At 40.5% G+C, this 72,089-nt stretch overlaps 2 protein-coding genes and 3 pseudogenes across 2 annotated transcripts in view; 3 read left to right on the plus strand and 2 right to left on the minus strand.

Moving 5' to 3' along the window:
• Nucleotides 1–11,376: 11,376 nt before the first annotated feature.
• LOC141829179 (protein FAR1-RELATED SEQUENCE 5-like) lies at nucleotides 11,377–18,487 on the minus strand (annotated as a pseudogene).
• Nucleotides 18,488–21,229: 2,742 nt separating this feature from the next.
• Nucleotides 21,230–21,973, minus strand: LOC141830087 (major pollen allergen Ole e 10-like). The gene is made up of 4 exons (XM_074717569.1): nucleotides 21,903–21,973; nucleotides 21,785–21,813; nucleotides 21,470–21,704; nucleotides 21,230–21,372 (listed from the first exon to the last, which is right to left on the minus strand). The coding sequence occupies exons 1-4, from the start codon at nucleotides 21,961–21,963 to the stop codon at nucleotides 21,347–21,349; spliced, it is 351 nt and encodes a 116-aa protein (XP_074573670.1). The 5' UTR covers nucleotides 21,964–21,973; the 3' UTR covers nucleotides 21,230–21,346.
• A 24,215-nt stretch (nucleotides 21,974–46,188) lies between these two features.
• LOC141829182 (uncharacterized) lies at nucleotides 46,189–51,160 on the plus strand (annotated as a pseudogene).
• A 223-nt stretch (nucleotides 51,161–51,383) lies between these two features.
• Nucleotides 51,384–53,951, plus strand: LOC141829183 (uncharacterized; annotated as a pseudogene).
• A 15,398-nt stretch (nucleotides 53,952–69,349) lies between these two features.
• Nucleotides 69,350–72,089, plus strand: part of LOC141829184 (uncharacterized) — a 4,137-nt gene continuing 1,397 nt past the window's right edge. The window contains exon 1 of the mRNA XM_074716598.1: nucleotides 69,350–69,436. Coding sequence (XP_074572699.1) covers nucleotides 69,350–69,436 — 87 coding nt within the window. The remainder of the gene's footprint in view (nucleotides 69,437–72,089) is intronic.

Below are 72,089 nucleotides of genomic sequence, written 5' to 3' on the forward strand. Positions count from 1 at the left end.
ATTCTAGAGGATGTATTGGTAAAAGTAGATGAATTCTTGGTGCCTACTGATTTTGTGGTATTGATGCGGTGTGTTTGTATGAGAATTATTTATATACATTTCCTCTTTTATTTAGTTGTCACTCACACCCATCAAAATTGTTTATTTATTTATTTACCAAACCTCTTATTATCGCTTTAAATGGTATAGAGAGGTCCGGGCCGTCTCTCTCGGACTCAATGACAGGAAGTTCTATCCTAGACTCATGGTACGGGGTCTTATTGAGTTTTATTCATTCCTATCTACAACTTCATTTATTGGCAATTTAATCCTACAGTTTACAAAAGAATACTGTACAACAATCATCAACATACACACAAAATACAATACAAACTCTACATCATTCATTATACAACAATTCTAATATAAACATACATTTTATACAACAATGAATCCTACATAAACTATATACAACACGAATTGTACACATCTTGCAAATGAGTTAACATAATAAATTAAAGCTTATTATAGCATTACAACAACACAATTAATACATTATTCTTACAAGTTATATTACAACATAAATCAACATCCAAACAACCATACAACCGGTTTCCACAACTACTCAAGTTCAACACCAACAATTTATTCAAAGTAATTCCATGCTCAACATACACTACAAGTTACAACTTGGCTCACTATCCTAACAAACACCAACATCATGTTATCCGACCTAAAATGAATCACGTGATACAATTTCATTCAATTCACCTAAGCGTTTGATACAACACATTATTGGGTAAACCCACTGTTCCAATTTAACCATCAAACAAAACAACAACTTGGTTTAACACCATACAAAATGCTAGCATTAACATCATGCCTCAACACCCATCAGGAAACAACATCAAGAACTGAAACAAGATCAAATAAATTCAAAAGCTAGGTTAGAAATTAGGGTTGAAATTAGAGTTAAGGTTAGGATTAGGTATGTTACAGGTTAGAACAAGATTAGGGTTAAGTATTCACAGGGGTATACGGTTAGAGAACAATTAGGTATTGGGTTAATGGTTACAAAGTATTTACAATGAATGAAGGGGGTTTTGATTCAAGTAGACAGAAACAATCAGGACCAGAGCAAGAACAGAAATAAAATTAGGGTTTTAGGGTTTCCTTCTCTTTTCGGTTCGGAACAGAGGACAAGGGAAGTTGAGGGAAAACAGAGAAGGTGGATGGAGCGGCATAGTAAATCGAAATCACGATTTGGGAGATGCATAGTAAATGGAAATCACGATTTGGGAGAATCGCGTCGAGCTGCCTTCTCTCGAACCGACGCTTGCCTTTTACCCTATACGTTGAACCGACGTTGATGAACCGGCTTGAACCGGTTTTAAAGAAAACGGGTCGGGCTTAGTTAATGGATTGGGCTAGCTTGACTTTTGGGTTGCAATTGAATGGAACGGGCTTAGCTTCAATGGAACCCAACTGAGTTGGGTTATGTTGAATTGGATTAAGCTGATCGAATTTGGGCTTGATTTGGCTCGAACTGAATTGAACTCAGTCTGAACCTCACAATTGAAATTTAACCCGTTTTAAACCTGATTGAGCCACATATAAATCAAATTTGAACCCGAACTCGAATCAAGATTAACTTTCTTCAAATTGATTTCCTGCAAGAATCAAACGCACAAATTAATATCCATAAATTCCCATAATTTAATGCAATTTACAATAAAAACTATAAATTCATCCAAAATAAAGAAATATCCCCAAATCTCTATTTATGATATGAAATATGGTCCAAACCAGTCTAATCTAGCCTTAATCTACCCGCATAAAATGTCACTCATCAGGTATTAGAGATAATTAAAGACCCTAAGATCTCTATCATACTAGGGAAGTGTTAGGATCAGTTGGTTCGCTAGAGGGGGGTGAATAGTGTTTTTTGAATCTTCTTCGATTGTTTCTCTGCAAGAGTATTAGCGGAAGCAAAATATAATAGAGAAAACAATAGATCAACGCTAACTCGGTTTGTTTACTTGGTATCCACCTCCGCAGAGGTGACTAATCCAAGGATCCACACACACGCACACATCCGCTGCACTATGAATCGTCTCCTTCTCGAAAACCTCGAAGGCGGAGAAACCTTTACAACCTTTTCGTTCTCCTCAAAATGATATGAGATAATGTTTAGGAGGAGAGGAAGAAAGCAAAGAATCAGAGAACAACACGTTCTCAGAAGAAGCACTAAAGAATAAAAGAATGACAGAATTCTTGAGTTGATCTCGAGCAGGCTTCTTTTATAATTCTTCGACATCAGTCGACTGCTGGCAGGGCCAGTCGACTGATGGCTTCAATCGGCAACAAAATCTTGCATTAAAGCGCATTAAATGCTTGCCATCTTTCTCCAACGTTCAAATAGCAGTCGACTGATCCAAGACCAGTCGACTGGTCTCAGTCGACTACTGGCAGGGCCAGTCGACTGCCCAGTCGACTCCTGTCTTCCTCTGGCTCGACTGATTTTTCTGTGTGCGTCTGATTTATGAGCAGTCGACTGCTGGTAGGGCCAGTCGACTGGTGAAGCTGAAAAATCTCATTTCAGCTTCTCTTGACCTAAACCTCGGCCTTCAAACACCTCATATAGCCTCGTGCCTCCCTTGGATGCTCCATCATCCTCGCACTAGCTTGAGATGCTTCCATCAGCTTCGTCATGTCAAGTCTTTGCCAAGACCAACCTTGGACTTCTCCTTGCCAAGACTACCCACTTGGACTTTTCCTTGCCAAGACTATCCACTTGGACTTTTCCTTGCCAAGACTACCCATTTGGACTTTTCCTTTGCCAAGACTTCCCACTTGGACTTTTCCTTTGCCAAGACCAACCTTGGACTTTCCTTTGTCAAGACTTCCCACTTGGACTTTCCTTTGCCAAGACTTCCCACTTGGACTTTTCTTTTGCCAAGACCACGCTTGGACTTTTCTTTTGCCAAGTCTTCAACCTGGACTTTCCTGCAAACTTGCATCACACATGTTAGCTCACAAGTATTGCCTAACTTTAAACATGGTTTAGCCAAACATTGAAACTCAATGTGATGTGCATAGGGTTCATATTCGTATTTATACTTTATTTGCACATCTTTCTGAGTTTATTGTTATATCTTGTGTGCAAAGACAAGGCAAGACAGGGCCGGCCTCATAGGCACGGCCGTGTCTATTCAGCTTCCAGGCCGTGCTTCACAGGGCACGGGCGTGTGCACAAACAGAAGATCAACAAGCCTTGGCCGTGCCTCACTGGCACGGCCGTGCCAACATCCCCCATCAGCAGCAGAAGAGGCCGTGTCTACCAGACACGGCCGTGTTTCAAAACAGAAGCCAGCCGAGACGTGGCCGTGCCTCACAGGCACGGCCGTGTTTCCAATCAGAGAAGCAACTGCTGTTGGCCGTGCCCACAAGGCACGGCCGTGTGTCAAAACAGAGGAGCCCCTGCAGCTGGTCGTGCCTCACAGACACGGCCGTGTCCAGCAAAATGAGAAGAGACAGGCTTCGGCCGTGCCTCAAAGGCACGGCCGTGCCTTCAAACAGAGACCCAGCTCTTCTGGACCGTGCCTCAGAGGCACGGCCGTGCCCCTGAACAGAAGCCTGACTGCAGTTGGCCGTGCCTGAGAGGCACGGCCGTGTCTCATCCGATGAAGGAGCCCACACGGGACCGTGCCTCCCAGGCACGGCCGTGTGAGCGGGGGCGTGCTGACTCGGAGGCTGCCTATAAATAGGTCCTCTTAGAGACCTAGCAAAAGGGGGGAGACCTTGGAGAGCCACCGGAGCTGTTCTAGAGCCACCGACGCCTGTTTCGGAGCAAGATTCGACGATCCATCCACCGATCCGGCTGCTCCATTCCATCCACATCCCATCTACGCAGAGTTTGCAGTCCGAGGAAGAAGATAAGTCTTATTTCCTGCATTTCATTGTAGTATCTTCGGAGTAAGATGTACCCTTTCTTTCCTTTGCATTGTAACCTCCACGATATGGAGTAGTTCCCTAGATTCTAGGATGTAGGATGAATCAGATGTATTGGATGATTGTACTCTGGATTTGTTAATCTACCGATTTCAATGATTTAATTGTCTATTGCTTTATGGATTTGTGCTTGTGTGATGAATGATTAAATACGTGTGTATGAATCCATGAGGGTAGGAATTGATTGTGAATTGAGGAATCATTAGGCCGTACACCGGGGCGCTTCGTGACAGGAAGAAAGCCTTGAACCGGGCGAGTTTCCGAGGGGTTTCTTAATTCATAGTTAGTTTCTATGAGGGATAGTTAACGGTCACTCATTGTTGGGGAGAGGTCCGTAAAAAGATATCCTGTGACAGGGGATAGGGTTCTTTTAGCACTCCGGGGCGCCTGAGTGACACAGGAAAGCCTTAAACCGGGCTTCTAGAACCATCTCAAACCGACAATGATGACGTAAGAACACCAATGATTTATTCCGAGGATACCTGACGAGGTCGAATTGGATATATTGGTTAGCATCCCTACAATTGAACAATTATTGAGGAAAGGTAGAGGATCCAAGTCAATCAATCAATGCACTGAGGAGTCCGAAGTCCTAGGATCGCTTCCCAAACCATTGTCACAGTCGTCTCCTTACTTCGGTTCTAGGATAAAGTACTCTAGAATACTCCCATCTCCCCCACAACAACTCATGCTCAGTTTTCTCTCCACCTTTTTGTGCTAAATCTAGTAAGTAATTCCACGGTCCCTGTGGATCGATATTTTTATTACTTGACGACAACCCGTATACTTGCGGGGAGCCTATCACTTTATGTCAAAACCAGTGTCTTTTACTTTTTTACAACGGCTTTAACAAAAACTGATGTCTTTGGGAGGTTGATTGGAGACTACGACAACGGTTTTTAGAGGCTACAATAACGGTTTTAAAACCGTTGTCTATGTCTGCTATTTTGGGAGTATAACAACGGTTTTTGAAGACTACGACAACGGTTTGAAAACCGTTGTCTATGTGGGACAACAACAACGGTTTTGGAAGCTACAACAACAGTTTTAAAACCGTTGTATATTTTTCTGAAATTTATTTATTTCTTTTCGTTTGGTTAAATCAATACCACTCTGTAAACCTATTCTACCGCTCCAATTCGCCTATTCTCAAACCCGACTCTGTAAACCCTATTCTACCACTTCCCCCGCAGCTACGCGTTCGCCGCTCTCCACTCCCCTTCCGCTTTGCTCGCGCATCTCCTCTTCGACGTCGGCCAGCAACTCGTCACGTTCCCATTCGAGCAAGCAAGATAAAGCCACTAAGCCACGCCTTCGCTTCCCTTTCGTCCCCACAACGCCAACGAATTTGACTCCTTGGAGCCGTCTGTCAGCGTCCAGCGATGGGGAGCAGAGAGGGAGGGGGCGAGGAGGAGAAGGGAGGGAAGGTGGAGGGGTGGCTATACCTCTTCCGCTACAAGCGGTTCGGCCTGCACTACCCCCGCAAGCGCTACTTCGTGCTCGACCGCCACCGCAACGCCCTCGATTGCTACCGGGACGTGCCCGACGACGAGGCCCAGGTAGGATTTCTCTGCGCTCCTATGCGATCGCAATCACTTCTCAGACTTCGTCGCATTGTGAATGGATTAATGGACATGGCATAATTAAAGGAGTTTTGAGAGGGATCGGGGAGGGAAAAAGTAGGATCTTGGATGGCAATGATTAGTAGTTTGCTTGCGCCGTTTGAAATCTAAATGGATTAGGTACGAGGAGAAAGGATCGATTTTCTACCTATATTGTTTCCCATGGATCTGTCTCAAATTCCTCACAAGCTTCTTCAAAGAAGTTCCTAATCAATAAATTTATTGCTCACAATTTTTTGTGAAATATGCTGAGCGTATTCATTTATTAGTAATGTGCTTGACATCCTTATCAGCTTTGTCTATAGTTATTAATGATGTTTAGGATTTTATTAAAGAAGAAATATGCAAGTAATATACAAGCCTCGGTGTCTACTAACTGGATTTGTCACATTCTCCTTTATAGTGGTTTTGGATCTTTTTCTAAATGCAATTTTTTAGAACGTCTATTCTCGATTCATTTTGCACTCAAGTAGATTGAATGTTGTGACTAGTTTAGTTCTTTTTGACTCCAAATTAAGCTATTTTTTAGAGCACATTCTGTACAGTAAAAAAACATGTTTATTTCCCTCTTCTTAAGGTGATAGTTTCCATGTGGTATATGAATGATCTACCTTATGCCGCATCTTAGTTAAAATATAATATCTTGATTCATTTCAATTAGGTAGTGGTATGAAGCTGTGTTTGTTTGTTTTGCATATTTGTATTAGCACCACTATGGCTGTCAATGTATACCTTTCTAGTATCAAATTCGACTGGATTTGTAACTGTGTCATTATCTGTTGGTAGCTCCTCACCATAGTATTTGGGGATGTGCGCATCCAGGGCTTTTGTTGGTGTAGTGGGGTCCATCTAACCATCTTAGTTAGTCCTCCTTTATATGAGTTAACAACTCGGTTATATCATTTAGCAATTCCTGGCTATAGTTTTGTGCTGAATATTTGATTTACACTATTTGGAAACTGCTATGCAATTGGATTCCAGATCAAATTATTCAATTTATCTGAATTTATTGAGGATTAAAAATTGTGACTGATGGGAGGCAATAGATGGATTGATGGCATAAATGGGTTTGTAGTCTAGAACTAGGTGGAGCATGTTTTCACTTATAGATCCAAGAAGGTGACATGACCAGATTTTGTTTGCTGTATTGGATATTCTCCATTAATTGTATTCATTTGAATGGAGTTCAAGTTACTGAAAGAAAGTAGTGCAAGAACATAACTTTTGACTCCACCATTCTTCATGTGATGATGTGAACCTTTTTGCTCTAGTACTAAAGTTCAAACACTGCAAAGATTGGATGTCCTAAGCATGATTTTTGAACTGCTGGTGGTTATATCCGTATTATAATTATTTTCTTCTTCATCAAACTGTCTGTCCAAGGTATTTGAAATCAGCTACATGGTACAATTAGATCATGTAATAATTGGGCTGCAGGAACCAATTCCCAGTTTGATTGCAAAATATTCTGATTGATATGGAATGACATGTTTATGTTTTTCTGCAATTCATTAATATATATTCAACACACTGAACTTCTGCCAGGGCATTAACTCTTGTCGTTGATTCTGGAGTCTCACTTCATTAGTTGCCATTATGCTAATTCTATTCTTCTTAGTTGCATCTAAATGGTTGAAACCTATATCGTCACTTTTAGTCAAAGGTTCTAATATTATTTAACAAGTCCAAAAAGTGTTAATTAACTAGGCCAGACAAATGCATCCTCTGTTAATCTTGCATGAAGCTTGCAGAAAAATTGCTATACTGAACTTAGTGAAACGAGATTGCAGGTAGAGTAACCAAGGATGAAATTCAAATAAAAGCAATCAACTTCAAATTAGAGATTACTGTCACCAAGTCTTGCATGATTGTTTTAGATTTAATTACTATTGACTTAGACTTTCTTAATGAACTTTTCATCAATAAATCAAGTTAGATGATTACTAGAAAATTCACGTATTTACATATTCAGCTTGTTAGATAATTCTAACAAAACACTATCTTCACATTTCTTAGTTTCTTTTTTAGATGAGAACCTTGCTTCACATTTCAAAATGTTACTTTCTCTTATCATTGTGTGACACTGCTTATTGACTGTCTTAGCTTGCAACTTCTGTTGTTATTTCATCTTTCAATATGGTATACCATGTTTTTATTGATCAGTAGCTAGTCAAGTGTTTATCTAGTTTATGTTTGTCAAACATTAGAAAAGAATGAAAAAGGCTTTTATGTTACTGTTACTAGCTTAGTTTCTTAGATTCTCTCAAGCTCAGTTGCTTCATCTCCACTTAAATTCTTTTGGATCATTCCTTTTGTATTTGTTTAATCTTTGTTGTAGTGATGAATATTCTTTTCAGATGGGCTTGTCGTCAAGTGAAACTGCTTCACTTGTTGAAGGTCCTGATGCAATTTACAGGTAGATATTGTTACCTTAACCTCAAAGCAGTTATGATCCTGATATGGTACCAGTGAATAATCTTAGTTTCGTTTCTTTGAAGGCTACTTCGAAAGAGCAAGAATGAAGTTGTGCCAGAGAACAAGGATGATGGTGATTCAGATGAGGACGAAGAGGATGATGATGAACAAGATGGCGAAGACCAGGAAGAGGACGATGGGGCTGAAGGTGATCCTTCGGGGGATGAAAACGCTGAGGGAATGTGTAATATGTTGCAAGAATAATATTTGTGTTAGTTACTTTTGGTTATTTGTAAATATTGAGGTGATTAAATATATCGGTGCTTTTCTATTTGTGATTTGTTGTGTGAATTTATAATATTTTTGTACTCTTGCTCGATCATAATTTACAAACAACATAAAAAAAATAAGTGTTATTACAACAGTTTTAGATTCAATGATATCGGTTTGGAAGCATTGTCGTTAAGTGATATTACATCGGTCGAAAACCGTTGCTAAAATTGATGTTAAACAGATATTACATCGGTTTTTCACCGTTGTAGAACCGATGTCTTTGAGTGATACTACATCGGTACTATATCGGTTACAAATCGATGTTGTTAATTGATACTACATCGGTTACAAACCGATGTCTAAAATGTCAGACCTTTTACATCGCCTTCATAGACATCGGTCGATTTTCTCATAGACATCGGTGGAAAACCGATGTCTATGACTGTTTTTCTTGTAGTTGGTGTTTGAAGGCCGAGGTCTAGGTCAAGAAAAGCTGAAATGAGATTTTTCAGCTTCACCAGTCGACTGGCCCTGCCAGCAGTCGACTGCTCATAAATCAGACGCACACAGAAAAATCAGTCGAGCCAGAGGAAGACAGGAGTCGACTGGGCAGTCGACTAGTGTATAGTGAGTCGACTGATGCCAGTCGACTGGTCTTGGAACAGTCGACTGCTATTTGAACGTTGGCGAAGATTGGCAAGCATTTAATGTGCTTTAATGCGAGATTTTGTTGCCGATTGAAGCCATCAGTCGACTGGCCCTGCCAGCAGTCGACTGATGCCGAAGAATTATAAAAGAAGCCTGCTCGAGATCAACTCAAGAATTCTGCTATTCTTTCATTACTTTGTGCTTCTTTTGAGAACGTGTTTGTTCTCTATTCTTTGCTTTCTTCCTCTCCTCCTGAACATTCTTTCATATCATATTTGAGGAGATCGAAAGAGTTGTAAAGGTTTCTTCGCCTTCGAGGTTTTCGAGAAGGAGAAGATTCATAGTGCATCGGGTGTGTGCGTGCGTGTGGATCCTTGGATTAGTCACCTCTGCGGAGGTGGATACCAAGTAAACAAACCGGGTTAGCATTGATCTATTATTTTCTCTTTTATATTTTGCTTTCACTAACACTCTTGCAGAGAAACAATCAAGAAGAATCGAAAAACGCTATTCACCCCCCCTCTAGCGAACCAACCGATCCTAACACTTACCACATCAGTCGACTGATTAGAAGATACCAGTCGACTGTAATGGAACTCCAGTCGAGTCCGTTTCGCCTCTATTCCATTTCAGTCAACTGTATTTACAATGTAGTCGACTAGGATGAGGTTTCTGGCGAACAGGCAAAGGTATATCAGGTCAGTCGACTGGTATTATATTATAGTCGAGTCAAATTCGTTTCTGTTCGGGGTCATTCGACTGGCGTTAAATCCCAGTCGACTGTAGTTCGTTCTGTGGCGCAGGTTTACCATCTCAGTCGATTGGAACGAAAGTCCAGTCGAGTCCAGTTTGCTTCTGGTCCGGGTCAGTTGACTGGAATTAAAAATTAGTCGAGTCCAAGTGGTTCTTGTTGGATCGAGGTGGACCGGCAAGAGGGGGGGTGAATTGCTCCTGAAAATAAAACACGAATCTCTTGTGTTTCTTTACAAGGATAAAAGTTAGTAGCAATCAATTAAATAAATAAACATTAATTAAACTAACTAAATAGTAAAAGGTAAATACACAGAGATGTACTTGGTTACAACCTAGGTAGTTGTAAGCCAAGGCGATTGAAGCTTGACTATGAAAATCTCCTTCTGGCGGAGAAACCTTTTACAGAACTTTGAAGCACAAGAGAAGCTAGAAGCGAATACAATTTCAATGTCCTTTTCCTTCTAACTTCTAAGCCTATTTATAGCATAAGAGAATATATCTGGATCGTTGATCATAGATAAATTTTCTCTTGGTCGTTGATCCGTTGATATGATCCTAACTGTTGATCGGAGGTAGACTTTGATCGTAGCCGTTGATTAAATAAGGATAAACTTTATCTTTAATAAAAGATAAAGAGATTTATCCTTAATAAAAACTAAGTATTTATCTTTTATATAATAAAAGATAAATCTTATTTTTTTTTTCTTTTTTTTTTTTGCAACCGCCACATCCAAAAAGTCCAAGTCTTCTTTGCTGGTCAAAGTCAACAGTCAAAGTCAACTATCAAAGTCAATAGTTTGACTTTTGTTGACTTCTTGTAGAGTCTTCGGTTGGGTGATTTCTGACCAACCGGAGTTAGGCTCACCCGAACCCGACTCCGGCCTTTTGTCCCTCGAGCGTGCTTCCTCCCGGCTTCTCGTCCCTCGGACTTCGCGCACGTCCTTCTCAATCCACCGGCGTACTCTTCCGTAGCTTCCGCGTCCCTCGGATTGCACCGAGCCCGTCGGCTCACTTCCCCGCGCAACCCTTCTCGTCCACTACGTTTTACGCTCGACTTCCTCCGTACCTAAGTTCCTGCACACTTAGCAGAGGGATTAAAATAACACAGGACCTAACCTAACTTGGTTGATCACATCAAAACTAACCAGGGCACCAACAGTTCTGTGTTGAAGAATGGCAGAAGTAATCGATAGAAATGAAGTTCAATCGACTGCATTTCTGATTCAGTCGCCTGAGATGAAGTTCAGTCAGCTGATAACCAGTATCAGTTGAGTGAAACACAAAAAGAGTTAACATAGAGTTTCAATATAACGCCGAAAGAGTTAACGTCGAATCCATTTCGGTTCAGTCGACTGACATGACACACTCAATTTTGTGAGCTTTAAGTTTAGATCAAATATGTCAATTTATGAACAAGTTTAAGTTTCATTTGATACGTTTATGACAAAATATATAGATAGTGCTAAGATGATATATTTCAACAACAACATAACAATAATATATTTCAACAACAACATAACTAAAGATTATATATTTCAATAACAACATAACTAAAAGTTATACATACTTTTATCACACTTTACAGGGTGTTTAGTTTAGAACAAGTTATACACACACATTAAACACACATTAACACACATTTTCTAAAGATCTGAAAACCTTAAGCTGCTTCGTTTTACATTTGTAAGATTTGTTCCTCCTCAAGCAATTCATTGCCCCTTAGGAACTCAAACTCCTGATCAGGAGCCTCAAGTAGTATACCATCTCCAAGCCCATCAACTAAAAGAGAACTAACATTGCTCCCAGCAGTAATCACAAGATCATCTCTGTCAAATAGAGGAGCAGAATGAGAAATAGAAAACAATTACAAGTTACAAAATTCACTCTAGTATCATCGAAGTCTTAGTTTAACCTAACCTATCAAACAACAAGATGAACAATTCGCATGATATGTCCCAATTCCCATTGCTCGACCATACTTCTTGCATTTCTCAACCAATGGACTGAAGACCTGAGATGGAAAATGAACTGACATTTGTGAACAACAACTATAGTGTAAAAAAAAACTTGCATATGGAAACACTGGTTGCACACAAAGGGCACTTCAGCAAACCATAAAATAGTGATGAAGACAAAAAGCATATGGAAACACTGGTTGCACACAAAGGGCACTTACTGGACACTTGTTTGCCATCTTTTCAAACTCCCGAAAAGTATACTTTCTAGAACCACCAATTGTTAGTATGGTAGCATACATGCAAAATAAAAAAACCAAAGTTCAAATTGCTGTTATGCAGCTAACCTTCCACTCATGAAAAATGTGGCCTTGTCATCTGCAACCCACTCAGCAAGACAGCACCAGCAGGAACAAAAGCATTAATAGGGGAAATGATCTTACATATAGCTGAAACATTTTAGAAAGGAAAGATTTAGCAACCCCTATTTCATACTAACGAACAAATCTAAAATGCAGACCAACTTTCAGTTCAGTAAGTTATACCAACAATCTATGGAAGCATTATATACTAAACAAGATGCTGAAACAATCTATGCAAATTGCACAAGATGCTGAAACAAAAAATGACCACACTAAACAATCTATGTAAGCATTATACTTGGCTCAACCACTTGTTACTTGGAAACTTTCCTCGAACATTTTGGCCCCAAAGACACTCTTAACCTGAATATCATGGTAAAGAAACACATTAGTAAACTGGAGATCATAGGCAAAGTATCAATTTACACCTAACCTTGACATTTACTTCCATCCGTGTTCTACCCAATTCCTTGATTGTAAAAGCTATTTGCAACTAAGAAAATAAGAAACTATCAGAACCATTAGAGCAAGTCATACTGCCAAGGGCTACTACTCTGATGGATGCAGTAAGCAATGAAAAGTAACAAGATGAATAATAATCAACCCTTGGTTTGATAGAGCTCTGTTTAGCAGGACATGAATTGAACAACACACATTGATAAAAGTTTCTGTTTAGCAGGACATAAATTGCACAATACACATTGCCAATGAATCATCTAAACACAACATGTCAAATCTTGCAAGCACACAACATGGTGGACTTTCTCGGCAGCTACATCCTCTAAGCGCATCACTTCCTGCTTCCTCATTTGATCAAATACCTGACAGCTCAATCATTATTGTCCATGAGAAATGCCAATAGTTTTAAGAATATGAAAATCTTTAACAAAGGGCAATAAGCCAACAACAACAACATAAAGTCTCACTTGCATCAAAAATAGTAAAATGTAAAAATTGAAGTCTCACTTGCATCAACAACATAATTTGAAGTACTCTTTGATGATGACAAAAATCCTTCAAATCCTTTCAAAATTGAATCCTAAAGCATGTTGTTAGAACCTACAACAATAAAGAGAAGTATTAACTTTAATTTCTCAATCAATCAACCACTATAATTATATAAAATGAAACTTTGTTAGTTGACAACCCTAGATTTGATATGTGTCACGAGTAGCGTTGCAAATTAGAATTTATAAATTTATCAAAAACCCACGATAAATACAAGCAAATCAAGTATAGGGGCCTCGAGTCGTATTTTTCCAAGAACTAGTAGACAATTGCTTAAATTGAGCTTGGGTGTGTCGCTCTTTTTGGGGTTTTCACATATAAAATGGGGGTTTTGGTGTTTTTCAAATGAAAATGTACATTAAAATCAGCAACTAAATGAAAATGTTAAAAATGAAACCTAAAGCAAGCTAACTCTAATGCAAGCTAAATGAACATCATCAAAGTAATTAAGTAAACAACTAAACTTGAAATGAAACTAGGCTAAACTAACAATTGAGAGGAAACAATTCTAGCTTGCTAAACAATGATGCGAACTGACCTATCAGCTACAATTAACTAACACAAACAAATGCTTAAACTAACAAACATCAACCCTGATACCATTGAGCTCAGATTGGCGCGAAACAGTGCCAAACCTAAATTCAGATATCAGATTCGATGGCAAGAAGAGTTTGAGCTAAGCTATAGTAAATCTGAATCCAAACCAAGACTAAACACTAATTAATAACTAAATTAATGGAGTTTGATTCGAACACAACATCAAATTTGAAGTTAAACAGATACAAATCAGAAATCAGAAATGAAATCAGAAACATTGACAGAAACAGAAATGCAGTAACATCCAGCCTTCCCTTTTTCCAATTGTTCCTCAGCTGGGTGTCAAATCAGCTTCTCTGATCAATCAGGAGTCTTCACGTCGGTCTCTTGACCGTTTACTCACTGCCCAACATCTAAAAAAAAACTAGAAAAACCCTCTCCGGCCTCGATAGAAGCTGTGCAGTGGCTGTTCAGATGGAAAACTGGATTCCTTGCTTCCTCTTTGCTCCGATGATGCTGCTGTTGATACAAGGAAGCTCCACGATCCTAGGAGAACCCCTCCACGAAGCGCGGGCTCGGATTATGTAGCAGAACGCCGGAACCAGCCGAAACAGTGATGTACGCCGCCGTCGAAACCCTCGCCGTCGAGCGCCTTCCAGCTGCCGGAATATACCCAATCGGTCGGCGTTGGACTCTTCAAGGATCAAGGATGGCAACGGAAGAAGTTTGGGAGGATGGGGACACTCATGCTGTTACGCTCCCGAGCAGAGGAGGCGCGTCATGAACGAAGCACAGTAGCGGCCACTGTTCACTTCTCAAAATTCGGCTTATATCCTTCTGATTAATCAAATGATCTGAGCCGTCCATTTCTGATCTGATGATGCAACTTTGATCTGGGGTTTAGGGTAGCCTAGGGGTTGTGAAAAATTCAGGGATCTCGATCAGGCTTGAGCTAGGTCATGTCCTCCATGTGAGCTTGATCAATTTGGGCAAATTTGGCTCGATTTGACCGCGGTTGAGCTCGAGTTGGGTCCGATTTGAGCCCTACAATCAATTAAACTCAATTAAAGCAAAAATTCACCATTAAATCATGAAAATTATAATCGAGCCTCAAATCATGTAGTATAGCACAAATACAATCAAATCGATTCGTTAAATAATTATTTTCATGTAAAAACCCAAAAATTGAATCGATTAAAATGCAAGAAACCCTAGCTCATCATTAGTACCAACCATAGATGGTAATTCTTCATCATATGTGTTGTCATCGTTGATATTATGATTATCTATAATTGATCTAGCAATCAGAAACACATTATTATATTTATAATATTTAATAAAATAAATTGATTTATAAATAAAATTATATAAATACAGAATTAATCGACACATACCCTTGCTGTAAAAGTGGACAGTTGCGCTTGTCATGTGACACACCTCGATGCCCACATCCATGACATAACCGGGACTTTGAGGTTGCCTTTTCTTACTAAAGAAGGATCACTAATAATAGGAGTCTCATCAATGGATTTATTCCTTTGACTTCCATTGTCACATTTTTTACCAATATTCATCTCTTGAATTTTTTTTATTGATCCAATCGAATTGTTCATCTAAGAAATTTGTTCCCTCATCAGTCAAAGATGCATCATCAATTAACACTGACGCTTTAGAGGATAACTTTGAGTGCCTTGACATCAATAAATTTTTTGGATCATCGATGAAATTTTGCTCTCCCAACTCATATATTGCTCCAACCTTTGCATGTTGTGTCCAACGTTTGAGTATATACATATCAGGCAATTGAAACACTTGGTTGATACGGAAAAAAGCTAACATATTCCTGCACAGAATGCCATCAAACTCAAATTTCTTACAACTACATGATATGTAATCTCTATGGTTGTCATGTATGAGAACCCTTGGTTTGGAGGAAGAACAACTTTGAAAATTCATCACATGGTAAACTATAAAATCAACTTCTATAGATATCTGTTTCACATAATAACCATGACTTTCACTCATTTCACTTTGAAATTCCATCCATTTTTTTTATACAACTTTACCATTTGAGTTTCCATTGGCCAGTTTGTCTTAATCTTAGGATGCTCATTCATATCAATATGATCAGCAATTAACTCATTGTGTCTTTGGTGTCTTAGTGCCCTATTGAAACGAGTAATAAAATCCATCAATGAGTTCTTTTTTGAGATATACTTCTTGAAAAATGCATGCGAGCTTTCAGATCTTTGACTACTTGACATTCCAGCACAAAAAACATGATTAAAATATGCTGGCACCCACTTTTGTCGTAATTCATACATCAAACATAACCAATCATTTTTTTCCAAATTAGCACACTTGATAACCTCTTCCCATGATTTCTCAAATTCATCCGGCGTTGTAGAATGACATTCTGTATGCTTTGATAGTTGTCATGGAAAGTCAAAGGATTTAATTTCTCTGGGAATTTATTCAGTATGTGCCATAAACAATATCGATGGATTGTCTGAGAGACAACTTATGTAATTGCCTTTGTCATAGAAGGATCCTGATCTGTGATGATAACTTTAGGTGCACCTGTAGGCATGACTTCAATAAACTTGTTAAACAGCCAAACAAAAGAATCAACTTTCTCATCACTTAAAAAACCACAACAAAAAAAAGTTGTTTGATGATGATGATTAACTCCTACAAATGGTGCAAAAATCAATCCATATTTGTTGGTATTATATGTTGTATCAAATACAACTACATCACCAAATACACTATATGCCCTCTTTGATATATGATCCACCCAAAAATACCTATTAAGTCTGTTATGTGAATCAATCTCATATTCATAGAAAAAACCAGAATTCTTTTCTTTTTCAGATGCAAATAACTCAATTAATGTTTCTGGATCTATACCTTTTTCTTCATCCCTTAGCTCTTTCTCAAAATTTCTAATATCCCTTTCTGTACAACCTACTAGCTCAGGTCCTCCATACTCTATTTCCAACAATTGCATGTAGAATCGATGTACGCGCTAGAGGGGGGGTGAATAGCACGTGTCGCTTTTTCTTTTCTTTCGTTTTACTAACAAAAACTAAGAAGCGGAATTAGAAACAAAACACAAGGACCCGCAGATTTACTTGGTTCCTAACCCCCCAGGGTTAGTACGTCCAAGGCCTAATTCGGGAGGCGCCCGTCCACTAGTGGTCTCCTTTTCGAACGTCGTTCGGAGGCGGAGAAACCCGTCTTACAGTCCGTAAAGAATGAATACAGAAAAGACAAGTAAGAAAGGATTAACCAAACAAGTGCCGCCGATCTGGAAGTCCTGAGCGCCCCGCACTCCTCCTGGATCTTCCCCGGTCGCAAGCGTCTGGCCTCGTTCGCGTTCCAAAGCACCACTAGTCGGAAAGGAGGTCGTATGGAATTGTTGTGCACAGCTGCTGTTCGAAGCCTCCTTATATACTGGTCCTGAGTTGACTCAGATGCCCATCTGGGTCGACTCCAACTGACGTGGCAGATCAACTTCTATCACTTCCGCCCGTTATCCTGTCTGAGTCGACTCCGATTGACTTCTGGGTCGACTCCAGTCGCGGTGGCGTCAGCGGCGATAAGTCTTGACTCTGCGTTAGCCTGAGTCAACTCAAAACCTTATCTGAGTCGACTCCAGTACCGAGTCGACTCAAGTCTCCTTCTGAGTCGACTCAACTCAAGTTTGACCAGAGTTGACTTTGAGCTTGACTTTGCGTTGACTTTGCTTGCTTCACCTCTGCTTTTCCCTCTTGCTTCCAGCTCCTGGTTCCTGCAAGACAAGCATACAAACAAGCAAGCAAAACAACCTAAAGTCTTACCTAGTGCGTCTAACTTCAGATTTCTACCGAAATCTTAGGTTAGTCTAACCCACTCCATTCTGGAGAATTCATGCCAACCAAGTCCTCCAGACTTGTTGGACTTGTGCTCGGCTCTGTCCTCGCCCCCCAGAATTTTTGCTACGGTTCGGTTCTCTCTAACCAACCCAGACTTCTGCTGCGACTCGGTCACCTAGACCAGCCCAGACTTCTGCTGTGACTCGGTCACCTAGACCAGCCCAGACTTCTGCTGCGACTCGGTCACCTAGACCAGCCCAAACTTCACCTGGTGCACTTGACTCTGCCAAGACTTCCGCCTGATCCTCCAAATCAGGACTTCCCTTTGCCTAGCCTACAACTAGGACTTTCCTTTGCCCAGCTTCACTCACCAGGACTTCCCTTGCCCGATCGTCCAGATCAGGACTCCACTACCTAGTCTAACCGACTAGGTCTTCTCACTCACTTCCACACATCCAAACATCAAGTCCTGTTTGGATCAACCCTTGGTCAAACTGACCGACTTAGGTGTATTGTCAAACATCGAAACTCTAGGCAAGATCTTAGTGCATCTTGCACCAACAATGCATTTGTTGACAAGTTGGTACATTGGCCTCTGAAAATTGTTGAGTCAATGCTTTTTTCGCTGCCGAAACATTACGATGTGAGCGTAGTAAATGCACCTTTGAAGGGGTCGAGAGTGGATGATTATGACTTTCCACAAAGTTAGTAACAACCCAATTAGATCCAGTTTGATTTTTTACAATTGAGATCTTTGACTTACATCCCGTTCTAATTTTGTCACGTGCTCTTTCCCTTCTCTGTTGATCACATTTTGTCTGTTTATTCCGTTGATCATCAGTATGTCCTTGTTTAAAACATACAAATATTTTCCAAACAATTTCATTTGTCATCTTATTTTTCTTGCTATTGCTTATCCTTGCACTAAATCCGGCTTCTCGTGCATATTGGTTATAGCACGAAAATGTCTCCTCTACTGATGATGTGAATTCCATCCCAATTTTTGGTTTTCGATCATCTATAACTTGGGAAATATATAGATGATCATCATTGCCAATTTCTTCCATTATTGGGGAATGTCAATTTAAGATGAAGTGAAAATCTGCATATCACCATATAGCAATAAAAATATTCTAAATCAAATAGTCATAAACAAAAATAACCATAGCAAACTGTATTAAAAAACTTAGAAAAACCTAGTTCCCTAATATATGTAGTAATGTTCAAGCAGTTGCATCTGTATTAAACTAACCTTTAAAGCAGTTGCATCTGTATTAAACTAACTATTGGAAACTATATTAAACTAACCATAGAAATAGTTGCATCTGTATTAAACTAACCATAGGAAATTGTATTAAACTAACCCTTAAAGCAGCTGCATCTCTATTAAACTAACCATAAAAAATGTTTAAGACCGATATATCACATAAATAATATAGCTCTATAACTATAGCTCTATAGATTGGTGTGTTGTGTGATGATAAACTGATGGTGCAAATAAGTGTTGATGGTTACGAGAGTAAACATTCAAGTTTATTTATTTATCGGGCTAGTTTATTAAAAATCTTATCAAGCTCAAGTTGAACTAAAATTTGTACATGAACATTATTCAAGATCATCTTTATTGAATGAAATATCAAAGTTCTTCACGAACATACAGTACATTTATGATTTTCAAGCTGTTAGTAGACAAATAAAATGCTTGCAAAATGTATGCATGCTAGTTCCCAGCTAGTGTTCAAATTTCTTACAAAATGTCATTTAGAAAATCTGTAGGTGCCTTAAAGAATCATAGTAATCTTTAACTGAAAACAATCTTATTTTTCAAATTGAGTGAGATCAATGAAAGCAAACGTCCTAGGCTTCTAGGTGTGGAAGTAATGTGAAATTTTGAACTGTGTTTGTGCTGTCATTAGGTTGATGCTCTAAAATTTACCATGGCAATTTTCACATATAAACTGAAGCTAAGAACTTTGGTTTGTGATGCCAATCAAAGAAAGATCTATGTTTCAGAGAGGAAGAACACGATGTTTTAGAGCATCACAAACCCTAACGGGATCCGCGATGGGGCAGAGGGCGCTGGTGGCTGGCGGCGAGCGAGGGCGCGGTGGCGAGCAAGAATTAGGGTTCCCGAGCGGCGACGAGCAGCAGAGGGAGAAGAGGGCACGACGGCGATGCAGCAGAGGGCGTGGCTGGCGGCGAGCAGAGGGAGAAGAGGGCACGGCGGCGAGCGAAGCGTGCATGGCTAGCGGCGAGTGAAGAGTGCGTGGCTGGCGGCGAGCAGAGGGAGAAGAGTGCGTGGGAGAGGAGGAAGCACAGAGGAGAAGAGTGCGTGGTGAGCAGAGAGGAGAAGAGCGCGACGAGCAGAGGGAGAGGACGAAGCGGAATCGCGAGAAAAGGTTTTGGGTTTTAATTTTTCGCCCCACACGCGCGGAGAGAATTCCCAGCCACGTCAGCGTTGCCACGTAGGTGTCGCTCACGAGTCGCTCATGAACAGGCGCTCAGGATAACAATCCTATATATATATATATATATATATATATATATATATATATATATACACACCACATGCATTATATTTTAAGTTTTTATATGATTAAAAATAATTAGTATGTAATTTGTATTTAGTTTGTTAAACGTGGCATGCTTGCCTTGTGAACTATCTTCACCATGTAGTTATATGAATTGTGTTGTATGACTCACTAATGACCCGTTGAGCTCTTTTAATTAAGTGGAAGGTAAACCGCAAATGAATTGAAGTTGATTCAAATGGAGATTAAAAGTGTTACCGCTCATTTACACATTTGATGACCCCATCGTATACGCCTTTATATAGTTTTATATTAAATGTTTATCCGGCCACCTCAGGGATTGAGTCCATGAGACTAACTAAGATTTATCATTTTTTTTATATTAAATATTTATTTTAAAAATTAGAATGTTTCGAAGTTAAACATAGAATCAATTTATAATTTTCACCGTATAATCTTGTGCCCACGGGATAAATCATAAGTTAATTTTTAAATCGAAAACAAAATGTAAAACTGAAAAATCTAGTTTGTGAGCGTATGTCATTGCAGCCAATAGGGATATTCAGAATATCTGTCACTTTCATGGGCAAATCAATAATTTCATTTTAATCAAAATTAATATATATAAAATAATATTATATTAAACTAGTTTTTATAAATTTAATCAAAATCATTTTAAATATATATAAATGGGCTTAAACTTAGTTATTGTCGCTGTAATAATTAATCATTATAATAATATTAAATAAAATAAATATATTTTAAAAATAAATAACATAGTAAAATCTCATTTTGACTCAGACTTTTTTTTTTTTTTTACATAAGTTAAAATGCCATTCTCACTTGTACCCAATTTTTTCTACTCACAAGTCACACCTCACGCCTCTCTGTTTCTGCCATGCTTCCGTTTCATTCAATATCTGAAGCGGAATGGCAGCTCAATGCGGAATGGCAGCTCAATGGGAGGTCCACACCCTGCGCTCATCTTTATTCCATCAAAAAAAACAAAAAAAAAAGCTGCAACTCTTGCAGGGAATCTCTGCATGTCCCGGCACCAACCAACGTCGTCAAAAGATTGATGATCTCTCCTCCACGCTACTTCGATCCCGTGTTTTACTAAGTTTTTCATTTTCGCCGCCACTTAAACTTTTAATAAAGGAGAAAAAAAGAGAGGAAAGTATAGTTCATCAGATCCGAAGAGTGAATGCAAAAATAAGCACAGATGACACTAAATCTTCTCAGCTCAAAAACATGAAAAAGAAAACAGAGATAATATCTGGAAACTAGACGCAAGTTCACATGGAGTTCTTCAACACAAAACAACAAGAATTCAGTCCCATCAGGCTAATGCTGAAAGCAAATCATCGAAGCGGCTGCTACAGTCCTCATTCATCATCAGGCATAAATGCAGCTACCATAACCTGAACGATTAATGTGAGAAAGGGGAATATCAATGTGAATGATTAAAAGCAGAAGAGAAATCATGTGGGTATGATTTTGACATTGACCGATCATTACTTGGATCAGTGGCGACAACAAGAGCAGAGTTCTTGAAAAAGCAATTCCACGGGTTCCTTCCCCTGGACTGGTAGTACAGATTCATGGCGACGGAAGCATGGGAGATGAGGCTGTCCGGGAAAAAGCAGGGCCTGCCTCTCTGCAGCCCGCTGCAGTCCACTTGAGAGCAAGCGTAGTTGATGTTCGCAAGCAGAGTCGCCTCGTCAGAGGAAGGCCTCGCCACGCACCAAGTTTTCTGCAACAAAATTGAAGTCATGCCTCCTTTCCCCCCTGTGATCTAGCAAATGCAGGATCTAGCAAGTGCATGGCACTTACCTGGGCTTGCACACGGATCAGTGTCTCGGCTGTCATATCACAAGTTCAGAATTAGAGATCAGGAAAAAGAAAAATTCTAAGATTTAGCGAGCGTAGATGCAGGGGATGTAGAGTTAACCTGAGAAGACGAGGAGCAACACAAAGGGGAGGTGCGGTAGGGAGAGCATTTTTCTGGCCATTGCTTTGAGCTCTGAGACCCGCAGTAGCAGTAGCAGCAGCAGAAAGCAACATTTCATTTATGATTATTAGGATTCGGTGAATTGTCGGCAGGTAATTAAGAAGGCCTTTACCCACTATAGTTGATGAATTGTAAATTTCAATAAATGATGAACTGAAGGATAAAATGAATTTTTTAGAATTATTACTAATTTTGCTAATTACTACTTTATATTTCACAATGATAATTCAGTCACATTGCCAACTTAAAAATATTCTAGTTTAGTAAAGAATTGCATCATGCATCGTAATTCTGTAGCCATCTAAACATATGGAAGATTCATAATAAAAGGATTCACTATAAGAAAACCAACAAATTGATGGATAGTTAATGGCTTGCTATGTGATGTCCAATAAAAGAATATTTTGATTGCGGTGCATCTGATGAATATTTTAATTATGGCGCATGTGATGAATATCAATTGCTAGTCCATTGGGTTTGGGATTAAGAGAATTGTAAAAGTTTTATTTATACAAGTAAATTTGGGGTTCAACTCCTTATTGATAATGTTTCTCTAGAATATATATCTTTGATCTTGCATTTAATATATTATTTGAGAACAATAGTATAATCAATCAAGAGCATTCGAGGGGTTAATTAAATAGATCTACTTCAAGTTAACAAAAGGTATTCGAGCATCATAAATTTATGGCATTCTATTTGCGGCATTTTACTAAATCAGTAGTCAAATTTTAAGATTTCTCATTTCACGTACCTAACTTTTATAATATCCAAATCACATAGCGTATTTCCAAAATACCCGTTCTTTTTCTCTCTAGATTCATTAATCAGTTTCGTCGTGATGGACCTAGAGAACTCTGAATTGATTCAAATCAAAATCAATATATTATTAAAAACCTCCTTAATATCAAATTCAGATATGAGGCATAAATACATTAAGGAGGTTTTTAAAAATACATAATTGATTTTTGTTTGAAATGATCCAGAGTTCTCTAGGTCTATCAGTCAGTTTTAGATGAAATTGATTGATGGACTTATACTATTCAAAAATTTAAAAATTTGATATTTATTAAACCAGTAGGGCCCTACGAATCCATTGATAGTGTTGATTAGTAGATATCATTGTTTTAGGCCTTATAATGAGCTCGTGATAAATTTTATTGAGAATTTATATGTTTGAAAATTTACTATTCTCAATTTATACTATCGAATTCAATCTAAGAGCATGGATACATTAAAGAGGTTTCCAAGAAAATATTAATTTTATTTTAAAATGATTCAAAGTTCTCTAGGTATATCTAACTGATGGATTAAGAGAAAGAGAAGAGGTATTTTATAAATACACTATAAGATTTGAGTATTATGAAAGTTAAATATGTGAAATGAGAAATCTTAAAATCTAGTTGTGTGGTTTGGTAAAAAGCCATTCTATTTGCTTGACTGTTAATGGTCAAAGTTAATTTTAGTAACACCTCGTTTAGTTTTCCAGGTGTTCCGGCTAGATCTCAGCGACGGTTAAGACACCAGTCAATATTATGCCACCTCAACCATCCTCTGCCTTCTCGCGAGATGAGATCTGCAAATAAGGACTGAATGGAGGGTTAGATGGGTGCCGGGGATTCTTGGCAGACTACTCCGATGCTCAAGTTAGTAAGTATTCGAGAGAAGAAGAATGAATAATAGTGGTTGCTAAAGTCTAGAGAAAGAGCTTTCATACCTGAAGGGGAGTTTTTATACTCACATGGAGGGAGCCGTGTATTTCATTCAAGGTGAGCCAATGTCGGACATTAGGCAGGCCAACTCTGCAAATTACTGACAGATGTTCGTATAAGATGGTATCTAGGAGACAAGACCTGCCACCTCGTAACAACTTTCTGTTTTAGTCATGCGAATTATTCTTACCTTTTCACTGTGAAGAGAAGCAGGTGAGGATCTAGGGTACCAGTCCTGATAACCTAATAAGTGTCCTTGCCTTTCTAATCCGGATTGCACGTGTTATTGTTGTCTAGCACCGGAGATGGTTAGAGGGGGGTTGTGTCTGCAAGTAAAGAAACCTGAGCCAACTCAGGGGTCGATTAGGTAACCGAACCCTAAAGGGGTGAGGTGGCTGAGCTAAGGGAGTGGCCGGTCATGGTTGGGCGAACTAGTTAGAGCAGAGGTTGATCCCTTAAGAAACAAAACTGTTGAGCCGAAAGAAGAGCTAAACCCTTGGAAACTAGAGTTGCCAAGCCAATATAATCCTGAACCCTTGAGTAGTAAGGATGGGGAGCTGGTATAAGACTGGGCCCTTGAACAACAGGATTGCTGAGCAGCAGAATTGAAGATGAGCTCTCGTGCATCAAAACTGTTGAACCGGACAGGGAGCTGAGCCCTTGGGCGTCGAGGTTGCTGAACCGGAAAAGGAGCTGAGCCCTTGGGGGACAGGGTAGTTTGATCTAACCGAAGCAGTATGGGAATGAACCCATGAGACTCAGGATTGCTAAACTGGAAAGGGAGCTGAGCCCTCGGGATTGTTGAGCCAATATAATCCTGAGCCCCTAGGTAGCGGGGATGCTGAGCCGGTATAGGGAGCTGAGCCCTTGGCCAATGGGGATGCTGAGCCGGTATAGGGAGTTGAACCCTTGGGCGTCGAGGCTGCTGAACCAGAAAAGGAGCTGAGCCCTTGGGGGACAGGGTAGTTTGATCTAACCGAAGCAGTATGGGGATGAACCCTTGAGCCTCAAGATTACTGAACCGAAAAGGGAGTTGAGCCCTCGGGATTGTTGAGCCAATATGATCCTGAGCCCCTAGGCAGCGGGGATGCTGAGCCGGTATAGGGAGCTGAGCCCTTGGGCAGCGGCGATGCTGAGCCGGTATAGGGAGCTGAGCCCTTGGGGGACAGGGTGATTTGATCTGATTGGACCCTAACGAGTCAGAATCTGAAGGCCAAGTTAAGTTAGTAAGGGTGGGATTGACCAAATGTCTTGGTCAACTAGGACTAGGCCTTTGACCTTGCTTTTCCACGTTATATCTATTCTTGACTTAATCGGGACTTTTATCGCCACGTAGGACCACTGAGTGTTCGCCGTATCACATGCCTCCCTAGCGAGTCTAGTCGAAGGAGGTGTTTTAGCAGACTGACTAGACCAAGTTAAATGTCCGATGGGACATTACTTATTTCATTTCTGGTGAGTTCCCAGAGACTTAGTGATGAGGGGCCGGATGATTTTATCAGGGTTCGATCAATGCCTATCGATCCATAATGGAACTTTATTTTAATGTGTCCCCATTTGCAATAGTCGTTGAATCCAAGGAACGTATCTCCGCGTTAAGGAAGTCGGCAAGATGTGATATCCGTATAGTCTAAGATGACGCTACTTGTCAGGGAATGTCAGATTTTTTGGGAGACGGATAAGACATTTGATCCGCATCCACGGTACACATTAAATGTGAGATGAAAAGGCGGAGAGAGGTTAACCCAATAAGATTGATTGGTCGTGTGGCAAAGATCTCGCTGTGGAAAAGTGATGACCTTAATCGAATGGTTCGCTATACCGCCACGTCTCTTTAATGATACTAGTATATATAAGGGGAGGGGAGCGTCATCACAACTACCGTCGTGATTTTAATTTTTTTCGACTCTTTTGTCTTATTTTCCTCCTGCTCTTCGATGATTCCCCCCCCCCCCCTTGCTTTTATTGATGGCTGCTCCTTCATTCTGGTATGAGCTTCAGAGCTCGGGTCATGAAAGAGGTGACGCCGAGCACCTTCGCCTTCAATATCATATCCTCACTGATCATTCCATATACATACCACTGCCTGATCATTGCCCCATAGGCCGCGTCCAGGACATATTACTTGCTTCCTAGGTCAAATGAAAGGAGGGCTCAGATTTCCTCTTCCTCCATTTTTTTCATGAATTGGCTATCTTTTATCATATAAACATATGTCAGCTTACCCCCAACTCCTTCCGCCTAATATGCGGTACCATCATTTTGTTTCACCTGTATCAGATCCCCTTAGACGTGTCCCTATTTAATGCCCTATTTTGCCTGAAAAAGGTTGAGCACGGGGTGTTTTATTTTTCAGCTCGGCAGCGATATGCCTTTATGGATAAGTACCTTGATGTGGATAAGGAATGGAAGGAGCAATTCTTTTATATTCGTCCCCCAACTCCTTATGTCTAACCAACCTATTGATCTTCAAAATTGCCTCCCTTGCCATCACTAGGTCAGTATAGGTCGTCTCGCATTTTTCGAAAAATGACAGCACTTCTAGAAGGCCTAAAATTTAATGTCAATGATCTGGTGAATAATGAGGCATTGATGTACAGGGCAGGCTTGAGCTCAATTGTTACGCCCTTAGAGGGAAAACTAAGTAAGCTTCTGTGTACCCTGTAATGTTGCCTATCTTGTTTGAGTAACCGCGCGTGCTACCATAGGTCAGTTCATGCTAGAAGCCTCAATAAATAAAGTTCTGAAGTGGGACAGAGCCTCTCGCACGGGTCTTTGGGTTGAAGGGGATGTTTTACAGGATGATGAGGCCCTACCATCCGCCCAGCCGACCCCTACCACCTCTTGCCGACCCAAAGGCAAGGGGTCTGAGTGGAGCCAACAACCACCCTGCCCAACTTCGAGGCCATTGAGGATAGCTGACCCCTCACAACCTCATTCCGCAGAGGGAGCCGTACGGTCCCAGGGTGCTCCTTCAAGCGCGCTAGTCATATCTGAACCACCCAGGAAACGCCAGCATGTTGAAGGCCCTTCCACTTCCCACGGGGTTCCTTCCCCTGCACTAGACAAAGGCAAGGAGAAGGTGGGTGAGGGTTCGGGCAACCCTAGAATGAGGGAGGATATTGTTGCGCCTCCGAGGTACGATTTGCTATTGATTTTGAATAGTATGCCTCGCTTGCTACCAAGAAGCATTTCACTATGTTGGTTTAGCAGTAATGAGAGCCTCGGGGAACTGCTTGGGAGCTCAACGACACACTTACTCGCATATCAAGAGAACGTGCTTCCTCAGCTCAGCGTAATGGATCTGAGCTAAATCTTATGTGAGACACAAGTGAAGGTTGGTTGTAGGGTAATGTCTGATTCCCTTTTGTCCTCATAACAAACTTTTTTGGTTATAGGCGGCAATGCAGCAAAAAGTCCTTCACCGACATTTGGTTCGGATGGAGAAGCGCAACGCCAGCTTGGAAAGCCAAGTGACTCATCTTCGCAACCAAATGTCGCAAAGGACTTCAGCCACCATCGGGCCCCCCGAAAGTACTGATAGGGTTCGAGCCGAGCTGGCATCTTCCCAGGAACTCCTGAAAAAGATTGAGGCCAAGGCAAAAGAGTGGCGTTTAGAGGCTCAAGGCCTTTCGTCCCGGATTTGTGAATTAGAGAAGGAGCTGGAAAGGGCGAGGGTTGAAAATCGCCAAATTCATCTTCCTGGGAAGGAGGTCCACGGGATTCATCATGAGACGGATTATACCCTAGGTGCTTCTGGGGCTCTACCCTTATATCCTGTTATCCACTGTAGTCCAACTTCAGCAAGAGAATGAGATGCTGAATCAGCAACTGCTTGAGGTTCGGACCTGCGAAGCTCGGCTGACCCCTGCATTAGAGGCATCCCATAGCGCCTTGGAGGTCGTTAAGTCTAAGTTGGCTGACATCCGGGCTCACAAAGAAGCTCGTTTAGTCGAACACCAACAGACATTTTTATCCTCACAGGAGTTCTTTGATCTGCTGGCGCAGCGTTCCAGAAAGATTCTAGAATATAGATTTAACGGCGCCATACGTCAATTTGCCAGAGCCAAATTGATAACCCTAAAAAACGACCTGAGTTATTTTTGGATATTTGGCGAGTATGGGATGAACTACCAGCTGAGGTTCACAACAAGACTGGTGAGAGGGCCGACCCTTCTCAATCTCGTGTTTGTGCCCTAGAACCAGAGGCTCAGGTTACCTCTTCAAGCTCTTCTGCGGAGGGTGAAGGACGAAGCTAGAGGACTTCTTCTTTCTCCTTCTCCCCTTTTTTTTAGCCGACCTATCCCTCTGTATGGTATGCCTTGTATTACAGATTGATCTTTTTGCTTTTGCTTGCTGTCTAATATAATATTCTGAACTGATTCACTGTTCTTCGAAAGCATTTACTGAGTTATTTTCTGAAGGGATTTTCCCTACTCCTAGAGCAATTAGGAAAATAGTCGTTCCATCATAAGTTATGTGGGCTCAGACAGGATACCGAACCGTTATGTTGTTCTTGTGACGGATTCATATTTAATCATCACCGGATAGATCTATTCAATCGACCCACTTAGAAAATCGGATCGTTCGTATTCCTCGGGAGCCCTGAACCAGTAAAAAGGGTGGGTCATCATAAGCTACGAGACTACATTTAATGGCTGAGATGTCTAATCTTTTTTGAGAAAGGGATAAGTCGCATTCTAATGATGACGAAGGTATGCGACGTCATTTATGGGATCTGTACTATTGGATTAGACATTTGACATCATGATATTTTTAATGGTGATGATGGTGAGCTTGCTTTGCAAACTATGGTTGAGATCATAGCTGAGGTCATGGGAGAGATAATGAATGCCCTCATCGTATTGGTTGGAGGTTTGACCCCCTCCAGGCCATGGATTTATAACCATCATTATCCAGCGGCTGAAAAATGCTTCTGGTAAGTTCTGAGACGTTTTGCCCTAGAGTACAAAAAGGGGCTATCCTATAAGTAATTACGCTTGTCTTTTCGGAAGATTTGAGTTTTCGTTGCCCGATTTTCTTAGCTTTCGCTTCTTCTGATTTCCCATATTTGTCGTTACTTCACTTTCCTCGTAAGTCTTTGCTATTTGCATTTTCAATCTTTCTTAACATTTCCTATGGCTCTTGATCACTCTTGGTATGAGACACAATCGACTACACTTGACCCTGACGAATTTCAAAGCCTTCGCGACCGCTATCACATTCTGACTGACCACCTTTTGCTTCTTCCGACACCTGAGCAATGTGTTCATGAACCTCCGCCCGGCTATTTCACCTGTTTTCATGGTCAACTGGTAGGGGGACTCCGATTCCCGATCCCAACTTTTCTTCAAGACCTAGCTACCTTCTTTCATCTTAGCTTTCTCAACTGACTCTCAACTCCTTCCGACTAATCTGTGGGGTGGTTATTGTCTGCAATCTTTATCGTATCCCCTTAAGCGCCTCTCTGTTTCTTGCTTTGTTCGGTCTGCAGCAGGCTGAGCCAGGGACATTCTACTTTTTGGCCAGATAAGGATGTACATTTTTAGGCCATATTCCTTCCTCGCACAAAGGCTGGAAAGAGTGCTTTTTTTACGTCCGACCTCCCTATCCCTACCCTTGGTCTGCGAACTGGGATTTTGCTCTACCCCCTCTCCCCTCTATTAGGCAATATTGCTTGTCATCCGCCTTTTTGAATGCCATTGAGACCTTGTGGGAAATGAATTTTGATGTCAATAAGCTAATTTAGCAATGAAACCCTCTTGTATCGGGTGAGGCTGAGCCCTAAGGTGACTCCCTTGGACGATCGTTTATGAAAGTCTGAGTTACTGATCCCAACAATAGTCTACTGACTAACTTTGCTTCTTTTTGCAGATCAAATCATGTATCGCACATCCCTGAGCAAGGTCATTAAGTGGAATGGCATCGTTAGAGGGCATGTGGGCCGAGGAAGAGGCTGCCGAGGCCCCCGGGGCAACCACTCAGGTCGCCTCTACCATCCCGTGGCTCCCATGCCTTTCTCTTCCTATTCCCCCAACGTTGAGCCACTGTCCAATCTTCCTCCTCCTGAAGAACCACGACCGGTTCTTTCGTTCGCCAAGGCCTCTTCCCAGCAAGCAGGTGAGGGATCGGGTGGTCCTTCTGCAGCCCGGCTTCGTCCTTACAAAGGAAAGCATCGCTCTAAAAAGTCCACGGGGTCGCCTTCCGAGCCCCACCGTTCAAAAAAATGAAAGCGGGTGAAAAGCACAAACCAAATGACTCCTTCTATATCTTCGCATCCTCCTCCTCCTGAGAGCCTAGAACCAGAGGTGGGGGCAGTTCCTGAGGGCTCAGGGGCAGCTCGATCCCCGGAGCCTACCACATCTCTCGTTGCGGACTCCCTTCCTCTAGAGTCATCCCCCTCCATCTCCCCTCAAATTCTTGCTGCCTCTTTCGCGGAGTTCAATCTTTTTAGGGGAGATCCACGATTCAGTGAGGTGGGTGACAATGCCATTGATCGTCTCTGCAAGTATCAGGAGAAGGTCGTCCCCCACTTAGGTCTGATAAGACTTAAGTGAGGGTATGTCTGAATCCTTCATCAAGGTATGAGAACTGCACCTGTTGGTCTGACCCCTTCTACTACTAATTATTACTTTCTTATTGGCAATTATAGGTGGATATCGAGCTGAAGGCGATGTATTAACATATTGTCCGCATGAAAAAGCGACATCGCCGTATGGCAGCTAGCATTGTCCAACTGCAAGAAGAGCTAGCTGCCAGGGTTTTGCCCAGCGCTTCTTTTGATGCCAATAGGCAAATTGCGGACCAGATTCATGCTGACCTAATCCTGTTAGAGCAGGCTAAAGCATTAGTAGAGGCGGAGGCTGAACAATGGCGTCATCGAGCGCAAGAGAGTGCTGATCAATCGCAGGCTGTGGAGCAGGAGCTTGCCCGAACCAAAACTCTATTGGAAGTTGCTTCGAAAAAGGAACGACAACTTCAAGAATAACATTCTAAGTGGCAAGCTGATCTGAGCACTGCTTCTCAAGAGCAGATCCTCTTGACCCAACAATTGGCTGAAGCTCGTGAAAAGGGGGCAGTGCTAAACCTGAAGCTGGAGGGCGTTGAAGCAGGCCGAGGAGTGGCTCAAACAAAATTAGAGGTAGCCAGAGCCGAATTGAATGAATACCGAGCTGGTGAGATGACTCCATTGGCCGAATACAAGAAGTTTCTAGCATCTCAAGAATTTTTTGACCTGTTATCCCGTCGATCTGGGAGAATGCTAGAATACGGGTTCAATGGGGCTCTACATCAGCCTATGAGGGCCAAGGTTATATCGCCAGACCAAGACTTCAGCTGCTTAGTGACAACCTTAGATTTGATGAATATGTCATGATTAGGGTTGTAAATTGATTTAAATATCAAAAATCCATGATAAATACAAGCAAACGAAGCATAGAGGCCTCGAGTCATATTTTTCCAAGGGGCTAATAGAAAATTGTTTAAATTGAACTTGCGTGTCGTTCTTTTTGGGGTTTTCAAATGTAAATGGGGTTTTGATGTTTTCAACGAAATGTAAATTCAGAATAAGGAAATGAATGAAAAATGCAAGTTTTACCAACTTAAAATGAAAACAATTGAAACTAGGTATGAAACAATCTAGGAATGCAATTCAATTCAATTTTAAGGAGTCAAACCTATGCTAGTAAAAGTCATCTTCCTCATATTGTAGGAAATCGGAAATCAAGCTAAAAACTATAGAACACTAATGCCAAACTCTAAACATCATCAAAGCAATTAAGTAAACAACTAAAACTTGAAATGCAATTAGAGAACAAAAAAAAGTAAAAACTAGGCTAAGATAACAAATTGAATCTTAAAGAAACAATTCTAGCTTGTAAAATTAATTATGCAATCTAAATTCACTTAACTAACAGCTAAAACAAATGCTTAACTAATCAAACCTAAAAACTGATACGGAACAGTGATGTTACTGAATAGTAACAAAATTTAGAAACTTGTAGGATGACTTTCAGATACAAATGCTGAAGTAATTGAAGCGAAGGAAACTTAAAACATATCACTACAACCAACAATATCTAATGTATCAACCAAGTAAACCAAGTTCATGAATCGTTGAAACAAAATTGATCAAAACAGATTTCAGAAATGCAGTTTAACAGAAACATGAAATTGCAGAACAGAAATTAGGAAAACTCCTTCGACCCTTCCCTTTTCCGTTGCTTCTCCTCAACTTGGTGTCAATCAAGCTGGTGAATCCACAATGTGGCTTCAATGATCCCTCTGGAGTCTTCAATGCAATCGCTGATGTGGTTTACTCACTGCCCGACTCTGAAAAACCAGAAAAACCTTCTCCGGCTAAGAGCAGAGCCTTGCGCGAGCTATTTTGAGTTGCAAAAACTGGATTGCTTGTCTTCACTTGTCCCAGTCGATCTTCTGATTATGCAAGAGCACTCCACAATCCTCAAAGAACCCCTCAAAGGCTTGCGGCTTCGGATTGAGCTGAAGAGGGCCGAAACTTACGAAAACAGAGCACAAAGCCACCGGAGAAACCCTCGCCATCGCGCCTCGTCCAGCTGCTGGGATTCACCCAATCGACCGACTTAAGACTCCTCGTGGATCAAGGATTGCAATGGAAGTGGTTTGGGAAGAAAGGGGCTCACCGTGGGTACGCTTCTTCTCAGGGGAATCGCGTGCTCAGGAAGATGAACAGTGGCGCAACCACTATTCATCGATTAAATCTCGACTTTTATACGGCTGATTAATCTTTGAATTTGGGTCGTTGATTTCTGATCGTGTGATGGAGCTTGATCTGGGGGTTTAGGGCAACCTAGGGTTTGGAAAAATTTAGGGATTTTGATCAGGCTTGAGTTAGGTCATGTCCTCCATGTGGCTTGATCAATTTGAGTGAATTCGGCTTGATTCAATCGCGGTTGAGCTCGATCTTGGTTCAACTTGAGCCCTACAATCAATTAAACTCAATTAATGCAAAAATTCACCATTAAATCATGAAAATTATAATCAAACTTCAAATCATGCAATATAGCACAAATACAATCAAATCGATTCATTAAATAATTTATTTTCATGTAAAAATCCAAAAATGAATCGATTAAAATCATAAAAATCCTAACTCATCACTTAGATCTCCAGAAGGTTGTGGATGACCTTCCAGAAGCTAAAACGAGCGATGCCCCCCTCCCCCCCGAAGCTTTGCAAGAGCCGGAGAATCCCATCAAGACGCCCTAGATATTAAGTTCCATGTTCAGTATTTGCCTTTCATTGGCTGCAGGATTTAATCTTTCTTGTCTCTTATAAACATAATCAGAGTATTTTGAATGAGAAATGTGCACTTTTTGGTTTTGAATGGTGACAGTCCATATTCATTTCCTGAGTCAGTGTCACTACTGGGTTGTCTAATGACCCTATCCAATGAGTGAAGGCAGGTAAGATTAGATCGGCCAATATATGTGAGTCTAGGTCAAGGCTAACCATGGCTATTTATACCGATCCAATAATATTCAATGCATGACCAAGTTCAACAATTTGAGGGGATAAGGGATGATGGCATCCTGGGTCGAGACAAAGAGATCATGCGAATCAAGCCATCCTAGCCATTCGATGAGATCATTGCAAAATTGGTTGTGGGATCGTTGGTAGAGATATTTGAGTTAATTATGACCGAATTGACGTATGCGGACTGGAAGAGAGTGCTGGTTAAATTTAATGTGAAAGATCCATCCAACGGCTGGAAAACGCTTCAAGTACTACTGACATTTAATGTAAAAGGTGGCGTAAGGCGAATCGTCATCCACCATTCCTTTCGTACTTACTAGGCATTGATGACGCTACCCCCGACGGGATTGGCGGGCAACCATCCTAGGGAGTGAAAGAAAAATGTCAGCCTTACTCCTCATCTTTTGCCCTCACCAAGCGTTTACGATACATATCCCCATATAACCAATGAATAAGGATGCGTGTCATCGGACGGTGTTGATGTTAATTGTCGCACTATATATGCTGGGGATACCTCAGCTTCTTAACTATTCCTTGAATTTTCCATACTCTTAGTTCCATTCTTTTGCCATCAGTAGGAAGCCATGTATTGTGCTACCCTGGAACGCGATTTGAAGAGGCTACTGGACGAGAGAGATGAGGTGGAGCGAGTAGCTGAAGCTTGGGCTTTGAGCGCCGTATCGCTCCGTGATCAACTGACGCAGCTTCAGCAGGAGCAGACTGCTACGACTGAGCGGACCGGGCATCTGAAGAGGGAACTGGCTACTGCTACCATCAAAATGTGAAAGCTTGAGGGGGGCATTGCTGGGGCTCTAGAGCAGACCCAAAAGCTCCGAGAGAGCCTATCTGAGATTTCCAAGGAGGCCCAGTTACTCAACAAGGAGTTCAGGGAGGCCAAGGAGCAGGTAGAGGCGTTGGAGCGAGGGCTGGTCCGGGGGAATTTGGCTCGTGCCCCCCTTCGCTACCACCGCCGGGCCACGACCATGACCAGGAGGAGCAAGGCACCGACTTGGAGTCATCGCCTTTTCTCCAGAAGTTATCTTTTCTTGTCCCTTCTTATCTTCCTCCCCTTTCTTGTACTTTTACTTTGAATGAATGAGATTTTGATGTTCTTATAGTTGCACTGTGATTCTGAGTTATCCGAAGGGTTTAGCAGCAGGAACCAAATAGGGTCGGAGAGCCTAACTTGATTTTAGGGCGGGTAATTCTGACAAGGCGGGTGAGGCTGCTTAAGATAGAACCAAGGTGTCAGTGAGTGACACCTATAGAGATTACTGAGGCTGTTAGTAAAGAATCGGGCCCTCAACATATTTAAGCGTGATAAAGACGTAAGTGGGTAGCATACCATGGTCTCAGAAGCTCCTTGTCTTGTGGGTCAGCCAAGTAGTAACACCCGTCAGCAAGCCGAGAAGTGACTCGATAGGGTTCTTCCCATCGTGGCTCGAGCTTCCCAACTTCTCCTAGTGGCTTTCTCTTTTTCCACACGAAATCTCTGACCTAGAAGGAACGGGGGATGACTCGCTTGTTGTAGACTTGGCTCATGCGTTGTCGATAAGTCTAAAGTTGCCTGTTTGTTTGTTCCTGAGTCTCAGTAACGAGGTCCAGCTCCATAGCTCTTTGGATAGCGTTGGTATCCGCATCGACATAGGCTTTGATTCGAGCTGATGTACAGCCTATCTCGACTAGCACCACAGCCTCACCTCCATAGACGAGATGGAAAGGTGTTAGGCCGATACTATCTAGGGGAGTGGTCCGATATGCCTATAGTATGTCAGGGAGTTCGTTCATGATCCCCGGGACTAATCCAATTTAGTCTTCAATCCTCGGAGTAGTTCTCGATTGGTGACTTCAGCTTGCCCATTACTTTGTGGATAGTACACAGAGGTAAATGCTTGCGGAATCCCTAGGCCTTGACATCATTCTGCAAGCTTGCGACCTTGAAATTGTCTCCCATTGTCGGACACCAACTTGTGAGGATGTCGAACCGACAGACAATATTCCTCCAAAGGAATTTGAGGACCCATTGTTCTGTGATTTGTGCCAAGGGTTCAGCCTCTACCCATTTGGAAAAATAGTCTACTGCGATCAACAAGAACTTCTTTTGGCTGGCTCCGACAGGCAAGGGGCCGACAATATCCATGCCCCACTGATCAAAAGGCCAAGAGACAGTGGAAGTCTTCAATGGTTCAGTTGGGCGATGGGATAGAGCTTGATGCTTCTGACAACTGGAGCAGGTATTGACGAGTTTGGCTGAATCAGCTTGCAAGGTGGGCCAAAAATATCTAGCTAATAGGATTTTCCGGGCCAAAGTTCACCCTCCTGTGTGACTGCCACAACATCCCTGGTGAATTTCATGCATAACATAATCTGCTTCATCTGGCCCTAGGCATTTGAGCAGCGGCCGAGAGAAGGCTCGCTTATACAGGGTATCCCCAATTAAAGTAAACTGATTGACTCGTCTCTGAAGGATCCGGGCTTGTTCTACATTGCTGGGTAAAGGACCCCCCTTAAGAAGGGATATGATTATGTCCCTCCAATCGGTCGTCCCTGTATGCTGAGATACTTGATCAATGTGGGCGACGAGTTGTTCTTGCACAAGAGGTTCTTCCACGCTCCATGTAGCTAGCGTACTAGCCAATTTAGCCAACTCATCCGCTCTTTGATTATCCGCTCGGGGCACTTTTTGCACCGTTACTTGCTGGAATTCAACTTTTAATTTGTCTACTGCCTCTGCATAATGCTTGAGCCGCTCATTGCGGACTTCGAAAGTTCCTTTGACCTGCTGGTCTACTAGCTGGGAATCAAAATGGATGACAATCCTGAATGCCCCCATATGTCAGGCGGCTTGGAGACTGACTAGCATTGCTTCGTACTCAGCTTCATTGTTAGTGGCTCAGAAATGTAATTTTACAGCGAGTTGTAAGGTATCTCTTTATGGCGAGCATAGCAATACTTCGACTCCGCTGCCTTTCTTATTAGATGAACCATCCACGAATACCTTCCAAGTTTCTTCTGACTCGTGGCCTATGATCTCTGTTAAAAAATCAGCCAAAGTTTTGGACTTAATGGAAGTTCTGGAAAGATACTGAATATCATATTCACTTAGCTCAGTGGTCCACTTGATGAGCGGCCCAGAAGCGTCTGGATTGAGCAGGACTCGACCCAACCCGCTATTAGTGAGCACTGTAATGGGGTGCGATAGAAAATATGGGCCATCAGGGTAAGTGAGCCATCAGGGTAAGTGATAGAGCCAACTTCTCCAAGGAGGTGTAGCGAGTTTTTGCATCCTTCAACAAATGGCTAGTAAAATAGATTGGGTACTGTGTCTACCTTTCCTGCTTAATTAGGACTGAATCCAAGGAGGTTTATCTCTCTGAAGCAGAGAGATAAACCCACAATGGCTCCTGAGGCGTGGGTTTGGTCAAGATGGGTAATTCATTAAGGAATTGCTTTAAATCAACGAAGGCCTTTTCACATTTATTGTCCCATGAAAATCGATTGGCTCGACGTAATATTTTGAAAAAGGGGAGACTCCTAGCAGCTGACTGGGAAATGAAACGAGACAAAGCTGTAATTCGCCTGACCAGCCTCTGCACTTCCTTAGTGTTCTTTGGAGAGACCATATTCTTCAGAGCCGTGACTTTTTCCGGATTAGCTTCAATGCCTTGTTCTGTGACAACATATCCTAGGAAACAACTACTCTTGACACCGAACAAGCATTTATTCAGGTTCAGCTTGAGATCATATTCTTGTAAAGTATTGAAAGTATCCTCGATGTCGGCTGTAAGCTGCTCAGCATGGAGGGACTTGATCAAAATATCGTCAACATAAACTTCCATATTGCGCCCCCGCTGTCGCTGAAAGACCCGATCAATGAGGCGTTGATAAGTGGCACCAGCATTCTTGAGCCCAAATGGTATGACGGTGTAGCAAAAGGTGCCATCAGTAGTGACAAAGCTAACTTTCTCTTGATCTTCCTTAGCAAGGGGAATTTGATGATATCCCTGATAAGCGTCCATCATGTATATGAGCTCGTGTCCAGAAGTAGAGTCCACTAGCTGATCTATTCTGGGTAGGGGATAACAGTTTTTAGGATAAGCTTTGTTGAGATCCTGGAAATTAATACAAACTCCCCACTTGCCGCCAGGCTTGGGTACTAACACAACATTAGCCAATCAGGACGGGAACTGCACCTTGCATATTTGTCCATCCATCAAGAGTTTATTGACTTCTTCCTGGATTATCTTATCCGGGTCAGGCGAGAAATGCCTATATTTTTGCCGAACCATTCGTGCCCCAGGATGGAGGTTCAATCGGTGCTCCATAACTGTTGGTGCTATTCAATGATTTCTGCTGGTGACCAAGCGAAGATATCATGGTTTCGGGTCAGACATTCGTCTAATTGTTCCTTGAGCGCCGTAGGTAGGTCAGCAGCTATTTGGGTGACCCGATCTGGCTAGTCAAGCACCACTTGTATCTTGATTTTTTTTCAGGGTTGGCAGTGTAGAAGGTGCATCTTGCACGGAGTTAACTTCTGGCAATTGTTTTCTCCGCATTATGCAGAGGTCAGTTTGAACCATATCAATATAACATTTGCGGGCCATGCTCTGATCACCACTAACTAACGTGACTTGATTGTAAACAGGAAACTTTATTTTCTGATGAAAGGTAGAAATAACTGGCCCGAAAGAACTGAGAGCAGGTCTTCACCGCTACGGTTTCCAATTAGCTACGTCGGAGGCTCTTTCAAGAGGTAAAATGAACCTTCCGCTCCCTTCTTATACTTATAAGTTTCTAACCGCTCCATGAACGAATATTAAATAGGTGCCATGAACTGAACTCGAAGAATTAACGAATCCTATGGGCTCTCTTCCCTTCGGTAAGGTTTCAATTGTTACTTTGAATTTCACTTCCCTTGGGTTAACTTCGATTAGGTTCTCTTAACTGAATATTGAACACTTCGCAATCCCTTTCCGACGGGCCACTAATGAACTCTTCTCTTCCCTTGAGGTTGGCTTCCGTTAGTTTGATTTTGTTTTAGCTTCTGGTTCCGGCTCCCCTTGACTTGTTTGAGGCCTTTTCCCAACCCGATTTTATAGGCGTTGCCCTCCTTAGTCTCATATAAACTGGTGCACGGGGTTAGGGAAGCATGCTTGAACTCATTTGCTTGTTTTCCGGTAAGCTCAAGGTACATTAAGGGAAGGGAAGCGAAGCCAACTCTTATAATACTGACGTACTCGCTTCGGGCTTCGGTAAGGTTTTTCACTTTGAACTTCCCTTTAGGAGTGGTTCATCTTTATATATAAGTAACCATACGTGCATATATTATATATAAGTCAGTCGGCCCTACTCTTGGAATTCCCCAGCACAAGGAAAGGTTAGAGAAGATAATGTGTCCGGAGTGCTAAATTAACCAAATGAACCAACCTTAGATGGAGGAGTCGTTCACGAGCTCCCGGACAGGCAAGTCAAGGGTTAAGGGTCGGGTAGTTGTAGTTAAAGTCAAGGGTTTCTTAACACTTGATTCCCTTGCATTCTTTTAGCGCCAACTTAAACTTATAATTTATCCGGTATGCAATGCCAAGTCACCACGGTCTTGGTAATGAAAGTCAAGTGTGTTCAAGTAAAGGTACTCAACTATAGGAAGGGGAACAACTAAACTACTACTTAAATAACTTCCCGCGTTGTGGGGTGAACTTCCCTTGGCTGCGGCTGTTGGGGAGCCCGAGTCCGTTGCTGCAAATCCAGTCCTCTGCTTTTCATAGTTTTGGGTTAGCCTTGACTTGAATCCGAGGGAATGAAATTCATCTTAAGGGAGATCAACTTCCGAGCCATAAGAGGAAGGGTTCCCTATGCTCATGTTGCTGCTTGAGCGTCAGGTCCTATATATAATTAATATAAGGTTGAACCACTCCTTTCCTTAGGTAGTGCGAATGGATTGAGCTACTTACCAACTACTTCCTCTCGCTTATGTTAGAGTACTGTACTCGCCGGGTCTTGAAAGAGAAAAGGTTAACTATGACACTGCACTGGTACGATAACCTTCTTAAGTGCAACGTGCTAGACCTTCAACTTCAGCCTACTACAGCTCGAGCGCTCCTGTTCTGTCTCCCGAGTGCGTACTCTTTCTCCCCTTGACTTTAATATACGTTTCTCCCCTACTGAGCATTCCAAGAGCCCACGGAGCGGTTTTACCATTCACTGAACTCGACTCGAAGAATGAAATCGAAGGGACGGAAGAAGGTCAATTAGATTAAGGGAACCTAAACGAACCGGGAAAGCAAGCATAAAGCAGGGAACCTCATGCTCGAAAGAACCTAATGCAATGGGAGCCGGAAAAGAACCTATCTTAAACTCAAGGTAAGATAGATTCAGTTTGAGGTCACATTAAGTTTTAGCTGAGCATTCCAAGAGTGAATTAGTTGTTTTGAAGGAATTTATATTGATTTTAGGTTCGGATTAGTCGTAAATAGCCCCAAAGGCTATTTATATGCCTCTGCGTGGCAGAGGTACTTATCTTATATTATATACAGTTAGTCTACGCCTTTGGGGCTATTTATCTCCTTTTACTATATTTTTGGGCTTTGCTTTCATTCTGTCCCGACCTACCTCTTTCAAGAGTTAAGGAGTCGTTTCCTCTTATGTTATGGTTCCCTATGCGCATGAACTCTACTAACATATAAAGATTATCTTAAGGGAAGCGCACCGAAGCGAGTGCAAGGGTAGTGGTTGGAGCTCCACCAACGGGAAAGGCAAAGGTTTCCTTCAACTCAATGCAAGGGAAGTGAAATACGGACATAACCGAACCTAAGGGACTCACCTAACCGAATAGAAGTTATTCATCTCTCGCTTCGCACCTGTAGTTTTAGGCACTTAAGACGAGTACTTTTCTTCCCTGAAACGCTTTCCTTCTGTTAGAGTGAATTCAATTGCAAGGGGAGTGTATTTTTTTTTCCCTCTCTTCTACCATTCAAAACTACGAAAGATCCTGCATTTTCTTTATTATCTTCCCTCTCTCGATATGCATATTGATCAATCTTAGCACTCTCCCTTACGTATTCACTACTTCATTGTCCTCTATCTAGTAAAAGTGGCATTGATTGCGCCCGGCACGGCAACTTAGGAGTTATTCCCGGTAGAACTCACCTTGCAAACGCAACGACGCTCCTGTTAGTCGCCCCTTGTGCTGGGGTTAGGTAAGTTACGAAAGGAATGAACTGTTCCTTTATGAGTTCATTAGTTGTTGCTATGAACGGCTTATGCAATCAATTCCAAAGTGTTCAAGTTGAGACTGAGCCTCTTCCCTTAATGTTCTCACTCGTACCTTTACTTTAACTACAACTACCCTTGACGGACTTTAACTACAACTACCCAGCCGTGAGAGATATTGATTTATCATAAGGATCTCCGGAATATTGAGGCTTGTAATACACTGAACATCTAAGGTCTGAACTAGGTCCGGTCCCATGAACGAATATTAACTAGGTCCCATGAACTGAAGGAAAGGTTGAGTAACTCTTTTGAGTCTCCCCTAGTGCACCTCTTTTAATTTCACTTCCCCCACTGAGCGGTTAAGGAGGAGGTATGCAAGGGGAGCTTTATCCAATTAACTAAACCCACTATGCGGTGCGCACTTACATATTTAAACCAATCAAAGTGAATGGGACTAACCTCCAAATTAGTAGAATCTGCTTTTCCTACCGGAGTTGACCAGACCTAGGCAATGAAAGCTAAAAGCGAGGCCAAAAACCTAGTAAGTAATTATGTCGCTTCGCTCGTCCCTCTCGCTTATAGCTCTCACACGAATCGTCACAAGAGCTATTGCATGAACACTTTTAGTCCCTCTCGCTACTTCCTTAACTCCTCCTGCCTGGCCACCTCGCTGACTAGGAGAAGACAGCGTCCGCTAAAAGAAAGTGAAACTCCTAGCTACAGTCGTTCATGTTCTCTCATCTCAACGGTCTACAATGCTACTGGACTGGCATTGACTCTCGGAATTCACTCCTCTGGTACGAGCTATTATTACGCCTATCCGCCTTCTCCTCAGCTAAGAAGGGAAATACCATGAACTCAACCCCTAATATTATCTTTCTAGTCGCATTAATTGCTACTCCTCCGGTCTCACCCTTCGGCCCTTTCACTAAGCTGTCGCTCATCGGATAGTGTCGAGGCTACGAAAGATCCACCCCTAACGGGAGAGCTATCTCCGTCGTTGTCACTCGGCCCTATCGGTCGATCCTTTCTCCTTTCTTTCCCTCTGGCATTCGTTCATTAAAAGTTTTATCAGCCATGAACAACACTAACTAATATAATAACTACGTTTTGACGAGGGGTGAAAGAGCTGAGCCGAACAGGCGAAGGGTAGCTCAGATAGCTGAGACGAAGTCGAAGAGGCGAAGAGGTGAGACGAAGTCGAATTGGCGAAAGAGCTGAGCTTTCATAATAATAAGAAAGCGAAGTGGCGAAAGAGCTGACGCCGAACAGGCTTTGGGGCTAAAGAGCTAAGCTTTAATAATAATAAGAAAGCGAAGAGGCGAAAGAGTTGACGCCGATAGGAAAGAGTTAATTGCCCACGACTGTTGCTGGGGCGAAAGAGCTGAGCAAAAAGAAGAAAGCAAAGAGCTGACGCCGATAGTAGAAGGGGCGAAGAGGTGAGCCAATAGGCGAAGGGAGAAGAGGTGATACGATAGTAGAAGGGGTAGATCTAAATACGTCGTTTATCCAGTCACGTAAAGATTAGTTGACCAAAGAAGACATCCTTAGGTGATCAAACTTATATGTAGTTGACCGAAGTTTAAATTTTGATTTGTAACGAACATTTATAATTGACTTTAAACAATCATGGGTTTTGATTATTGGTCAAAAGGGGCCAATGTATATTCGTTGAGCTGATTTCTTTTCGTAAAAATTCTATGTATTTCATCTTTAGAAAGAAATAATCATTCACAATTCAAAATACACGCTTTTAAACATCTCTTGTAATTTGCAACGAAATCTTATGATCACTACTTTGTTATCTAATAAAAAAATAATAAATTTAGGATGAAGATTAATGACGAATAATTTTCATCTCTAATTAATAATAAAAATTATAATAAAATATTATTTCATTACTAATTGGCGATAACTTTTACGATAAAAATAATTTAGTTGCAGAATTAGTAATATATAAATTTTATCGTTAAAATCATTGTGAAAATTATTTTTATCATAAAAATTATCGCATATTTGTGATAAATTAATTTTTTTGTTGTCAATTTACGATAAATAAAACATTTGTTGTCAATTTGGCTATGAAAAAATAATTCATAGTGAATTTGGCAACGAAAGATCTAATAATTCATCGTAAATATATGATAAAATATTAATTCATCGTAAATATGCGATAAAATATTAATTCATCGCCCATTTAAATTGACGATAAAAATTAATTTTGAAGCTAAACTGGTGACGAAAACCTAATTCATCGTCAAATTGGCGACAAATACCCTTTTCGACGTGAATTTGGCAACGAATCCTAATTCGTTGCCAAATTTAGGGCATTAAGCCCTAAATCTTCAATTTGTGTTTTCTCTTCTTTCCCACTTTCACGTCGATCTCTCAATGCCATCGTTGCCCTCTCCGCTCGTCAGCTGTCAGTTCTCTCCAACGAGCTAGCATGCGACAACTCATTGGTACTCCCCCCCTCTCCTTTCCCCTCTCCACCCCTTCGCCCGTTGAGATGATCACCAATCTCGACTTGCACGGTGACGGCGGTTGGCAGCCGCGCCCTTGGGCTGGTGGCCACAGGCCAATGGCCACCAGCTAGCCTAGGACTAGTGGTTGCAAGGTGGTGGCCGCGACAACCGGCCTTGGGCTGGTGGCCGCGACAACCGGCCTTGGGCTGGTGGTCGGCTGGCAACAAGCCTAGGGCTAATGGCTGCTGGTAGCCGGCTTTAGGGCGGTGGCCACGGGTCGGTGATTGCAGGCCACTAGTTGTTGGCAACAACTTGCCAGCCACGGGCCGGTGGCCGTGAGGCCGCTGTCTAGTGGCTGCGAGGTTGTTGTCTAGTGGCCACAAAGCCGCTTGTTGGTGGTCGCGTGGCTGCTGGTCACGAGGCCCGCGCTGGTCGCAAGCCTCACGCTAGGCGCAAGCCCTGCACGAGGCAAACTCCTCTTTGGTCGCAAGCTCGCCACCCACTGCGTGCTTGCCCGACCACAAGCTTGGCTGGCCGTGAGCTTTGCTGGCTGCAAGCTCATCCCTGGATGCGAGCTCTACTAGCTCCAAACTGATTAAGCTCTAGGTAGCTGGGCCACTTACAACCATGTTCAGATGCACATACATTCTTGGCCAGTGTCTGGACACACTTTAAGGCTTCTATTTTTTATTTATTTAGTTTACTAAAAGTATTTATTTGTGCATCTTATATTTAATTGTTGACTTTGTAATATTATTTGCGCAGGTCTCTATTTTACGTGGACTTAAAGTAATTGGAGAGATATTCATCTTTGTTCACATGCTTTAGGTATATTTACAACAATAGTTATTTATTGATAGTGTATTTTGTTTAGTTATGACAGTGGTTACTTTAATATTAGTTATTGTTATTCAATTTAATAGGAATTAATTATGTTTCTGTTATTGATGAGGTCTATACTAGCTTTTATTTATAGTATATCAAAGTTAATATTTTAATATTTTTAAATTTAGAAATAGAAAAAATACAAAAAGAAAGAAGTTGGATGTATAAAATGAACTTACTTGAACGTAGGGGTTTAACTGATGAGTTTATTATTGGGTTGGAATAATTTTGAATTTTACTTTTAGTAATGTTGAGTTTATAGATTGAGATAAGATAAGATGTCTGTGTAGAAAATGTCACAATAGTAAAATTTTACTGTCACGTCCCGAGAGACGACCGTCAAAAATTTTCGACAACATCTCCCCTGTAACAATTCAATTTCCCTGAATATATTTTAACAGAAGGGCCTACACAGCCGCTCATATATATATAACTGCTAAACAACTACAGTATGAAAGCCCACATGGCCATAACAACACATACAACTCAGCATCAACTACAAACACCACTACATCAACAAAAAATCGACTATGATTATACAACAAAAACTCAACGTATACCAAAATCTACAATAATGCAGCGGAAACATAATGATAACATCCACGATGAAATCCATATAACGAATACAAGTCAAAATCCAAATCTATACAAGGTAAAAACCACACAATCGAAATCCTCCTCCAGCGGTGAGATGGGGGCAGTCCGACAGAACTCCAAGCTTCAAGCAACATCCTTATCCACTACCTGAGGAGACAAAAAACCCGAGGGTCTGGGTGGGGAGTATAAAAATATTCAATGGGTACTAGAATAAAAGTGCATAACATAACAAGGTATCAAAGGAAACATGAGCATAGATATCAAAGTATACAGTCTCAGTAGGATATTTATTGATCAAGGTTAAACAAATAAGATATGCAACAAACATATATCAATCAAGTGTCACAACCATAATCATATAACAGCGAGTACATAAACTTTAAATGCAGTAAACAGCAACAAATGCATGCATGGTCACTATCTGCACTCGCCACCCCCAGTCACCCAACTTGTGCAATAAACTAGGGCGCACGACAGGACAACTGCACACCCTTCAACAACTGACCACTATACGTGAGTGGGGAGCGGAGAAAATATCACCATCTGCCGTCAACATCCCCAGACACCCAACCTGTGCAGTGAACTAAGATTCATGGCGGGAATCACCCGCTCCACAACAGACCACTACATGCGAGGGGGAGGTGTAGTCTTCAAGAGAGCTATCTAGCTAGTCCTAGTAGCACCCAACCTATGTAGTGCTATAATGCTCTCACCCAACCTGTGCAGTGAGAGTTAACAACAACATATTGTGCTATGATGCACAGTTCAACAGATAACTACTACAACATCAAGATATGCGCAACATCAATCATGATAAGTCAACATAGATAAACAACAATTAAGGAGACTGTATTGAAGATAAACAAATCATATCAAGGCCAACGGTAAGTGTCAAGCAACGAATCAAGCGATGATTATAATAAGAATAGCAACAGGATAATTATGTACTACGAAAGAAAGACCTGTGTTGACCAAGCACAAAAGTACCCACCTGATATGTCAAATCGTCGAATAAGAACCCCTCCGTATAACAGGATCTACAAATCAAGGTCTTGTAATTTAAAATAAATAATATTCACTAACTACAATTATCAATTTAATTCTATTAACAACAGTCATGATACGTTATATCATTATCAACCCTACTTAACTAAACCTATTTCAATTAACCTAATCAATTTAAATCCATTAACCCTACTATTAACCGGATCTAATGTTAACCTTCATCTTTTCCAATGAATCAAATTAAACTGATTAAATCAATTATTAACTAAATATTAATACTTTAACCGACTCATTAATTATCTAATTAATTTAATTGTTTAACTATAAGCAAACTTTAATCTAATTTACTCAATTAAACTCAAGTTAGTTTAAACTGGGTCAACTAGGATCAACACAAGCCAATCCAATAGATCCAAAAGTTTAGCACTAACTTACCCAATTAAATCAAATTATACAACTCGGTTAATTTAATTTAAGCTAACCTCATTCCAAATTAATTCCAATCCTCCCTTAATCAATTAGATCCAAGTTAACCCTAATTAAGTCTTGATTACCACTCCAAGATCCAAAAGCCCTAACTTATCACTGCGCCCGATCCCCTTTTCTTCTTCCCTTCGTGATTTTTCTTTCCTCTGCGCTGCACCACTGATCCCTCCGGCGATTCCTTCCTCTCCGAACCCTCCGGCGACTGTAACGGTGGCGAACCCGCGTTAGGCGAGGCTGCTTGATGGTAAGATCTGTATTTTCTTTATTTTTTCTGTTGTTTCTTCTCTTGGGGGGCTGGAAAATCGTGGCGTGAAGGTGGCCGGCCGGCGTCGGCCCGTTGGCCGACCGATGGCGTGGCGGCGGCCCGTTGGCAGGCTGTTGCAAAGGATGATGAGCGCGCGCAGGGTGCTGGGGCTGGCCGGCCGGCCGCGCTGTGGTGGGGTGTTGGCCGGCCGACCGGCCGCTGGTGGGGTGTTGGCCGTCCGGCCGGCCGGCCAATGGTGTGTGCTGGCCGGCCGGTGGTGGAGTACAGTGCTGGCCGACATCAATTTTAGGGTTTAGGGTGAGGTTTAGCTAGGTTAGGTTAGGGTTAGGGTTAGACTTTGTGTTTAGGGTTAGGATTAGTGGTTAGGGTTAGGATTTAGGGTTAGAGTTAGGGTTAGTGATTAGGGTTAGGGTTTAGGGTTAGGGTTTAGGGTTAGGGTTAGTGTTAGGGGTTAGGGTTAGTGAGTGTTGGGGTTAGTGTTTAGGGTGAGGGTTATGTTTATTTTTAGGGTTAGGGTTTAGGTTAGTTTTTAGATCGAGTTAGGGGTTTAGGATTAGTTGTTTGTTAATGTTTGTGTATCTTATTTTAATTTCAATATATTTTAATTAATTATCTTTGTTATATAATATAAGATTGTAAATTTGTTTGTGCAGGTCCTACTTTGAGGTGCATTTCACGTATTTCGGCTACGGATACTCGTGCTTTCACCTATTGTAGGTATAATTTTGTTATTGTTAAAAGAAATTACCATGATTGCCTTATATATCTTATGGTTGTTAATGAAGTTATGGTAGGTTTTATATGTTATAGTTTTGTTTATTAATTTAATAAATTGAAAACAGGAAAAATACAGAATGAAAGGGGTTGGATGTATAGAAAGAACAAACCTAACCGTAAAGGTTTAACTGATGAGTATATTGTTGGAATGGAACAATTTTTAGAATTTGCTTCTACTCATGTTGAATTTATGGATGGAGAAAAGATAAGATGTCCTTGTAGAAAATGCCACAATGGTAAATTTTTACAATGTGACAAAGTTCGCGAACATCTGTGTAGATTTGGTTTTACTCCGAATTATTATAATTGGACATGCCATGGTGAACCATTTATACCTGACGAGGAATATTATGGACAAAATATACAAGTGTCAGTTAGTGGTGATCAAAGTGCTTATAATCAATTCAATCCATATCAGAGTGTTGGAGGTCATAATTTATTTTATGATCCGAGTTTTGCAAGTTCTAGTTGTCCTCCAACAGATGAACAAAATTTTTCTGCTTATACATCACCATTGGAGGGGGTACAAGAATAAAATATTTATGAGAATTTAAATAATCAGGCATATCAGCAATTTCAAGAAATGCTAAGTGTTGCAGATGAACCTTTGTGGGCTGGTTGTGACACTCACACTAAATTATCTCTCACTGCAAGATTATTGAATGTTAAGGCAGAGTATAATGTGTCTGAAGATTGTTTTAATGATTTTGTTCAAGTTATGGGAGAGGCACTTCCGCGTGATCACAACTTGCCTACTGATTTTTATAGTATGAAAAAACTTGTGAAAGACTTAGGTCTTCCGGTGGAAAGGATTGATGCTTGTAGAGATGGTTGTATGATATACTGGGGAGAAGATCAAGATGCAGATGTTTGCCCCTCCAACAGAGAAGCAACAACCCTGGCCGTGCCTCAGATTCACGGCCGTGCGCCCCTCCAGCAGCAGCCAGGACATGGCCGTACCTCACAGGCACGGCCGTGTCTCCAATCCAGTGCCATGCCAAGACATGGTCGTGCCTCCTAGGCACGGCCGTGTCTCATTACCAAAGCTGTGTCTGCCCTTGGCCGTGCCTCACAGGCACGGTCGTGCCTCTTCCACAGAGCCAGGACTGCACATGGCCATGCCTCCCAGGCGTGGCCGTGTCTACCAAACAGAGGAACGGCTGCACATGGCCGGCCGTGTCGCGGGGGCGTGCCTGGGCCTATAAATACATCCTTATGCACTTTTTGAAGGTATCTTGGGCTATTCTCCAAACCCTAGATCTTGGCTTAGGGGAAGGTGCCTCCCCACTCTTGGGGAGGCCCTACACTTCATCTCCATCGATCCATCCTATACCGGAGCAAGAAGATCTTCAAGGGATGCCCATGCTTCAAAGAAAATTCTGTAATCAAGCTAGGTACAAGAGAATCAATAAGCCTCAACAACGACGTAAAGCATACAGTCAGCTATTTTATTTGCCTTTGACTCCTAGGTTACAAAGACTCTATGCATCAGAAGTCACTGCTGAACACATGACTTGGCATGCAAATCATCAAACAGAAGATGGTCTAATGTGTCATCCATCAGATGCAGAGGCATGGAAAAATTTTGATAGAACATATCCTGAATTTGCGAAGGAAATTTAGAATATAAGATTGGGTCTATGTGCTGATGGATTTGCTCCATTTGGTAAATCAGGAAGAAATTATTCTTGTTGGCCAGTTATATTAACTCCGTATAATCTGCCACCTGGGATGTGTATGAAAACACCGTATATGTTTTTAACATTGGTTGTGCCTGGCCCTCAAAATTTGAAAAAGTTAATTGATGTTTATATGCAACCACTGATTGCAGAGCTGAAACAATTATGGAATGATGGTTTTCCTACATATGATATTCATACTAATCAGATGTTTGTAATGAAGGCTGCACTGCTTTGGACGATAAATGACTTTCCGGCTTATGACATGTTATCAGGATGGAGTACCGCAGGAATTTTAGGATGCCCAATATGTATGGAGAGATCAAAATCATTCAGATTGAAACATGGAAGGAAGGCGAGTTATTTTGATTGTCATAGATAATTTTTACCACCAAATCATAAATTCAGAAGGAATAAAGATGAATTCACTAAAAATAGAGTTGAAAGAACACCTCCACCATTGAGATTAACAGGTCAACAACTTTTTTACAGAGTCCATAACTTTCCTTCTGTTATTGAAGATCCACATGGTACTACTTATGAATATGGGAGCACACATAAATGGACTAAACGGAGTATATTTTGGGATTTACCGTACTGGTACAGTCATTTGCTACATCATAATCTAGATGTAATGCATATTGAGAAAAATATTTTTGATAATCTGATAAATACAGTCATGGATATCCCCGAAAAAATAAAAGACAATTTGAATGCAAGAAAAGATATGCGACTCATTTGTAAAAGACCAGTCTTGATGTCGATGAAAATAGTAGGGGGCCAAAGCCAAAGGTAATTTATACATTAAATAGAGAGCAGAGACGTATTGTTTGTGAATGACTAAAATCTTTGAAATTTTCAGATGGTTATGTCTCTAATATTGGAAGATGTGTTGATTTGAAAGAATGCAAATTAATTGGTTTGAAAAGTCATGACTGTCATATATTTATGGAAAGACTTATTCCTATTGCATTTAAGGAACTTTTACCAAATTTTGTCTGGGCTGCAATTTCGGAGTTAAGCATTTTCCTTCACGATCTTTGCTCAACAGTTTTGAGACATTCACACATGGAGACTTTAGAGAAAAATATTCCAATCATTTTGTGCAATTTAGAAAGGGTTTTTCCACCGTCATTTTTTGACTCCATGGAACATCTTTTAATTCATTTGTCATATGAGGCCAAAGTTGGAGGTCCTGTCCATTATCGATGGATGTATCCATTTGAAAGGTACATTTTTGAATTTTGATTAATGGATAAATATTTATTTATCTTAATTATTATATATTTTTGGTTTCTAATATGATTTCTTATATGATAAGCAGATTTCTATATCATTTGAAGAGAAAAGTTAAAAATAAAGCACATGTTGAAGCCTCTATTGTTAATGCATATATCGTAGAGGAAGTAACAACTTTTGCATCATATTATTTTGAGCCTCACGTTAAAAGCAAAAGACAGAGACCAGGAAGAAATGATGAAGGTCCTATTGATCCAAATTTAAACTCATTTTTAATTTTTAACTATCTTGGTCGACCAAGTGGACAATGTAAGCAGAGATATTTAACTGGTCAAGAATGGCGTGCAGCTCAGACATATATTTTACTGAATTGTCCAGAAGTCACGCCATATTTCGAGTGAGTATATATTTTATATTTTTTTAATTTCTTATATTTTGGCTATTTTGTGACTGTCATTTAATTTTTTTGAAGGATTTTTCAACACTTATATTCTGAAATGTCGGCACAAGACTTTGATCGATTTTGTGATGAAGAATTTGCACCGTGGTTCAAATCATATGTAAGTAGTAGTCAATCTAACTTGTACTATCATTTATACATATGCAAATTTTTAAACATATTTTTTTGATTTTAGGTTCATGATAATCAAGCTCACCTTGAGCAGGAATTTCTATTTCATCTTTCTTGGGGTCCAAAAGCATTGGTACGCACTTGGCCAGCATATTTCATAAATGGATATATTTTTCATACTCAAGAATATGGAATGGGAAAAAGTACAATGAATAGTGGGGTATGTGTTCAGTCATCAGAATAATGATAGAGGCAGTGCAAGCAATGATTTTTATGGTTTGCTGGATGAAATTATAGAGGTAGAATACCCCTGGACCAGAAATGCGAGTTATTTTGTTTATGTGTCGCTGGTTTGACCCTGTCAGAGGAATGAAGGTGCATCCACACTACAATTTGGTTGAAATAAATCATAAGAGATTTTATAAAAGATATGAACCATTTGTGTTGGCACAACAAGCTATTCAGGTATTCTATGCTTCGTATCCTAGTTTGAGACGTGACAAAAATGATTGGTGGGTTGTTTGTAAAACTAAAGCACGGACAAAAATTGAGGAACGTTGGGAAGACATTGCATATCAACAAGAGGAAGTTAGAAACACATTTGAGACTGAAGAACATATTATTTCAACATTACGAGATCCCAACGGAATTGTAATAAATGTGGATGCAAGTGAAATTAATGATAATGAAGACGACGACAACGACGAGGACGACGACGATGACGACGACGACGACGACGACGACGACGATGATAATGACAATGAAAATGAGGACTTTGATTTTATATAAAAAATGAGATCTTTTATAAATGGTAAGAAAATTTTTATGAGTAATTTAGTTTTATTCTGCATATTTATATAACTTGTTGCTTATTTACTTGTTTATACACTGTCGTATTAATAAATATTTTTAATTAACTGTTGATGCACTGTATTTTTTCTTATATGTTATTACAGGTGATATTATTTGCATATTCTATTTTACACCTGTCTTATCTCGTACGTAGCACATCATGGTGGTAAGTTTTTTCATAATCCTATTAATGTAATAATATTTATTATTTTATCTTATAACAATTTTGTTTGACAGTTTCGCAGAGGTGGGCATAGACGGAGTACTCCTGCTGGCTCAGTCTCCTTCTGCACCTGGCCAGTCTCCTTCAGCAACTGGCCAGTCTCCTTCAGCACCTGTCAGTCTCCTTCACCACCTACTGCTGCAGGACCTTCGCATGCACCTTCGCCACCACAGTCGTCGCCGTTACAGTCTCCAGACCCTTCTCCCAGACAGTCCGCTACAGAGATACAGAAGCCTCGGGAGGTTATAGTCCCTCAGGGCGATTCGTAAGTATCTATCATTTTTTTTATATTCAGATTTTATTTTTTTTAGGTTACTAATTAATGTTTGTTTGAAATTTTTATATAGATTCCAAAATTCGGTATCAATTATTCGTGAAATTAATAAAATCATGAATAACCATTGGGGAGGGGCTTCTTTGACTTACACTAGCACTCCAAGACCCACAAAAGATTTATGGTGGAATGAATTTAAGGTATATATTTTCTTAATTTAATTGATATATCAAATAAATTTGAATATATCTAATTTTTGTTATTTTTTTATTTTAGCGAGCATTTACTTGGGATCCATCAGAAGAAATGGAAATAAAGTGGATTTTTTTAAAAAAAATGTGGGGATCATATTCGACATACTCTAAATCATGCCAAGACCAGAAGCAAAAAACCACCGTGCATCATCGATGAAAACTGGACGAAGATCCTCGCTTTTTCTGTTTGGCAAACCGAGGAAAGTAAACAAAGAAGTCACCAGAACAAAGCAAATCAAACATTTAATTCTGGTGACTAGCATCTGCGTTTGGTTCTGAGTCGACTCCAGTGCCGAGTCGACTCAAAACCCGATCTGAGTCGACCCAGGTTTGACCAGAGTTGACTTTGAGCTTGACTTTGGGCTTGCTTCACCTCTGCTTTTCCCTCTTGCTTCCAGCTCCTGGTTCCTGCAAGACAAGCATACAAGTAGGCAAATACAACAACCTAAAGTCTTACCTAGTGGGTCTAACTTCAGATTTCTACTGAAATCTTGGGTTAGCCTAACCCACTCCATTCTGGAGAATTCATGCCAACCAAGTCCTCCAGACTTGTTGGACTTGTGCTCGGCTCCTTCTGCCCCTGAGTCGACTCCAGCAAGCCCTGAGTCGACTCCAGCTTATGTGGTGGATAAATCTTCATTCTAGACGTTATCCCTTGCCTGGGTCGACTCAAATGGGCTTCTGGGTCGACTCTAGCCCTTGGAGTTGACTCAAGACCGAATCTGGGTCGACTTTTTTGTAGATCTCTGAGAGGGCTTCGAAACGCATTCAAGTTTGCCTCGTTCTGAGTTCCGAGTCAAAAGTTATGGCCTTTTGAAGTTCAACCTGCATTATGGTTCCTGAAAAATAAGCATGCATACAAAGAAGCAAACCTAACTTTACCTTGTGAGTCTAACTTCAGATTTCTCCCGAAATCCTAGGTTAGTCTGACGCCTCCTGTTCCACTCTGGGAACGCGTCCTTACCCACTCCACTCAGGAGAATTTATGCCAACCAAGTCCTCCAGACTTGTTGGACTTGTGCTCGGCTCTGTCGTTGCCCCCCAGGACTTGAACGCAACTGATCCTCCTGATCAGTCCATTCTTCTACTGCAACTTGATCCTCCTGACCAAGTCCAGTTCTTCTGCAGCTTGGTCCTCCTGACCAAGTCCAGACTTCTGCCTGGTGCACTTTGACTCTGCCAAGACTTCTGCCTGATCCTCCAAATCAAGACTTTCCTTTGCCTAGCCTACAGCTTGGACTTTCCCTTGCCCAGCTTCACTCACCAGGACTTCCACTACATATGCGGGAGGCTCCATCAACATCGACGAACACACACGCAGATTAGTATATTTCTTATAAACACTATATTATTAATTAAATTTAAATTATTAGTATATTTCTAACAATATTTTTTTAGGCTAAGGAGATGGGGAAGGAGCCACTATTTATTGAGACATTTACCCGCACTTTCCAAAAAAAGATAAGACTTGGAGTGGGGACAGAGCTAGAGCTATGAAGGTTTAAATTTTAATATTTAACTTAAATGAATTTTAATAGTTATGTATCTTCTCTAACTTATTAAATATATTTATATTTCAATACAGGAGAAATATGATGAGCTCGAGCTAGCACAGAGAAGTTCAAGTGCTAGTGAAAATGCTGATGGATCTGAGCCCTCCGTTGGAAATGACATGAGTATCTGGTTGGAGGCGAGTGGAGGATCAAAGGGGGGAGGATATTGGGAATGAGTTCTCTGAGCAGAACTCATCGAGTTCCTGCCACCTCTTCTTCCACCCAACCAGCAATGAGGGCACAAATAGACAGCCTAACTGAAGAAGTCTCTCATTTAAAAGGAATAATTTTGCAAAGAGATGAAGAAATGAGAGAAATGCGCAGACAACAGGATTTGATTATGCACCATCTTCAGTTAGGCTCCGCTCCGAGTCAGCTTCCTCATGTTCCCGGTGATGACGGTGACGACGACCATTCATCATAGCCTAGTTGTGTATCAATATAATTTTTTTCACAAATAGTATAGCTTTTACTTTTTTTCTATTTGTAACTTTTTTATTTTTTACTGATTAATATTGTTATTTTATTTCGAACAGGGTTGATGAAACCAAGGATGGCGAAGAGGTAAATTTTTACATATTATATTTTATTTGTACAAAATAATGTTCTAATATTTCTATTTTCTGATGTAGGAAAAGAAAAAGAAATTACGATGAAGAAGCGAGTGATGCAGAAAGTATTACCCGAGGCCGATGCCGTGGACGGTGATACTTTTTTTTCTGGTCATTTGGATACTTTCTTATGGATGTTATGTTTGTTTGATACATTTGGGAGTTATGTTTATTATGGATGTTATGTTTGATACATTTGGAGTTTCTGTTACATTTGGAGTTTGATACTTTTTTATTAATGTTATGATGTGTTTTTTGTATAATTTGATCATTAGGATGTGTTTATATGGATGTAAGTAGGATGTGTTTAATTTTGGAGTTTGATACTTTCTTATTAATGTTATAATGTATTTTTTGTATTTGATCATTGGATGTGTTTATATATGGATGTGAGTAGGATGTGTTTAATATGTGAGTAGGATTGTGTTTGTGGATGAATGTGATGTGTTTATTTTGGTGTTTGTGGATGAATGTGATGTTGAGAAATTTATTGTAAACAGGATTCAGATTTTGAAGAAACAGATTGAATCTGTGAATTTTTTTTCATTTGCGATGAATTTTGTGACGAATAGTAGTTTCGTCGCAAATATATCAAAATAATACTGTTGTATCGTAATATTGGCGATGAAACAGGTTTTTCGTCGCCAATTTGGCGACGAAAACAAGTTTTCATCGCAAATTTGTGATGAAAAACCTGTTTGCATTGTAAATTGGGACGAAATAGATTTCGTCGCCAAATTTGCGACGAAAACGTTGTTTCATCGTACATTAGCGACGAAACAGAAATTTCGTCACAAATTACCGACGAAAACCTTGTTTCGTCGCCAATTTACGACGAAAACCTTATTTTCGTCGCCAATTTACGACGAAAACTTAGATTTCGTCGCCAAATTGGCGATGAAAAACCTGATTTCGTCGCCAATTTGGTGACGAAAACACTGATTCGTCGCCAATTTTGCCTAGACATCTCGGTTTAATTACCCATCCACGTTGGCGACGAAATTGGTTTTTCGTCCCAAAATTTGGCGACGAAATAATATTTTCGTATCAAAATTGGCGACGAAAAACCATTTGCATCTCCAAATTTTGGGACAAAAAGTAAGTTTCGTCGCAAATATTTACGATGAATTTGGTGACGAATTAAAATTTCGTTGCAATATTTGCAACGAATTTTTAATTTTTCGTCGCCACACGTTGCGACGGGCTTTTGGCAACAAAAAAAATTTCGTTGCCAAATTTATCGCAAAACTATTTTGCGACGAAAAATTTTTATTTTTTCATCGCAAAATTCATCGCAAAAGAGCTGTATTTTTGTAGTGCTGAGATATGATTCATTATTCAAATTTTCACTAACTCCTGGTACTTGTGTCTTCTCCAACAGTGATGCATAAGCATAAGGAGTAAACATTTGTTCAACCATTGGAGGAAAACTAAAACTTGGACCACTCGATTCAGCAAAGAAATTCTGACTGTAATATCAGTTACCATCCTCTGATATGGATTAAATTGATGATAATAACTCTGATCCCCCATGCCTGAGTATTGTATGTTTTGTCTATAATCTTCATCAGATATGAACGGTTCACCATGAGATTTAGAGCGATAGATCAAAAGGCCCGATGAATTGGGAAGTATTATTATGTACATGGTGTGTTGTTGATTATAGAAGGAAACTGTGTCCTATGATCTAGGCTGATGATGTCCCCTTGAGGAGCTCATAAAGGATTATCATGTAAACCCTGCAGGTGGACTCAGATCCGCATGATAACAAAGGATGAGTGGTACTACTCTCGGAATCAGAAGTTAATTAAATTCGAGTTGTCAGTAACTCATTTAATTAACGGACATACGATATCTTAAGCACAGGAAGATTAATGTACTTATAGTAAGAAGGAGCCCATACTATAATATGGGATTGGTGCGGTAGTGCAATAATAACTCTCTAGTGGAATGAGTTATTATTGATGGGCTTGAAGTTGGGTGTTCAGGAAGAACACAGGAAGCCCAAGTCCATCAGGAGGCCAAAACCAATTATTCTCTAGGTCTCTGCTGTAGCCTTTGGATAAAACCTTGTATCCACCTAAGAAAATTGTATAAAATTTCGGATAGGAAATTTTAAGAATTTCTAAAATATTTTTTCGGAGAAAAATTTTGTTAAGAAATTTCAATTAAAATTTTTGTTACAAAATTATTAATTTTCTTCCAGCAGAGAAAATTAATTATGATTTTTCTAATCAAATCTGGATGAGATTTGATTTGATTAGAATCAAATCTGGATGAGATTTGATTTGATTAGAATCATAATTTTATCTCTTCCGCAGACAAAATTGGTTATGATTTTTCTAATCAAATCTGGATAAGAAGATTTGATTTAATTATAATCATATCAAATTTTGTGAGATGACATAACTATATAAAAGGGGGTTTAGGGGAGGCAAAAGAACACACAACAAAAGGTTTCTCCTCCCCTCTAGGGTCGGCCAAGGAGAATCAAAGTAAATTTTTTTTGCCTTCCGCCGCCCACCCTCCTTCTTCTCTTCTCTTCTTTTGTGGCCGGCAATCCAAGCCCTCCCTTCCTTTAGGGCCGGTGGCCAACAACAAGAAGGAGGAGAAGAGAAAACTAGAAGGAAGAAGAGCTTGCTTCATTGCTTGCATTCTTGCCATCGGAGAGAAGAGACTTGGTGGAATCATCTCGAAGGATCGTTGTCCACACAACGTTCGAGAAGAGGAGAGGATATACAGCAGAAGATCGAGAGGTCTTCAACTCCTTCCAGACATCCCGTTAAGAAGAGGTATAATTTAATGTTTTCGCTATAATTAAATTATTCCTTTTATCTCGGATCCTGTAAACCAAACACAAGAGCCCAATGATCTAAATGCGTTGATCAAACCTTGGTTTGATTAACTATGAGGGCAACTTGAAATCGTTTCCAAAAAATTTTTGTTCTGCAAAAATTCACCGGAACGGTTTTTCAAGACTTTCCCATCAATAATTATCAAGCTCACATTGAGAAAAAAATTGGTATTCCATCTTTCATGGGGTCCAAAAGAAATGGTTTGAATTTAACCAACATATTTCATAAATAGATATAATTTTCATACTTAGGAATATAAAATGGAAAAGACTACAATGAATAGTAGGGTTTGTGTTCAATCATTCAATGATAGAGCTACAAGCAACGATTTGTATGTGTTATTGGATGAAATTATAGAGATAGAATACCTTGGCACAGAAATATGAGTTATTTTATTTGTGTCATTGGTTTGACCCTGTAAGAGGGATGAAGTTGTATCTATGGTATAATTTAGTTGAAATAAATCATAAGAAATTGTATAAGTGATATGAACTATTTGTGTTGGCACAACAAGTAATTCAATTTCTGCAAAATTGAATTAAGTATCTATGTTTCATATCCTAGTTTGAAATGTGATAAAATTTTTTGGTGGGATGTTTGTTACAACTTGGGAGATGGCTGTCCAAAAAATTTCAGCAGCATCTCCCCTGTAACAATCCAACTTTTCATGATACATGATGATGTAGAAGGCCCACACGGCCAATACTATTACAATACATGAATAAACTGCTAACTACAATATTAAAGGCCAACATGACCACAACCTCACATTCAACACCATGCATATACTAATACATAACTACGAAAATCGTAAAACACTATGATAATACTCACAACCAAAAACGCTAAAACTCCACAATCTATAAAAAAAAACAAAAATACCGCAATGAAAATCTACTAGGTTCAAGTCCACACCAAGTTGAACATAAGTTCAAACCACCGACCAACACAATACAACACAATACAAGACACTATGAAATAAAATGACAAATAGTCCACAATGAATAAAAATGAATATAACTCAAAAAGAACAAAGACACCGCGACTTCTCCTGCTGTAAGATAGGGAAGTCTGGCAGATCTTCAAGCTTCAAGTGACATCATTACTTGCTACTTGGGAAGAAAACAAAGAAACCCCCAAGGTCTGGGTGGTGAGTGTACAATACTCAGTGGATATAAACAAGAAAGTGCACAACAAATCAACATATAAGAGGACAACAGGATAGCATACGAAATCAATAAACTACGTACAACAACAAATAGCATGCAATTTGATCACAATTATATATCAGCATGTAATAGCCACAGTCATGTAACAACCAGTGCAATGATCATGAATGCAGAGATAACTACCAATAAATGCATGCACATGTGAAATGCATGGTCACTATCTGCACTCGCCATCCCCAGACACTCACCTAGTGCAGTGTATACCCAGTGCAGTGTACAAGGATTTTAGGATGTCCAATATGTACGGAGAGATCAAAATCAATCAGATTGAAACATGAGAAGAAGCCGAGTTATTTTGATTGTCATATTCAAATCAATTCAACTCATTATGTATATCAGTCGATTGATTTAGGTCAAAATTAAATAGAAGTAAATCAATTCAACTGATCAGGATAATCAGTCGACTGATCAGATTTGACTGATTAGCAGGCCAATCGATTGATATTTAAAAATTGATAAAATCAATCAGATTTTAGAAGGTTCAGAAGTCATTATTTGATCGTTGACCAAATGAATCGACTAGTAGAGAATATTAGTCGATTGATAGGTAAAAATCAACCTTAGCATCAACTGTATAAGTAGGATTTCACTTGAAGAAGAAGAAGCTAGTTCTTGGGAGTTTGAGGATGATGTGCTGCTACATTTTCATACCAACAAGAGGCTATTCCAAGCAACAAAAATCATCCATAGCAAGATCTCATTTGTAAAGATGTTTTTGCTTTTATTTGTATTTATATTCCTATTTATTATTGTATTATTGTGTTCTTGTTAGAATAAACTTGTGAGAGGCTTTTTCACCTTTGGAAGGTATCCGAAAATGAGGAGTTCATAGTGGAGGTAGACAGCTTGGAGTATACCCTTGGATTAGCGGCCTCAAGGAGGCGGATACCAAGTAAAATCTCAGAGTTGTGCATATGAAGTCATGTTTGAATCAAGATTCTTACTGCGCATTCAAACGATGAGCATAAGATCAAGACGAGAAGCGATCGGAGCTATTCACCCCCCTCTAGCTCGCATGGGTCCTAATATATTACAATTAGGTTAGATTAGATTAGCAATATTTTACTTAGTGTTCTAGTTAATTCCTTTTCAATTGTAGTTTACCTAGTTTAAATTAGAATAGGATGTTTTCATTTATTAGTCTTAGCATCGAATCCAATAACGAATCCTCATTTTCAACATTAAAAATTCAAACCTCCATTTACAAATAACTGAATCTTAAGATTATCATTCCCACAATATTCCTTGAGACACTACAAGAATAATAGGATTTACCAATGAAAATAGTGATGAAAATTTATTAACTTTCGTCATTAGAGTAACGATGGAATATCTCTCTCTAAAAATCCATCGTCGGTGTCGGGCCTGACTTGGGGGAGCTCACTGACATTTGCCTGACCTGGGCGAGCTTGTCGGTGTTGGGCTTGGCCTGGGTGAGCTTTTCAGCCTCAGGCCCGGCCTTATCAAGCTCACCGACATCAGACCCAGCCTGGTCGAGCTCACCAGCATTCAACCCAGCCTAGTTGAGCTCGCAGGCCATGGGCCTGGCCTAGGCGAGCTCGTCGACCTCGAGCCCGGCCTGGGCAAGATCATCGGTGTCGAGCTTGGCCTGGCTGACCTCGTCGGTCGGTAGCTTGGTTGGCTGCAAGAATTAAATTTGGCCAAGGTAGCTTGGCCGGCTTGCGACTACAATCTGGGAGTGTGGTGGCTGGCTGCAAGCTGAGATAGTCACGACCGGCAGTTTGGTCGGTCAGAAGCAAAGACCAGGCCAGGGTGAGCTTGACGGTCGCAAGTTGATACCCGACCTCGGCCCTACTGGCTAGCAGCTTGGTTGGCCGCGATCAGAGGCCCGACCTTAACCCTGCTAGCTAGTAGTTTGGTTGGTCTCGATCTGAGGCCTAGGCTTAGCCCCTTCCATGAGCTTGGTTGGCGGTTTGGTCAGTCACGATTTGAGGCCCGACCTCAACCTTGTCTGTGTGGTTAGCTCGGGCTAGAAGCGAAGGCGGTAGACCTCCACGAGCATGGCTAACTATGAACAGATCTGACTGCAAGCTTGGCCCCCACTGCGAGCTCGACACTGGCCTGACCGCGAGTTAAGTCTGCCGCGAGGATCCATTGTTTTGGTTTCTGTTTGAGGTTTACATATTGTTTAGGTCTTAAATTGTATCTTGATTTTTGATATCATATATTTTTTGTGCTACAGGTGGTTGTTGGGATTGGAGTTCATAATTTTGAGATTTTTATTAGACACACAAGTAAGCTTTTTCTCAACTTAGTAGTAAGTTTAAATGATTTTGTTATTTCTTATATAGTAGTAATTTTAATGCATGGACTATTTGTAAATCAAATGGAAGTAATAACAAATATATAAGGACAAACCAGTAGAAAGTGACAAACATGATATTTTTTAAAATATCATTTTACTTATTAGCTATCAATAGGGTTAATATTAACTATGATTTATTGGACTTACAAATTGAACACAAATAGGATAACATTAACCTTGTAAAAAAATATCGTGTAAGTTCTAATGATTTAATTAAACTTTATATAGCTTAATCGCTTGGTAGCTTGGCCGTTCGATAGCTTGGTCGGTCACGATCTTACAGTCGATGCCTTGGCTAACTGCATGATTAAGGTTCAAACTTAAAGTTAATGTTTAGTTTAAGTTTAAATGTTATTGATAGTATTAAGTCTAAGCACTTAAGAATAAATTTAAACTATCTGTGTGTTTAGTTTTACATATATAATCTCAATGAAAATTTATTATTATAGGGTGTTACAATGTATATGAATAAAATTTGGATGTACAATAGATTAGAAAATAAATTTATCTAATATGAATATTATATTGGAGTTGAAAAGTTTGTGAACTTTGCTAAGAATCATCCAAAATGCATGAATGGTACAAAGTTACATTGTCCATGTAATCATTACAAATGTAGAAATAAAATTTTTAATGATGAGGATACCGTGAAAGTACATATATATAGAAATGATTTTGTTCCAAATTACTACAATTGGTACTGTCACGAAGAGCCTTATTTGCTTCATCCAATTGAAACTTCAGTTGCTTCTTTATCTAGCACAACTACTCTAGGGGAATCATCATCTAATGAGAATGTGATACAATTAATGGTTTATAACGTGATGAATGTAGTTGATTATTCCAATGTAGATGAAATATCAACACCTGAAGTTCAACGACTATATGACATGTTAAAGGTTAGTGACAGAGAAGTGTGGGGAGGTATTCCATCTAGTCATTCCCAACTATCAACTATTGTAAGGTTATTGAACATCAAGGCAGATCATTATTCATCAGAATGATGTTACAATGATATTTGTCAATTGACGTTAGAGTTGCTCCCTGCTGATCACCTAATGATTAATAATTTCTATAGTACAAAGAAATTGGTGAGGGGTATAAGTTTGCCTGAATATTGATTGTTGTATAAATAATTATATGATATTTTAGAATGAAAATAGTGAACTGGTTGAATGCAGAATTTGTACTCATCCTCATTATAAACATCATAGTCACATACTAGGAAAGAAAAAGAAAAATATTGCATGGAAGGTTATGTATTACTTCCCATTAACTGGTAGACTTTAACATTTGTATGCATTTACCATGATAGCTTGCCACATGAGATGGCATCATGAGCATGTGCACGAAGGAGGTATAATATGTTATCCTTGTGACTCTTTTGCATGAAAATATCATGATACAACATTTCCCTTCTTTGCAATGGAACCACGTAATGTGAGACTAGGACTTTCCGTAAATAGATTTCAATCATTTGGTCAGTCAGGACAGTAAAATTTATCTTGGCCAATTATATTAACATCATATAATTTACCGACATGGATGTGCATGAAAGATGAATTATGTTTCTTACTGTGCTTATTCTAGGTCCAATGAATTCAAAATAGAAGATAGATATTTGCTTGCGACATCTGATTGCCTAGTTGAATGAATTATGGAATGTAGGATAAGAGACTTATGGTGTTTCAAGTAAAATCAATTCTACCTTTCATGTTGCCTTATTATGGACGATTAGTGACTTTCTAACATACTCAATATTATCGGGATGAAACACGGCTGGTAAGTTGGCATGCCCACATTGCAAGACCGAGCTTGATGCATTTTTAAGATATCTTGGTTTGATAATTACCAAAACTTTTTACTAGTTGAACACCCTTTCAGGCGAAATAAGAAAAATTTCATAAAAAATATTATAAACACTTCTACCAACAATCAAGTCAAGTGTAAAAATCATTGACCAAATAGATAGCTATAGATTCCTACCAGTATATGAGCCTAATCTGATGAGATAAATAAATACATTGTTAGACTGTGCAAATGTGGTTGGAAGAAAAGAAGCATTTTTTGGAATCTGCAATATTGGAAGTATTTATTCATTCGACATAATTTAAATGTGATGCATGTCAAAAAAAATTTCGATGATAATACTATGATGAATGTTCCTAGAAGAACTAAAGAAACCATAAAATCATGTGAGGAATTAAAAGAACTAGTTAGCATACCTGAGTTACATTAGAATGAAGCAATAAATCAATTTCTAAAGGCTAACTTGTTATATATTAGACAAAGAAGATAAGCAAGTTTTATGTAGTTGGTTGAAACAAATTAAATTTCCTGATGAGTATGCTTCCAATATGGCCCGATGTATGGATATGAATAAGTTAAAAATATTTGGAATGAAGAGTTATGACTGTCATATGTTCATGCAAAGACTTATTCCAATAGCTTTCCATGACCTACTACATTATAATGTTTGTCAAGCACTTATAGAATTGAGTCTATTTCTTAGAGATTTAATAACGAGGTGTATTATGACGGCTGATATGCTTCGGCAAGAAATTGGCATTTCTATCATATTATGTAAGTTTGAGTGTATATTCCCACTAAATTTTTTTGATTCAATGGAACATCTACCCGTTCACCTACCTTACAAGGCACAACTAGCTGGTCTTGTACAGTATAGATGGATCTATCCATTTGAATAATTTTTAAGAATTAAAGAATAATATTTGTAACAAAGTAAGTGTTGAGGGGTTAATATTAATATTTATTTGGTTGAAGAAGCAACTTCTTTCTACTTATATTATTTTGCTGATAATGTCAAAATCAGACATCGCAAGTATCCTTGAAATTTTAATGATACTCAGCCGATCGTCCCAAGGATGCTTTCTATTTTTAAGTTTCTTGGTAAGCCAATTGGTGCATCTATTTTAAGATGGTTAAATCAACAAGAATATCATGCTGCAAGAACATACATACTCATGAATTGTGATGAGGTCAACTCCTATATAAGGTGAGTTGATTGATATAATCAAACACTATCCCTTTTTGTTTGTTTGGTACCCCTTCCATCGTTAAATTTACCTTTCATCCATCACAGCTTCAACGAACAACAACTATAAATACAAAATCCATCAATCAATGCAACTAAGGTAGAGGAAAAGTTAGAGATAAAATTTGCATTGTGATTTCAATCAAATCTATGCAAGTTAGAAAATAAATAATTTTTCATACATCAGTATCAAATTGCAACCTAATTTATATCATACTTACTATTGTAGATGAACGATCATAGAATATCAAATGTGAAAGATGAAAGGATAATCAATCTTGCATCTTAACCCCTCCATAAGATATAAGTGTACTCTAATTACTATGTTAATAGCTTCAAATTCTGTGTGGCACAACGGGATTTACATAAACTAATCTTTAATTCTGATGTTTACGTAAAAGGATTTATCAACAACAATAATTTAGAGTTTAATTATTACAAGAGACTTGAAGAAATCATCGAGGTTGAATATCCGGTCTTACCCATAAAATGATGTGTGTTATTCAAATGTACTCTTGGTATGATCTGACTCCAAGAACAGGTACTAGAATACAATCAAATTATAATTTAGTTGAGGTTAATGCAGACAAAAGGTTTAACAAGTTTGAATCTTTCATTTTTGCAATTCAACTAGGTTAGGCTTTCTATCTTGAATACTCGACAAAGATAAGAAAAGTTAGTGAATGGTTAGCAATTTGTTGAACGAAGGCTAGCTCAACCATAGAAATATCGAACTCCATCATGGCCCAACACCATGATGTATTTCAAAATAAGAAATAGAGATACATTTAGTGGATTCCTAGATTCAATCAACATCTGTCTTACTTGTAGATGTTAATATACCTTATCAGGTTAATGCGGACAAAAGGTTCAACAAGTTTGAACCGTTCATTTTTGCAATTCAACTAGGTTAGGCTTTCTATCTTGAATACTCGACGAAGACAAGAAAAGTTAGTAAATGGTTAGCAGTTTATTGAACGAAGGCTAGCTCGACCATAGAAATATCAAACTCCATCATGGCCCAACACCATGATGTATTTCAAAATAAAGAACTAGAGATATATTTAGTAGATTCCTAGATTCAATCAACATCTGTCTTACTTGTAAATGTTAATATACCTTATTAGGAGATAGATGATGGAGATGTCCAGCAATGAGAATCTTGTTGAACTAACTAAGTCTAGCGAAGAGGATCCTCAAAATGTTAATGTTAATGTTAATGATTTAGATTGTAATGATAATTAAATATTAGCATTATTGTTCATTGATTCAAAATAAATTAATAATATTTGTTTTTTTACATTTAGATCTCACTAACAACTTGATTCTTATTTCGAATGTGTATGTGTTATAATGTTATTTGCATGTATAGATATGTCAGATTAGGCAACAACACTCAATGACGAGACTGTGTTGCGCATTTTGATAAGTATTGATGTTATTAGTAATTTTTAATTCATAATTTTTTTGTAACACATGCCTAATATTTATATATTTTTAAAGAAATTTTACTCCATATGGCCATCAAATGACGACGTACATATCTAGCAAATTTAAAGAAAGAGTGTACCCTCCTGATACTACATGTAGACGAGGAGATGAGAGATTTTTATTTTCAAAACTTTTTGATAAGTAATTTTTATTATCAAGAGTTTTATTTTTTATACTAATTTGCAAACTTATTATTGCAGAAAAAAATACTTGGAAGACTGGGCATGAGGAGGTATTTAAAGAAATATGGAACAATGTTTATGCCAAACTCTACAAGGATCTGCTATGTAAATGGAAAAGAACGGGAGCAAGGTCATCTTTTATACTAGATGATGTTTGGACTACATGGCAAGCCATTTGGGCTGCAGAAAGATGGCAGTTAAATTCAGCAACAGTTTAAGCCCACAGAAAAACTGAGCTAGCTGACCCTAGCATCCACAAAGCATACAACTGGATCCCGATCAATCATAGAGCATGTCATAGACTTGGTGAGTTTACAATTAATGATCCGGGAGGGTTATTGAGTGGTTACGTGGACGTCGAGTATAAGGGAGATAAGGAAAAAAAGAGTAAATATAAGTATCGGTTAATTGACAAGAACTATTCCGAAAATCCTAAGTAAACTCCCAACCTCCTACTTCGGTCTCAGAATGTTTCTACATCAAGCGCTGACCTCAGGACTTGGTCTCATCAGGACTTGGTCTCAGCACGCCTTCTGCATTAAGCGCCGACTTCAGGACTTGGTCTCGACACACTTTCTGCATCAAGCGCTGACCTCAAGACTCGGTCTCGGCACACCTTCTGCATCAAGCACTGACCTCAGGACTTGGTCTCGACACACCTTCTGCATTAAGCGTCGACCTCAGGACTTGGTCTCGGCACGCTTTCTGCATCAAGCACCGACCTCAGGACTTGGTCTCGGCACACCTTCTGCATCAAGCGTCGACCTCAGTACTTGGTCTCGGCATGCCTTCTGCATCAAGCGCCGACCTCATAACTTGGTCTCGACACGTCTTCTGCATCATGTGTCGACCTTATGACCCAGTCTTGGCATACCTCCCGCATCTTGTGCAGACCTCGGGGTGCAGTATCAATGTGTTTCCTACATCCAGGGTTAACTTCCAGCACATGATACTTATTTGAAGACATGGTCGTTCCGCTTAAATCAGGAAAGAACAGAACCAATTCTTCTGCAACAACAGGAACTAATATATATCAACAGACGGAATCTTTCTGGAATGGAACCAATCTGTCTGAATATTTCTCAAATGGTTATTAATATTTCGGAGATCAACTGCTATAAAAAGGTAGCCCATGCCCATGGGCACAGGTACGCACACACAAACCCTAACTTCCCCAAGCCCTTTAAACTCCTTCCTCGTGCCGAATCCTAACTTGAGCGTCGGAGTGGCTTGCCGGGAACCCCCTTCCTGGTGCCATTCTAACCCTCTTTTGATTGTCTTATAGTCCTCTTCTTCTTCTTTTGTAGTATCACAGGAGCGTGCACGTCGGCAAAGCCTTGAACCAGTGTTTGAACCATCCACGGTGTATTGGTCGAACAAATTGGCATCGTCTGTGGGAAAACTGAGTCGAGATGCTACGATGGTTAACACTGGAGGAATAGTTGGCGAGCACGATTCTGCTGAAAAGAGTTGCGGTGATAAGATGATGGTCACCCCCGAGAAGATCAATGAATTAGTCTCACAAACTATGATAAAGGTATTACAACAGCACTCATTATTACCTCCTTCAAGAATTTTGACACCTTTGCCAGAAGACCTTTCTCCTCATCGAAGACGACCCATATCGAGAGAGGAGAACGTGCCCCTATTGAACTCTCTTCGCAAGGAGGATACCTTTCTGGAAGAAGACTCACATGAATCCAGAGCTGACCTATGCCGACCTGACTACAAAAGCAAGACAGTCATAGAAGACGAGGTAAACATATCACGTACGCCTTTTTCTAAGAAAATTCTAGAGCAGGAACTACCTCGACACTTTCGCCAACCCCAGCTAGGAGAATATACAGGGTCTTCAGATCCAGAAGATCATCTGTGTCGCTTCGAGAATGCTGCCTTGCTGCACCAATACCCTGATGGAGTCAAATGCCTAGGTTTTCCTGACAACCTTATCGGGCTCTGCACAAAGATGGTTTAGTCGTCTTCCTCCCTCCTCTATACATTCTTTTGCTGATTTCAAGACTGCTTTCCTTCATCAATTCGCTAGCAGCAAAAGATACCAGAAAACACACCTGAACCTATTCACCATGAAGCAGAAGCCGTGAGAAACTCTCAGGGAGTATATTCAGAGATTTGACAGAGTTGTTTGGGACGTCCCTTCTACGCCTACAGAGGTATTGACCAGTGCCTTCTCTCAAGGATTGATGGATGGAGAATTTTTTTGATCATTGGTAAAGAAACCACCTGCCAATTATGCCAAGTTGTTAGAAAGAGCTGAGAAGTATATACATCTGGAAGAAACTCAACTTGCTCGGCATGGAGATAGCTCTGCCAGCTATAAATCAGAGAGGAAGACTTCTCTGCCTATACATCGCAAGGGAGTGCCACGCGGACTTTATATACCCTCTCTGAAAGAAAAGCGTACTGTGCATACTGTCTCTTCTTTTCCTACCCCAGAAGAGGCACCTCATCAAAGCCCTCCGAAGGAGCAGGTTCGTTTTTGCACCTACCACCAATCTTTTAGTCATCACACTAATGAATGCAGACAGTTAGCACGAGAAATGGAAAGAGTAATAAAGGAGAAGCAGCAGGGAAAAAGAGCTTCGTCTCCCTTATCAGGACATGCTCCCTACAAATACCCTAAGCAAGAGATACAGAAAAGTCATTCAGAAGGAATTCAAGTAAGTCCTGTACAAAGTCGAGATGTCAGAAGTTCAAGAAGGCGTTCTCCCGAGCCACCGCAAGGACATCAGACAAGACGAAGGAGAGAACCGACACGCGCTAACCAAACTCAGCCCGAGAACCCTCCTCATCGAGGCGTCATCAACATGATCTCGGGAGGATCTACGGATGGAGATTCTAATCGTGCCAGGAAAGCTCATGGGAGAAGACTGGAGAATTACGGTATCAGTACCAGAAGAGGTAAAGCGGAGGGACCTACCATCAGCTTCGGACCACAAGATCTGGAAGGAGTCTCTACGCCTCACGATGATGCTTTAGTCATCCGAGCCATAATAGCCAACTATGAGGTAGCCCGGGTCTTCGTTGATACAGGTAGTTCTGTCAACATACTATATCAAGAGGCATTCAGTCAGATGCAGATAGAGAAATCCGACCTGAAATCTATGTCTACTGTTTTATTTGGATTTACTGGACATGAAGTACAACCATTGGGACAGGTCAGCCTACCTCTTTCCCTGGGGCAAGAGCCTTTGATTTGAACTCAGAATATTATTTTCACAATAGTAGATGCTCCTTCTTCATACAATGTTATTCTTGGAAGACCTGCACTCAGTGCTTTCCAAGCAGTAGTCTCCACTTTCCACCAAAAGATAAAATTCCCAGTGGGCGATCAGGTCGGCTCGGTCAGAGGAGATCAAGCTATTTCTCGGAGATGTTATATGGCCATGGTTCGTACTGATGCTAAGAAGTTAAGGAGGACTCCCCGAGAAGAAGTGCACTCCCTACAAGAAGGTCCTGTTATTCCACCACCTCAAGCACAAGAAAAGGAGAAAGTACAGATTATACCCGAGCTGCCCGATAGAGTTTCCCAGATAGCTGCCGACCTGACACCTGAGCTGAAAACTGAGTTGATAGCCTGTCTCATTCAAAATAATGATGTATTTGCTTGGGCGCCTCAAGAAGTCACAGGAATAGCTCCCGACATCATGGAACATCGCCTTAATGTCCTTCTAGATTCCCGACCTGTTATGCAAAAGAAGAGACATTTCGGGCCTGAGCAAGATAAAGTGATACAGGAGGAGGTTGCCAAACTTCTAGAAGCCGGACATATTAGAGAAGTTCAATTCCCTACCTGGTTGGCTAATATCGTACTAGTCCCAAAAGCAGGAGGAAAATGGCGTGTCTGCATCGACTTTCCGGGATCTCAATAAAGCTTGCCCCAAAGATTGTTATCCTCTGTCGCGCATAGATCAACTGGTGGATTCCACTTTGGGACATGATATATATATGCATGTTGGATGCTTATCAAGGATATCATCAAATTCCATTAGCTTGGGAGGATCCAGAAATGGTTAGTTTTATCACCTCGGAGAGAAACTTTTTGTTATACAGTTATGCCTTTTGGACTGAAGAATGCAGGAGCAACATATCAGAGGCTCATGGATAAAGTGTTCAAACATCAGATAGGTCGTAATGTGGAGGTATATGTGGATGATATTTTAATTAAATCAGTTTGAGCTGAAACTCTGATCGGAGACATCAACGAAACATGCGGCACTCTCCGAAGGTATAATCTCAAATTGAATCTCAATAAGTGCTTATTTGGTGTCAAAAGTGGCAGATTTTTGAGATACATAGTAACTGAAAGGGGTATAGAAGCTAATTCTGAAAAAAATACAAGCCTTGCAAAATATGGCCTCGCCTCGGAATACCAGAGAAGTATAGTTGGTAGGTCGGATCATTGCATTATCACGATTCATATCACAGTCGACCACCAAAAGTCTGCCCTTCTTCAAAATATTGCGTAAAGCTGTCAAATTCTCTTGAGATGAGAAGTGTGAACAAACCTTCAATGACTTAAAGACCTACTTGGCCACCTTACCAGTTCTGGCAAAGCTGATTTTTGGAGAACTCTATGGTTATAACTATCCTCCTCGAAAGGTGTTGTGAGTTCGATTCTGGTCAAGAAAGAAGGGAGCATTTAGAAACTCATTTACCTCTTTTGTCATCTTTTAAAGGATGTTGAGACAAGATATACCTCGTTGGAGAAGTTGGTTATGGCTTTGATTTTGATAGTACGCAGGCTGCGCCCGTATTTTCTTTCTCATCTGTTGACAATATTAACTAACAGCACTTTGGATGATGTGCGTAGGATGTATACATGTATTTATGCTTTATTTGCACATCTTTCTGAGTTTATTGCTAAATTCTTGTGTACATTGCATCCCATATTCATGCATTTAGGCACATATCTTACATTTCCTAGTTCGGAGATCTGCTCGTGCTTTTACATGTTTCAGGGTGGAAAATGGAGCAAAAACGGGTAAAACGGAGTACCATTGAAGACAAGGCAAGACAGGGCCGTGCCTCATAGGCACGGCCGTGTCTCTCAGCCTCCAGGCCGTGCTTCAAAGGGCACGGGCGTGTGCATCAACAGAATACCATCAAGTCCAGGCCGTGCCTCACAGGCACGGCCGTGCCAACATTCCCCTCAGCAGCAGCCAGAGGCCGTGTCTCACAGACACGGCCGTGCTTCAAAACAGAATCCAGCCAAGTCATGGTCGTGCCTCACAGGCACGGCCGTGTCTCCATCCCAGAAGGAAGCCACTGCTGTTGGCCGTGCCTACCAGGCACGGCCGTGTGCCAAAACAGAAGGGTCCAAGCAGCTGGCCGTGTCTCAAACACACGGCCGTGTCCAGCAAATGAGGAGAAGACAGGCTTAGGCCGTGCCTCACAGGCACGGCCGTGCCTTCAAACAGAAGGGAGACAAGTCTGGACCGTGCCCCAGAGGCACGGCCGTGCCCCAGAACAGAGGCTTGACTGCCTTCGGCCGTGCCCCCAAAGCACGGCCGTGCCTCCTCCTGTGCCCGACGCCCACACGGGGCCGTGCCTCCCAGGCACGGCCGTGTGCACGGGGGCGTGCTGCATACGTGACCTGCACTATAAATAGGTCCTTATTGAGACCTAGGAAAGGGGGGAGACCTTGGAGAGCCACCGGAGCTGTTCTAGAGCCACCGACGCCTGTTTCGGAGCGAGATTCGACGATCCATCCACCGATCCGACTGCTCCAGTCCATCCTCATCCCATCTACGCCGAGATTGCAGTCCAAGGAAGAAGATAAGTCTCATTTCCTGCATTTCTTTGTTGTATTCCTTGGAGTGAGATGTATTCTTTCCTTCCTTTGGTTTGTAACCTCCACGCTATGGAGTAGATTCCCTAGATTCTAGGATGTAGGATGAATCAGATGTAATGGATGATTGTATTTGGATTTGATTAATCTACCATTTTCTATGATATAACTGTCTATTGCTTTGTGGATTTGTGCTTGTGCTTGATGATAAATTATGTGTGTGTGAATCCATGAGGGTAGGGATTTACTATGAATTGGGGAATCATTAGGCCGTACACCGGGGCGCTTCGTAACACGGGGAATGCCTTGAACCGGGCGAGTTCCGAGGGGTTTCCTAATGCGTAGTTAAATTCCTATGAGGGATAGTTAGCGGTCATTCGTTGTTGGGGAGAGATCCGTCAAAAGATATCCTGTGACAGGGGATAGGGTTCTTTTAGTACTCCGGGGCGCCTGAGTGACACGGGAATGCCTTGAACCGGGCTTCTAGAACCATTTCAAACCGACAACGAGTGACGTAAGAACACCAATGCATTAATTCGAGGATACCTGACGAGGTTGAATTGGATAAATTGGTTAACATCCCTACAATTGAACAATTATTGAGGAAAGGTAGAGGATCCAAGTCAATCAATCCATACTCTGAGGAGTCCGAAGTCCTAGGATCGTTTCACAACCAAGTGTCACAGTCGATCCCTTTCTCCGATTTCTAGGATAAAGTACTTTAGAACACTCCCATCTCCCCCACACAACTCATGCTCAATATTCTCTCCACCTTATTGTGCTAGATCTAGTAAGTAATTCCACGGTCCCTGTGGATTCGGCTTCTAACAACGAGGTCGAATACGAGGCATTGCTTGCAGGACTACAGGCAGCTCGGCATGTCGAGGCAATACGAGTAATAATCTGTACAGACTCTCAACTTGCTACTCAACAGATAGAAGGAACCTTCGAGCCCCGTAATGACAAGCTTCAAAGATATGCCGAGGCCTTTAATAGACTAAAGA

The sequence above is a fragment of the Curcuma longa genome, chromosome 5 (assembly GCF_044706935.1).
Source record: "Curcuma longa cultivar G26 ecotype Majalengka, Jawa Barat chromosome 5, ITB_CL_G26_1.1, whole genome shotgun sequence".
In the NCBI taxonomy this organism is placed as follows: Eukaryota; Viridiplantae; Streptophyta; class Magnoliopsida; order Zingiberales; family Zingiberaceae; genus Curcuma; species Curcuma longa.

What these genes read in the sequence shown, in the direction of transcription:
- LOC141830087 (XM_074717569.1), bottom strand. Translation starts at nt 21,963, where the DNA reads ATGGCCAGAAAAATGCTCTCCCTACCGCACCTCCCCTTTGTGTTGCTC. An exon ending in GTTGCTCCTCGTCTTCTCAG is followed by an intron (nt 21,814 to 21,902) that starts GTTAACTCTACA and finishes GTGATATGACAG; the next exon opens with CCGAGACACTGATCCGTGTG. An exon ending in TGTTGTCGCCACTGATCCAA is followed by an intron (nt 21,373 to 21,469) that starts GTAATGATCGGT and finishes TTAATCGTTCAG; the next exon opens with GTTATGGTAGCTGCATTTAT.